Below are 71,137 nucleotides of genomic sequence, written 5' to 3'. Positions count from 1 at the left end.
AGAGTTCCAAGTTTGATAGAAGTATGTATCTTCCTTCTTCAAAGTCAATCTGTCCATTTCTGCGCAGTCCAAAATCTTTTAAGATCAACTCTTCAGTAGGTGACTCTTCATTCCTCCAGTGCTGGGCAAATGCAAACCAACGAAGGTTAAAATTCCCCACCATTGCTTGTCATATTATACAAAGCCACCTCCCTAATGATTTATAAGAACCTGGAACACAGAAAGCACACAGGGTTCCTTGTTGGGCCATGTGAACCCACACTTTGTTTTGATGTTAAGAGGGAGTCTCTGCCTGTTGTAAATCAACATTAAAGCAGACAGATAGGTCTTCATTAATTGATGTAGAGCTGATGGTTGTAATTTACATGCATCATAAATCATTAGGTTTCTGTTTCTTCTGTGTAACCAAGAATGCTATCCAGGCAGTCCCTGGGTTACAAATGAGTTCCATTCCTGAGAAAATAGAAATTCGTCTTTAAGTCAAATTTGTATGTAGGTAGGATCACATATAGTCATCCCTCAATAATCATGGGGGTTAGGGGCACAGGACCCTTGTGAAAGTGGAAAAACTGAGAATAGGTCTAGCTCCCCCCTCATGCACCCAAATTTACCAATGCCTCCTCTTTGCAGCAAGAAAATTTCCCTCTCTGGATGGGAGGAGCAGGAAGACCTGCTTTGGAGGCCTCCCTCTCTCCCCTTTCACTTCCACTCTTTCTATGATGATGACAATTTTCCACAATATTTTTTTATAAACTGGCTTTACAGTGGTTTGTTCATAAGTCCAGGCTGTTCGTAACTCAGACATTCATAACTTGGGAACTGCCTGTACAAGCAAGAGTCTCTCTGGTTGCTTTCAGGAGGTGCTCTGAAGGCTTCACTTTGCGCTCCTGCAACTGCTGCTATGCTTTCCTTACTAAACCTATTTGCTTTGATGAAGCTAAATGCTGAGTGAAATGCTTTTTCTAAAGCAGAGGAGAATTTGGAGTACTCAGGAGAAAAGAAGGTAACTGGAGCTCATAAATAACACAGAAGCTCTGACTCGAATCCGTTTCAAAATATTTTAGCTATTTTGTTAGGAAAGAGCCTTCTTGAAGCAGAAGACAAAAGGTGGAGGGGTATTTTTAACATGTATTTACTTCCTTTGCTTTAGGAGACCAGAATTATGCATTAATTAATTGGGAAATCTGTGAACTGCTAAAGAGATAACGTGGTTTCCCCCCAACCCTCCTCAGGAGGCAGAATTTGTATGCAGAAGATGCTGGGTTCTGCCAAGACTTTGCATCCAGCTTCTGTACAAATTGCAAAACCAATCGCATTCACAAGGAAGAATGAAAAGCCAGCGTGATGTAGTGGTTAAGTGTAGGGGACTGGGACTCGGGCGATCTGGGTTCTAGTCCCCGCTCGGCCATGGAGCCAACTGGGCGACTCTGGGCTAGTCACAGATTCTCAGGCCAGCCCACCTCACAGGGTTGTTCTTGTGAGGATAAGATTGAAAGCAGCAGGAGGGGAATGCTATAAGCCACTTTGAGTTCTTTAAAAAAAGAAGAAAAGCAAGATATAAATCTAATAAAATAATTAATTAAAATCAGAAAACAATATGGGAGACACCACAATATGCTTTGAATTTGTTCGAAAATCTTTTCCCCCTCCTTGAATTGACTGCAGCTTTACATGGAGTGGCCGCCAAGGAGATATGGTGAGCCACTGTGCACATATTCAGAATTAGGGGGAGAGGGTGACCAGCCATGCAATCCAGTACTTGTGTACACAGATCAGAAGGACTTGCTCCCAGGCAAAGGTGTTTAGGGAGTTAAGACCCCTTTGCCCCACTCCCATTGTCATACCCCTACGGAGGGTAACTCACTCGGTCTCAGCCCTTGAACCACGAGAACCGTGTGGGGTGGTGCCTCTTCGCTGGTCCGGGGGCTCCCACAAATGCCCAACCTCACCACCCTTGGGAGCTAGCAATTTGCTGCAGGCAAAAGCCAAGCTTGTAAATCTAGTTACGAATGCAATCCTTTCCTTCCAGTTTTTATTCCTGACATGAAAAGTAGGATGACTTGTACCAGCCTGACTGAACTAGCTGTGTTCACATCCAGCTTGCACGCTGGTACGTGGTCCTCTAAGCTCCATCTGGACTGATCTGCATGCAAAGTTGACAAAGAGCCTACGAAATGGCTACTCTCAAGGACTCTATGTGTGGTTGTGTGTACCCTGGAAATGCCATGGCCAACCAAAAGCATAAAAGCTTGGCGTGAGGGACGCCCTGGTCTTCTGTAATGAGGACACTCTCCTCATGGTTCCACACGGACCCAGGGCCTGACTGAAGCCCAGCAGGAGAAGAAACAGCAGTGTGGTCTCCACTCCATTTCCACAGAAAATGTTTGCAGGGCCACCTGAAGCCAAATTTGTTCTAGGAAGCCATTTTTGCTGACCCCAACACCAACCACAGTCCTTGTGCTATCTTTTAATGTTTTTAACATATTGCTTTTCTTCTATTACTTGTTTTAACTCTGCACTGTTCACCTCTCTGGAATCTGCCAAGATATGGACATTTGCCTCAATATACTGCCTAGTTATACTGTAAATAACAACAAAAGAGGATGTCTGCCTACCTCAGCCTGCCCATCTACCACAACCATAGTACCAGGACCGTGAACCCTTGACACCCAAAACTTGAGATGCTTACTAATGGGACCGAGGGGGGAGTGCACCTCAGTATTATTTGGTTTAAAATGTAATGAATGCACATTAATTAACATGTATCCATATCACTGAAGTGGTTACACCTTCAGTGACATCTCCAGCCATTTCCCCTCCAAGGGAAGTGGAGTGGGAAGACCTCTCCCTGTGCGGGCTATGGGGGAATGCCAGGGAACGGCAGCAGGAACCGTGTGTCCAAGTCCAACTGCATTTCCTGTATCAATGTGCAGGCTATTCCCACCCGCACAGTGGTCCTACGATGCCAGGTGCCTCCCCATTCTAAGACCAAATAATACATGAACAAATAAAGCGGCCCCCATCTCGCCAATAATAATGCCATAGCCCAATTCGTGAGCTTGCTCACCCAGAGGATTTGGATTCCCTAGAGGAGCTGAATGGAAATAGAGCAGGCCAGAGGGCATCTGCACCTTTGCAAAGCAGTGACTGTCCTGCTCGTAAAGCGGCATCTTGTTAGGCTCTGGGCTTTAAACTTGGCCCTCCTTTTGGAGAATTAAAGCCTACGTTTTGTGGCTTCGGCCATGCCTTGGTGCAAACGTGCTGGGTTTCTGCACTTTGCTGTCCCTTTCTGCGCTGCCCGCACCTGACTTGCGGAAGTTTCTTGCACACTGAGGCTCAGCAGGGGCAGCGAGCGCACAAGTCAGGGACCTGCACGGGATGAGGCCAGAGCTGCACTGCCACAAGACCACATGCTCCTCATCCTATGCACAGTATGGCTTTGGTGGAAGACCCCAGAATGGGCCCCGTGTTGTGCCGTGCACAAGAACAAGCCATCTGCTGCGGTGCCGTTTGCTGTACAAGGGCTCCAGGTGGAGAGGCAATGATGTCAGGGAGGAACAGGGAACCCCCAGCCAGAGCTTGCTCCTCAAAGGTTCTCCTGGAGGTGGGGAGCACACAGGACCATCATGCGCTCCCACGCCGTGCCTTCCCCACCCGGTCTCCAGACCTGGTGCAGTGTTATACATGAATTTGAATTTAATGTATAGGGGTTTTTTCACTATTCACTTAACACTGGGTTCCACCAAGGTTTGCTGTGCTTAAGAGGAAGGGTATAGAAGATCCCTCCACCCAGTGTGGGGACTTCTGCTTCCGCACCGCTCGCTCAATTCAGCAGGGCCAGTGACTCTCTGGATAGCATTTTCAGGGGGTGGAGGGGCTGCTGTGGGAAGCAGGGAGTGAGGAGTGAGATTGCCAGTGTGGCTGATCTGCCTGAAATCTGGATCCGACTCAGTATGTCTTGCTGGTTCTCACTCCCAGTTAACTCTGGTAGCTGATGATGGTTCTTCAGTAATTCAAAAAGGCGCTCTGTGTATTCCCAAAGACATTAAAAAGGTTGTGAGCTTTTCCATAGGAGGCATTTATTGTACTCATCATTCCCCATTCATGGCTATTGAGGGCTTCTTTAAAGGAGAACATGGTGACCCTCCAGCTTTGCTTGTGTGTCTAAAGACAGGTTTTTAGAGCAGGGGATATGTAATATTAATCATGAAAGCAAAATAAATCACTTTTTTCATTTATGGAATTGCATTCACGTAGGCTGTGTGATCTGAGCCCCAAAGTCACAATCAAAAGCACACAAACATGGGATGATTGCAGATTTATTAAGAAGAAATAGAAGTACAAAGAAACAAGCGTACAGGCTGTCTGCCTACAAACAGTTGGAAATATTTCTTATTTATTCCCTTATCAGGGCACAAACCTCCACAATAAGAAAGCTGCCTTGCTTTTGACAAATGAATCTGCAATGTTGATTATGGAGAGACAGTGTGGAATTTCATTTTTGTTCCTATAGTTATAGCCATCATTTCATAACACTCTCGTAAAATTAATTTGCTGTCTTTCTAAAGGTTAGGCAGGGCCACCATCTGGAGATGTAGATGCATAATCTGTTGGCTTGGTTTAATGAGGAACATAAAACAATCCTGCAGTTTTTGTTTCAAAATTGTAACTTAACAGTTTTTGTTTTTAAATGAATTCTGATTCTCGCCTCTCAGTGTTTCATTTTTTTCGTTTCATTTCGCCACAGAAAACTGCTTACATTGTAAAGTGTTTTCAAAATTGTCCTAACAGCCAATATACATATTTGATTTGTTTTCTGTATTCTTTCAAAGCAAACCTGCCAGGGAAAACAAAGCAGATTGAAACAAACCAAGGCTGTCTATGAACATTTGCTATTTTTGCCCAACCCCCAGCCAGAAAATGATCCATCAGAAAAGAATAAGCAAGTCTAAATAGATGCATTTTCCAGTATTATTTGAGTGTTGCCTTAAAACTGAGCACAACTCAACCAAAGTTAAGCACTCTTAGGAATGATCCTAGGGCCCCTAGACAGCATCTGGGAGGCCATAGGATAGCTTGGATTGCCTGCTCTGATCCCCTACCCTCACCCCCCCCACCACCACTGGCACAGAAGAAGCCCACCAGCTGGCCTTTGAGGTCAGAAAGCTGACCTTACAGAGCAGGAAAACAAGGGGGAGTACTGGAGAGGCCAGGATATGAAGGGTCTCTCTGGAGGGCTTTTGCAAGACAGGATCAAAAGACTAGTGAAATGGGCCAGGTAGGAGGACAGGGGGGTGACGGTTCCCTCTGCTGGTCCTTCCCACTCTACCTTGGGTGACTAGAAACCTCCAAGTTCAGGGGCTTATGGGCATCCTTAAGGGCAAAACAAGGCATGAGGTGAGAAATCAGTTGAAAACCTTTCAGAATTAAACACTTTACGGAGATGAATTAATGACTTTGCAGTACACAGGGAGGGTTTTTTTTAACCCTTCCCCCTGCACTATTTTCTGAGCATTAACCCACCTGTTGAAATCAGTGGGATGTAAATGTGCTTAAATTTGGCTGATGGCATCTGTTATTTGCACCAAGCAATAACCCACCAATGCAATCCATGCATTTGAACTGTATTAATTATTTTATGCTTAGGCGTGACAGGCAGAAATTAACAATGTCCTTTAAAGTATATGGTTAGCAGAGGGCAAAAGAAAAAAAAAAGTACAGCAGAGTAAACAACAGTGGAGTCGCATGATGTACAGCACAGACAGCATTGCTTGATGTGTGCTCTTATCTATGGAAGAAATTGAAACCATAACTCGGCATAGTCAAAGTGAGGCAGAGGACAGCAATCTGTGTTAGGATTTCACTGGAGATCAAGAGATATCCTAAAATATTAAGAAAAACCCTTAATCCTCCTTGAAGAAGTCACACACAGAAAAGACTTCTTGGGAAGTTGTAAAACACACCCTTCCATTCACCTAAAACTTTTCGAATAGATCTGAATTGCAGTTTCATGGGTATTTAGGTCTGATCCGGCAGTGCCTGCAGACAGGATGGGAGCGATGGTGCCCAAGCGGAGCTTCTGTGTGACCATTTACCAAGAATTTACCAAAAAAGCCACCCAGCCTCAGTCAGGGCAATTAACCTCCTGGCATGTTTTCTTTCAAGGTTTGTCTTTGTTTTCTTCTTTGCCCAGTGGAAACCTGATTAGACAAGCCCTTCCTATGGGGGCGGGGGGGGGGGCTGTCATGGTGCTTTCTGCCTTCCCAGGAGCCAGTGTGGGCAGGCCGGCCATTGGGAGGTGGCATGTTCCTTCTGCTTCACTGGAACTGAAAGCCTGCTTGTTTTTGTAGATGGGAGGGCCCCGGGGTGCCTGCCATCCCACATTCCCAAGCATTGTCTGCGGGAGTATGTACACCTTGACCTCTGCCTTAGCTGGGAACCAGGACAGCCTGCAAATACAGGCTGTAATTCAGAAGACAATTTGGGAGGCAGCTGTGAGATACGTCCCCTGAGCTACAGCTGCCCAGACTTGTAAGGAGAAAGGATTTTATGACTATTACACAGAGTGGGCTTCTTGACAGGGCTGTGAATGGAAAGAGGCAGAATACTGCTAGGATACATGGCAGAGAGCTGTTGTAGAGCCATTGCTATGTCACCATTTTGACTCTTCAGATGATTTTGGTGACAAACATGCATGCATACACACAAAGGTTGGAAAATTAAAAGTGTTTGACTTTGGGATAGAACTAATGCACCCACACTTCTCCCAGACTCATTCATCAAATTAAGTAGGCACTACTTCACAAAACCTTATGCTGATCCATTTGTGTGCGTTTCATTGAGCCTGAAGGTTGGTCGAAACTGTGTCCATTATACAGATGGGAAGCAGGGCCATGGTTGCCCAGTGACTTCACTGGAACTTGGGTCTGAGCCTGATTTGCATCTGCTGGACCACTTTGGTTGGTCATGGAGGATTCATTCACTCCAAAAGGTTTCAAGCAAATACAGGGGTGGGAGGTGGGGGAATCACTCGCAGAGATGCCTACGGTGCTGGCAGCAAGGTGAGAACAAGGAGAATGCTCGATTTTTTATAGCAACACAGCAAGTCATGCCACATGCCTACGAAGCAAGGGGAGGAATTAAAAGCATCCGGCAGGCCCAGACAGAAGGGGAGCATGTGCTAAATCCTCCCCTTGGTGGATCTCTCTTCCTGCAGCTGTTTTTCTCTTGGTGGGAGCAACTCGGAGTTTGACCAGGAGAAGAACAGGTGGGGAAAAGCTGTTTCAGGGAGAAGTGCCTGCCTGGAGGAGGTCCAGCCTGCGCTTGCTCTGCTTTGAATTGCGCCCCTCCCTCCTGAGCTTGATAGAATTTGGTGCCGATCCAATGGTTACATAAAGGCCCATCACCACCCTCTCTCGCTTGCCCCAGGCTCCGACATCGCTCTCGCCTTTAGCTCTTGTAGCTCTTCCTGGTCGTGGAGGTTTTCGAGACGATCTTCATGCTGGAGCTGCTCCCCACGGAGGGAGCCAGGCTCCCCATGAGTCCCCTCCCGCCGGCGGTGCTCAGGCTGCTTCCTCCCATGCTGAGGCCTCCACCATAGCCCAGGCCAGCCCCGCCTGCGAGGACCATGCCACTTCCACCGCCATAGCTCATGCCTCCGGCAGAGTGGACCACAGCTGGAAAGAAAGCGGAGAAGTGATGGCAGAGAAAGAGGTTTGCACAATGTGAGTGTGTTGTGCAGGAGTGTCTTCGGGTGGAGGCTAACGTCCTTCCCACACCCAGCTCTCTGGGCAGCCCCCGATGGCAACACACTCAGCCTCAGGCTTGGATATACTTACTCTGGGCTTCTGCTAAATTCAGCTTAGTCCACCTGGAGAAAATGTGCATGGGATGCTAGGCCCAGGTTCTCACCTGTGGCTGTCACGGCACATGCTTGGGCTCCACCCATAAAATGCAAGCGACCGTCTGTGCGCATCAGCACCCCGCGAGCGAGCGGGGTGCGCCAACTACCACACGCAGGATTTGAGCCTCCGCATGTTACGGCATGGGGCCGTTGCACCGGTGCACGTGAGCACAGGGCATCCTGTACACAGTGGGAGGCACACCTGGCCAGCTCACCGTGACTGAGAAGTATTCTGGAAGCTCACAGGCAAGGCCAGCATCCTTGGCACACCTCAGACCAAAGTTACACCACAAGGAAGCCGCCAAGGGCTTTCCTGCGACGCTTTCTGCCTGCCCACTCTCCTTTTCCTTTGGTGATGCTGCAGCTTCTGTGAGCTGAAATTCCGTGCTGCTAAATGCCCTTCTGGTGGCATTTGCGGCAAGCCCAGGCCTAGCGAACACCATTGCTGCAGACTTGGCTTGCCAACGCCCCATTCTCTTCCACGCCCCATCTGGTATGGAGCCACTGCATGAAGGTGCTGGCAGGGAGAGTGCAGGGCAGGGACTGATAGACTTCCTTGCTTTCTCCCAGGAGTGGTCCCACACGCCCTCTCAGTTCCACTGAAGGGAATTTTACACACCCCTTTGTATCTTTACTTGAACAATATTTTGTGTGGCCAGTTCTCGGGTACAGATAGCTTTGTACTCCTTGCCAGGCCCAGGAAAGCACGGACTCAGAAAATAGGTTCTCTGTTTATTTTAGGAACTGGACAAGCTTGCAGAGGAAAGTCTGTTGTCTGTGGCTTTTAGCCAGGACAGCTACAAATGAAACCTCCCTGCTTTGAACCAGAATAAACCTGAGATTGTGCAGGAACAACACACATCCTGTTTGTGGGCTTTCCAGAGGCCCTGTTGGGCCCCTGCAGGAGACTAGGAGGACTTTGTTCTGACCCAGCAAGGCAATTTCTATCTTCTTCCATGCTTATGGAATCTATGGAGGGCATGGAACCTGGAGCTCACCACATCTTGGACTACAGCTCCCATCGTTCCTTGGCATGGGCCCTGCTGGCTGTGACTGATGAGGGTTGGCATTTAGCAACATCAGGAGCCCACCCCTGAAATTCTGAACTGAATCTGCGGATCCATCCTCCGGAAAGAAAGCAACTGAGGAAGTTTGAGGAAAGCCAAAGGGTTCTAGATGTTACCTAAAGCAGATTCTGAAGCAAACATGAGGTTCTTTTCAGCTGAAATATCTCCTGAGTGGCAAGGAAAACTAAAGGAATTTTAGAAAAATTGGGGTGGGGGAATCAGCTCTCTGATTCCCGGTTGCAACTATTTTGCCTTGAAGCACATGCCACTCTTTGGGCAACTTTGCCGCTACCAAAAGGTGCAACATCCCTTATCTTGCATGTTGAAGGGAGGACGGAAGGAAAATGGATCCGCTCTCCAGTAGGAGTGCAGAACCTCCAGCCAGGGGCCAAATCTGGCCCATGTGGTATCCCAATCCAGCCCTCTGAGTTTCCACATTTCCTTTCCCAAGTCCCATCTGCTTCCTTCAACCAGCAGCTATTTTGTGGTTTCCTGGCTTGCGTGCTATTTCCCCTCCATTCTCAAAGACATGCCTCTGCTAAGTCTCAGCTACTAGTAATAATACATTTAAGCCAAAATAGTCCATAGACTTTTTTTAAAAAATGCCCTGCCTCTTTTGCTTTTAAGCCCAGCAGAATGCAGCATTCTGAAATGGAACGTGGCCCTTGGATCACAGCTTTATCTTGCTTTATTTTTCCAATTCACTTTTTTCTTACTTACACATATTGACTGCGCCAACACCCTCTCCAGCAAGCCTGTCAAAGGAAGGGACAGAGAAAGTTACTGCTATAGTTGGGCTCAGCCTCTAGAAGCACAATAGCAGTTATCCAGGCCTCATTTGCCAAGAACTTCAGAGGTCACCACTGTATGTACTTCATGAAAAATCAGTTCTACCCAAGACCATTAAGCTGTGCACCAGGATCTTGCACTCTGTGCACAGTGAGATCTGGTCAGAGGCGGCAAGTGAACAGCCTTTCTGAATATCCAGCTTCCCCTCCGTGTCTGGAAGGGAGTCCCTGGAGAAGCGTGGATGGGTGTGTTTTGCCAACATCACCCCTGCATCAGAAGGATCATGTCAGCTGGCCTTTGGAATTATGGTATCCACAGGTCTGGCTCCAGGCTAAGAGGGCCTTCAGTGGGGCCAGCACTTTGGCTTGCCATAAGCCAAGGGCTAAGACAGTCTGCCTTTCCGAGGCATCATGGGCTTAAAAATATCTCCCCACCGCTGCCTTTCACAGGACAGCTGTGCATGTCACACTCCAACAGAGCCCACATTAAGATACTTTCCGAACAGAGAACAACTTTCCTTATTCAGGACCTTTGGGTTCAGGATCAACTCACCGGCTCTCCTCCCCTTCCAGCAGCTTCGTGTAGGTGACGATCTCAATGTCCAGGGCCAGCTTGACGTTCAAGAGCTCCTGGTACTCCCGCAGCTGCCGGGCCATGTCCGCTTTGGCCTTTGTGCGCGCCTCCTCCAGTTCGGCTAACTTTGTCCTTGCATCTTTAAGAGCAAGTTCTCCACGCTGCTCAGCATCAGCAATGGCTGCCTCCAGGTTGCCAATCTACAAAGAAGAGCAGTGGGAGCCTTCCTTTGGAGCAATGTCATGCCAATCCAACCCCCCACTCCCACTCTTCCAAGTCAAAATATCAGAATCCAGTATGTCACCAGCAGAAAACAGGACTGGTGCCCCTTCCCTGCAAAAAAGGTCTCTTGTCTGCTGACAAGCACTGCTGAAGCACTCAGGGGCCACAGTCGAACAGGCCTTGCTTGCAGCATCCACACATCTTTCCTTCCCAGTTAGCATCCCACCAACCTGACAACATTTGGAGGTTTGGAGTGATTTTCAAGGAAATCTTCCCCAACTAGCCCACCCTGCCCACCTCTGTACAAATATAAGGAAACAGCCCACTCAGGGTCCATCTAGTCCAGCATCCTGTTTCCAGTGATAGTCAGCCAGAGCCTATGGACAGCACACAAGCAGTGCATCGAACAGAAACATAGAAACAGAGCGAGTCAGAAGGGGCCTCCCAGGCCATCTAGTCTGACCCCCGGCTCCAGCTGGCTCCACTAATGGCATGCCTACCTTCAAGTAGCTTTATCTGGTTGTTTCCCCACATGCAACTGATATTCAGAGGTAGATTGCTTCTGAGCATGGAGCTTCCTCATAGCAATCCTGGCTAATATGTACAGTATAGATCTGTCTTCTAAGGAATTATCCAGTTCTGTTCCTAAAAAACTGCCCATAGGTGCAATCTTGTACATGTTTAGACAAAAATGGTCCTACTATTAGAATTCTGCTAGGAATCGAAGGAATATATATATGGGGGGTGGGTCTAAACATGCCTAGGATTCCTTCCCAATCCAGTGAACATTACTGCATCATGGTGGCAATGAATTTCATTGTTCCAAATCAGCTTCTACATCCAGAAGCATCCAATAGTTAGTGAGCTTTTCTACAGGCTGTTTTCACCTAATTGTCCCAGCATCTAACCTCTGATGTACACATGCGTGTAATCACTCTTGGGTATTGCTGCTGTACTGGGGGCGTGCATGTGCAGGGTCCTCCTTTTCTTTGCCTGGGGAAGTGCGCCCTTGCTGATTCCTCAGTGCCCCTCCCCTCCAATTCCCTTCCACAAACATCAGCCACTGCTTGCCCACTGGAGCTTTAGCACTTCTAGGAGCAACCAGAAGTGAGTGGAGACACGTGCTCTTGGTCAGCAGAGCTCACAAAGCGGGGGGGGGGGGGCTCTTCCAACCTTTCCACTTGTTTCAGGGTGTCATCTAAGCAGCATGAAATCTTCACTGCACAAACTTTGAGTTATACTTGCATGGTGGAATCAGCAAAAGAGGCCATTTGCACACTAATCCCACTGGGTACTGCCTGTGTTTTTAATTTAAACTGCATGTTGCATAAAGAAGAACCGTCTTTTCTCTGTCCAGTATCATCAGTTTCCCCTTCAACAGCACTCCTGACAGCCACAAACCTCACCCCGCTTCAACCACATATAAACATATTGAACTACATTTTTTCCAACCCTTGGAAGAGTTTAGATTTGGGCAGGGCAGGGCAGGGCCTGAGAGGGAACAAATATCACTGGAGCACAGTAAGACCCCTTCAGGGGATTCTGCCAGCGGGCATCAAACCTTCTGGCAAAATAACTGCAGGGAAAAATGTCCGCCTCAATTTCTGAAGCAAAAATGAAGCATTTACACACATGGAAGTTAATTTAAGGCATTTCTGTTTCTGAAGTTACAACCCTGCTCTGGTATCATGTATGCCCTGTTTTTATTCTTCTGATGCCTCCCACTGCCCTGCGACATGCTCTAGAACCCCGTGTGTCTTCCAGTGCCAGCATGAGTTGCTTGCAGGTGAGACTTTCATCATGCATCCATCCACCCGGACTCCTCTGCAGAATTCAGGATATCTCCTTCTCCTACTGCCAACCCTTCCCGTTTTCCCTCCTCACTTTTATTTTCTATACATATAGGCTGAGGAAACCATGGAACGGTTGTACAAAAGGGAGCGCCTGTTGGGGAGCTACACCAACCCACTGGTGTAGAACGTGCTTCTGCCCATTTTGGAATTTATCCCTTGAAGTGCTAAATCCCTACTGTGCAGGTAGATGATGCTTGCACACTGGAATCATGGGAGTGGCTGCCTGCAGGCCAGGCTTGGGCAGCCTGGGCTAGCGCCCATCTGACTGGCAGAGCTTTTGCTGGATAGCATCTCCATATTCCTTTTAAATGTGGTGGAAGCATTGAGCACGCACCCCTTCCTGTGCCCTCTTTCTAGGTGAGTGGGCCAATCCTGCAGGCAGAAGAATGCCAAGCTGGACTTCTTGTATCTGCAAGGAAGTGGTGCACTGGCAAGTGGAAATCTTATAGCCGGCAAAGCTTATCATGGAATTTTCCACAAAGCATGTCAAACCGTTTTCTGTTTTTGTATTCGATGAGTTTTGCTTTTACTCGTTTCATGAAGGCTTTTGCTTGTTTGGTTCCTTCCAAATTCCTTAGATGATTCACCTGAAGAGAAGCCTCCATGCATTTTTTATTTAGGTAATGATTTGGCTCAAGTAAATGGAAGAGGAAACCTATAGACCCAGGCAACACCCTCACCGCAAAAATGATGTTAGTCTAACTGACTATTACCCCTTCTCTCCCCAAGCAGGAGCCCTAAAAATATGGCATGCAACAATGTCATCACCTGTCTTTTAACTGCATCAATTTCTGTGGTGAGTCTTTGGACAATGCGGTTCATCTCTGAGATCTCAGTCCTTATATTCTGCAGGTCATTTCCATGCCTTCCAGCTGAAAGCTGCAGCTCTTCATACTGTGGAGTGGTAGGTGGGGGAAGAAACCCAACAAAGCAAGGTCAATTTATCTGAACAACATCATATCAGTTTTGATCTTTGGTGAAGAACTGTGGAGGGGAATGTGTGTGGATGCACCCATTTTGATTGACTTTCCAAGACTGGCTACTTCAAATTCAGAGAATTCTTATTTCCAATTTTTGGGCTGGAACGTTTTTAATGTCTAGCATGCAAATATTAAATGACAATAGTTGTAGTGAGTGGGCCAAGCACTCTTGGCTGTGTTTTTGGATTCTGAAGGAGGATCAAAGTGGGGCAGGAGTCTTGCAAGTCCCATCAAGAGCACAGCCTGAAGTTTCCCAGGGTGACTCGAAGAGCAAGCATGTTTTGGAAAGGACAGAAGGGGACCCGGGACAGGAGGGAAGGCAGTTGCCTTGCCCAGTCCTTGACCCCATGATGAGGCACTGGAAGAGATTAACTTCCCAGGTGGAGCCCACCCTGTTACTGAAAGGAAAGGATTGGGGAGAAGTGTCCAGTTCAAACTCAACTCTATATGAGCAGAGGCTTCGGTTCAGCTTGCTAGAGGGCTCTTAGAATGGAATTGCATTGTCTTGTTAGCTATGAAGTGCCAGTAAAGATCTGCATTGTGAAGGACCCTTCAGTGTTTTGAGTCTAAGGGCAAGAAGGGCAGGATCTGGCTCTCAACAATGGTGCATTCATGCAGGTGGGGGGTGGGGGGGGCAGGAATTCAAGCTTCCCCTTTGCCTCACCAGCTAGCAAAATGAGCAGGAGCACCCAGATACAGGGCAGTAAACGAAGCAATGCACATTGTTGTTTAATAGCTCGATGGAGCCTCTGGGAACAGCCATCAGCAGATTCGGGGCAAGGTATTACCAAATGTGGATGCAGCTTAGCTCTGCTTGTCTGGGACACCTGAATCAGGAGAGGCCATGCAGGTTCTGAACCAGTGCATGGATACAGGTAGGGGTTCAATGAGGGCTAATAAACCAAAGGTGAATCTTGTTGAGACAAAGTGTGAGCAGCTCCCAGGTCAGGGAACGGGGCAGGTTGCCTGTTGTGGATGAGGTTGCACTGCCTTTGAAGGAGCAGGTACGTCGTTTGGGGGTCCTCCTGGATGCACCTTCATCACTGGAAACCCAAGTAACCTCAGTGGCCTGGTGCTCCCGATAGCAACTTTCCTGGGTACACCAACTGTGTTGGTTCTAGGACAGCCTAATCCTGGTGTCCCATGCACTGGCCTCATGATCGGACTGGTGTGATGCACTCTGCTGGGTTGTCCTTGGGCCTGCTAGTGAGCAACATAGCAGCACACGTGCTCAATGGGACACCTGGCTATGTTCACCCTACACCTGTATCAAGAGTGGCACCAGCTGCCTGTCAACTCTCTTCTGATGTTGACATGCAAAGCCCAAATGTACTTGGAACCAGGACACGCACAGATGACCTTTCCCTCTATATACCCAGCCAGTCTTTATGATTCTCAGGGGAGGCCTTGCCAATTGTTCCACAGGTCAAGCAATGTTGCCATATAGGTTTGCAAAGGAGAACTCTTGCCCAGAATAGCACATTGAAACCTGATTTTTAATATTTATAGGCAAACCACTTAGAGATTATCCACTTAGATAGATAAGCATCTAAAGAGTCACTAACATAAATCCACCGCGTAAATTTACCCAAGTGCACCATGCTTCATAAGTTAGTGTGGGATATTGGTGCTGTCCAAAAGGGAAGCCCAGCCATCGCTCCAAAGCCCTGAAGTGCAGAATCCTCCCCGGGTCCATTTCTCCAGTGTTTCACAGGCATGGCCCTTCTCACCTTGCTCTGATACCAAGATTCGGCCTCGGCTCTGCTTCTGTTGGCAATGTCCTCATACTGGGCCTTGACCTCAGCAATGATGCTATCTAGGTCCAGGTTTCGGTTGTTGTCCATTTGAAGGACGACGGATGTGTCTGAAATCTGGCTCTGCAAGGCAGTCAACTCCTAAAGGGGTGGGAAAAGACACAGTGAGCCCATGATCGAGTTCAGGGGCTTGAACAGGGAAGCCTTGCATGTTTTGTGAGCAAAAATGACACTCCCATCCCGGTCTACTCATGCAGGCTCCAGGTTATTCTCTAGAACACTGAAGGTGTTGATAAAAGCTTTATAATTGTAAATAAAGAGGAATTGCAGATTTGGCATCATTTGTGGAGTGCGGATTAACCAAAGAATCTATTTTACTTGAGGTGATTTGGATGAGAAATTAATCAACTAGCTTTTGCCTTCAGTAAAATTTAAATAAATCCCAGAAATTATTTTTAGAAGTTGAAAATTTAAACATAAATTCTAGGAGATACACACGTGTGTGCATGCAAATTTGTATCCTTTGGGCCTAGGCTCTAAATCTTTTATGTGCATAACAGCACTCCAAGCTGCAACCCCTCTTGTTTTGGACTTCAAGGAAAATACCCAGTAATGGCCAGTACTGAGAATGTAGCCCCTGCAGTGGTCCTTGCTGGTGTTTGATGTTTTTAGAATGAAGGCTTGCTTTCATTTCTTTTTATATTTTATACTTGCTTAATCCAGATTCCTTTCGATCCCACCTACATGTACTTTGCCCATTGAACCAGCATATCACATAAAACCTCTGTTTGTATTAAGTTGGAATCTTTGCCAACAGTTGCCAAGCAGATAACCCTACAAACTGCTTTACAAGATAAATTAAAACACATCTGTATATAAAAATGTTTTCTATACAAATTAGAAACAAACACAATTACAGAGCAGCAAGATAATAATCAGTGCACAGCACAACCAACCAGACACAGATTGGAACGAACTCTTCAGAGCTCTCATGAAACCAAGAGGGGACCGAATATATTTCCCTGGGAATGACTTTCACTTCCTGTGTATAATTCAGTTTCCCCAACCTGTTGCCCTCCAGACATGTTGGACTACCACTCTTTTCATCACTACCCAGCAAATCTACTGAGCCGGGGAAGATGGGAATTTTATTCCACCTCTTGTACGGGTGGGAGCTGCCTGGTTGGAGAAGATCCTCCAAAGCATTCATCTGTAAATCAGCAATTGCCCTCTAGAGAGTAGAATGGATCCTTACTTCATTGTAGAACACTTTCAGGAAGCTGACTTCGTCTTGCAGGGCATCCGCCCTTGTCTCCAATTCAATCTTGTTCATGAAGGAAGCATCCACATCCTACAAAAAGCATTTGGGATCAGTGCATGTTGCAACTGCTACCGATTCCCCCAGAAAGCCACGCCTTCCCTTTCCTTCAGAGCACAGGGGTTCAGGCCTGCCTGTTTCTAGGCCTGTGCTTTCCTGCCTCCACACTGAAGGCACTGAAGTCGCTCACCTTCTTGAGTACCACAAATTCATTCTCCGCAGCGGTGCGCTTGTTGATTTCATCTTCATACCTGTCGGGAAGAAAGCAGAACCATACAACTCATCACTGCTCAAAAAGAGGAAGGCAAGCAAGGATGAGCAAAAGAGAATCATCTGACTGCGGTGGCCCAGCTGTTTCATTGAACTTTTCTTTAAAAGTCTCCATTCATAAGTCACCTGCAATATCAATCTGTGGGTTGGATCCAGCTTCTTCTCCATCAGAGGGAACGTTCTCTGAGAGTACAAAGTAGATTTGCCCTCTTGGAAGAAAAGGAGGGGAGATGATCATTGCCAAAGTCTTGCTCCATCTGCAGCCCCGACACAAACTCCCTCCCTGTTCCACAGCAGATTTGAGCATCCTGGAACTGATCTGAAGGAGGCAGAGACTGCAGAGGGATGGGGCCCCTTATGAAGACTTTTTCACTTGCGGGAGTGGTCTCCAGGGCTGGCAGCTTTCCAGAGACTGAAGGAGCACTTCCACTGGCAGAAAGAAGACCCTGGATGCAGGCATCAGTGTCTTTCACGAGGAGCAAAGTGGAGGGATGAAACTCACATACACAAAACAGGAGGATTCCTATTTAAAGGTATTAGATTTTCTGAAGCCAAGATGGAAATAAGCACACATTCAAAATGCAGCATGAGAATGTATGGTGACGGTACTAAATCAGCCCAAGAGTCCATCTAGTAAAGCATTAGTAGTAGCTAGTCAGATGACCAGGAATCCCAGAATGACAAGAACCCTGCTGTGTTGTTTGTCCATAACATTTCCAAAGGTTCCACTGACCTATCATGGATAATAAGAACTCACAGACCCGTCTCTTTTGAATTTGTTTGTTCCAAATGTTGCAAAAGCATCTAAGCTAACAGGTAGCATCACAAGCAAACTTTTAAAATTCAAATTTGAATACATGGCAAGTTTACAATGCCACCTTGCATATCTGAACTGGAGGCATTTTTTTTTAAAGTAGCCTTTGTGATAAATTTTAAAGCAACAGTGATTGGATAAAAGAATACTGTGTATTTGCTGGGACATTTTGGAAGAGTTTTAGAGACACATCAGAATACAGTTTTAAAATAAAAATAAAATAAAATAAAAATTCAGGTACAAAGAAAGGTAGGCAGAAAATCAAAACAGAATGGGATACAGTAGGATAACGGGATACTCATTCTGCAATAAAAGCTTTGGCATACTCTGAACAGGAAACATTTGAGTGCAGAAATATATTAGGCAAGCTCATTAAAAGATAATGGGAAAATAAATACAATAATAAGAATTAAATGGTGTAACATTATATTTATTTATTTAGAATATTTTATATCACTCCTCAACCAAATGGCTCTCTGAAACAATTTACAATACGTTATATGTCAAGGGGGCATTTCTAAGTATTTTTGTCAGATGTATACCTCAAAGAAACCCTAAGAGGTAGTTATACCAAATGATACTACAGATGTTGATATTCCCAGAAGTACTGGGAAGCCCATAAAGATAGGTTAGAGATGACTCAACCATACATTGAAGGTTGAAAAGACTATAAAATAGATTAAAAAGGAAAAAGCAGAATCCAGAAGAGATAATAGGAAAAAGTTATCAAATGATTAGAGATGTAAATATACCTGGGTTTTTAAGGTATTCAAGAAGTGAGATGAGAGTAGCAAATGGGCTACCTCATTTGTGGAAAGAAAACTATACAATCATGTTTCCTAAAGAAGGGAGAAATTCAGAAAAGGACCAAACTTACAGACTCTTGTTTGAGTGTTTCTGATTATAAGGGCCTGGTGGGTAATATTAGTAGACAAAGCAAATGTTCTTTTTTGAGAGGATATCGGGACAGTTCAAATAGGATTCATCCCAGGAAGACACCTATCCTGGAATATTATAAAAATAGTAAATATGCTTAATTTTGCTAAACACACAAACCTAAAAGACCCTTGCATCTTTTATTTTGTAGATGCAGAGAAAGCATCTGTTTCAGTTTATGTATTTATTAGATTTATATCCCCCTTTTCTTACAATGAACTCAAAGTGGCTCCCATAATTCTCTTCAGAAAGCAGTTCAGAAAGCAAAAAAGACTTTGACCTGAAATATGTAACATCTTGCTAAAAATCAGCAATGCACACGTAGATGCTACTCTGGAGCAGCACTGGGAAAGGGAATCTAGCGTTAGAGTTTCTGATGAACACTGGGGATGTGCTTGTGAGCAAATGGGAAAAAATGGGATGCAGTCTCCAGGAGAAAATTCTCCCACTGGGTCATGGGGAGGAGCTCTCCATTAGTAATGTCAGTGCTGCTGGCAATACTGGTTTCCTTTTTCCCTCAAGGGATTCAGGACACCTCTTTTTTCTAAGATTTGGGGTGGCGGGACGTCTGCTACTATGGCAAGTGGCAGCTACATCAACTGTGTTGGAGCTTGGCCCTGCCAGTTTGCGACCTTTCCCGTGCCCCAGATCACCTCTTTCCACGGTATGGTGTGAGCGTGTGCGGAGGGTGGAGGAGCTAGAATGGCAGCCTGAACACATGATGAAGAATATTTGGAGAAAATTCTGCAAAGTGGTGCTCTTTTGGGAGGGCGGGGAAGGGGTGGAGAAAAAGAAAATATCAGAAATGTTTGTGGGGGAAAGTTCAACTAAGAAATGTCTGCCCAGATCTCGTAGCAGCTCTATGATGCCTCCTATAGTTTATTTTTTAAAGCTGGACTTGCCCTCATTTCTTTCCATATTAATGCATTCTTATGTGCTGCCAGGTAGTCTCTGACACAGGGCTACCCCATGAAAGAAGGGCCTCCAGAATCTCCTGTCCCTGGCAGACCTGCTCAGCTTCTGTAAACTCAAGGATGTGGCTCCCTTTCAGAAGCTGATCCATCTCATGGTTCACCTTCCTCGTCTTCTTCTGCTTCCAACCATTCCTAGCTTTGTTGCCTTCGCCAGGGAGTCTGGCCTTCTCACGATGTGCCCAAAGTAGGACAGCCTCAGTTTGGGCACTTTGGCTTCCAGGGAAGGCTCTGCTTGATCTGATCTAAAACGCTAGGCTCCACATAAGACACACTGATGTTTGATTCTTACAATTATGTCACATAAATCTGGCCATATAAGGACTATTCATGTTATTTATTGATTTTATATAATGCTTATAGGTTCTCTTTAGTTGATACTTCCAGGCTGCCCTGAGTTCTATTTTAAGCTGAAACAAGGAACACTATTTAAGTAATTCTAACAACTGATTCCAACATGAATTCCAGTAGCAGGAGGTAAGGCTACTAGCCACACTTCTGAGCTGCACATCCTGTTCCAAAATGCTTCTGGAATTTACAAGGGGTAGGCCATCTGGAATGGGATTTGGTATGTGAGTCCAACCCCGGATCAAGAAGCTATTCAACACAGGAATTAAAATATAGGTCAGGTCGCAAGAGCCAGGCTGTTCAGTCAGACATCAACTCTGCCCAAGAGTTTTTCTGTAAGCAAGTCTTGTATGGAAGATAAAATTTGTAATTGTCTGCTATGAGCAACGTGACTTCTGATTCTGACCATGACCATAAAGCCACATATGCACCACCTCAACACTGAACCAGAAAGTGTCTTGAAGTTTTCAATTTGGGCACCCATTTATGTTAAATGTTTCTGAAGGAAGACAAAGAGTAACATGACTAGCTGTCTTTAATGACTTTACTTTGAGGGGAAGACAAGCCCGATCTTCCCCTTGCCGTGCCTGATCTTGCCTACTCCTGGAGGCTAAGCAGGATTGGGCCAGGTTGAAATCTGAATGGGAGACTTGAGGCCTGCAGTGAGCAGGCAGTTGACCTGAAGGCCTGCTCATCCCCCTCCAACTGTATGGTTCTATGATCCCTCCTCTGGCTTTTCAAATTGTTGACAAGATACAAAGATGTTCCTGAAATTGCTCTTTTATGGAGCAGCATTTGTATGAACAGCTCTTTGTGGAGATAGAAATATAGAAACAGAGTGAGTCAGAGGAGGCTTCCCGGCCATCTAGACTGATCCCGGCTCCAGCCGGCTCCGCTAATGACATGCCTACCATGTGCATGTCCAAACTTCTTGAGATGCAACTTCTTGGAGCCAAGCGATGGAAAAAAGCCAATCAACAACCTGTAAAACCTCATGAAGGTGGCCATTTTTGTAATCCTCTCATCATATCTTTGGAATTGGCTCACCAGAGAAGTTAGCTTGGTGCCATCACTACAATCATTTTACCACCAGGCAAAACTGTCCCCCACTCCGCTCCACCCCAGTCATTTTAATTAATCAATTGAATTGTCAGCTTGGAATTTTCCACTAGATGGGATTCTGATATGCTGCTGGAAGATCTCACTTCCTATTGAGTAGGTTGCTGGTACCCATCAATGGCCACCATTTTGGGGTGATGGAAGATGAGAGAAACATCTATCCTTGCCAGAAGCCCTCAGAAACTTGGGTAACACTGGTGGGCAGACAAGCACCCCAAATGTTTGACTGGGGACTGGCCAGCCACGTCTGTGAAAGGCACGGTGCCCCAGTGGAGTGAGGGTGACTAGTAGGGATGAGTGAGGAATCTGTTTTGGGTCCGGGCGTCTGTCCGATTCCCTGGGCTACGCTCCCTGGACTCCAGTCTGCTTTGTTGCACCCCTGAATCCAAGTTCCTGGTGAGCGACCAGCTTTAGCAGGCTGCTTACCAGGAACCGAGTCCCACAGACTGCGCCTGCAGCATCCCTCTTCCGCACCATGCGCAGTGGCTTTTGGCAGTGCTGCTGCTGCTGCTGCACCTGATGCAGAAGAAGGTTGCTGGCTGTGCGACCTTCTGCATGTGCAGAGCTCCTCTCAGCTTGGCTGGCTTTCCAAGACTGGGCTGAGCACAAGAGAAAGTTCACAGATGCTAAAGAGGGCTGGATCCTGCTGCTTTGCATCTCCGCCCTAGTGACTATCTTTCGACATGCATTTGCACAGTGCAACCATGGTGACTTGGTTCTGCCTCCACAGCTGTATCCTAACAGTTTGAGATTGAGATTTGGGACTTCTCCCCTTCCTCAGCTGGCTTTCAGCGATGTCCACCCATTCCTTCTAGGCAATCACTTCACTTGCTGAAATGCATTTATCTTCTCTTGACCAGTTAATTTATTTTGCTTTCCCTGTGCTCTCTCCATGAAATTTGCCTCAAGATTTTGTTTTAGTCAACTTGATGTGATGGTAATTTGGAGATGTACAAGATGTAGGAGATATTTCTCCTGCTGAGAAATATCAACAATTTAAATGGTGATAAACTTTTAACTTCTTTTGAAATTCCCCTGTTGAGTAGGACCCACCTAGTTTTTGTTTTTAATGAATGCCATTCTGCAAAATAATCAGCGATGGTTACTTGGAAATTCTTTTTCACACAGTGCATACTTACGTTCCATTGCCACAAAATGCAGTGACGGCCTCCAACTTAGATGGCTTTAAAGGGGGCCAAATTAATGGAGGGTAAGATTGCAGATGGCTATTAGTCATGATGGCTGTCTGTACCTTCCAGGATGAGAAGCAGAGGGGTGCTGACCTATCCCAGAATCAAAGGCAGCCCAGGTAGGAGACAACAGCAGGGGAGGCCTATTGCCCTCCTGTTCACCTTCTGGGCTTTTCTTTTCTTTTATAACTTTTCTAACTTCTTTTATATCATTTATATTTTTATTTATTTTATATTATTAATTTTAATTTTATATTGTTATTTTTGTATTGTATTGTATTGTATTGTATTGTATTGTGTTGTAAGCCACCCCGAGGCTTCGGCAAGGGGCGGCATAGAAATGTTCTAATAAAAATAATAATAGCCACAACGGTCTGGGGATGCTGAGCCAGAAAACCAGAAAAGCTCATTTTATGTCCCTGTGGCTTCTCCTTGCAATCTGTGCCTCACACCAGTATTTCCCAAGTGGGTTTGCTACTCAGTTTTGCTTCAAGGAAAAGCCGCATCGACTCTGAAAGCTCCTGCTGAGGCAACACATCTGAGCAATGCTGAGGAGAGGCAAGAGGGCTGCAATCAGATAAAAGCTCCCATCTCCCCGTCCACAGCATGCTGTGTGTGGTGAGTGAACTGACTGCTACTTTCTCAGTGGGCTTCCTAGGGCCATCAATATTGGGATTCAGAAGAAGAGGAAGGGACCTTGGAGCGGATGGAGATGGGAGTTCTGGGAACCCAAGGAGAGGCACAGGCTTTTGAAGAGCTCTCAGGGTAGCCGCCCAAAGGTTCCCAGGCTGACCTGGAGAGTGGGAATGCTTTGGAAAATGCAGGGGAGCAAAGGGAGGAGAGGAGGGTGAGCCATTATCTTGCCTGGTCCCTGACCACATGACAGGGCAGTGGAAGAGAGAAACGTCCCAGTTAGAGGGTTTGTCTTATTGGCTGGCCCTTCAGCCCTAGGAGCCATTCCGATGATGGAGCCTGCAGAGTTACTGGAAGGAAGGGTTTGGGGGAGAAGACCCTACTGTGCAGAGGGTTATCTTCCAGCTTACTAGAGGGCTTTTAGAGTTACTTTGTCTTGCTGCTGCAAAGTGGCAATAAAGATCTGCCACTTTGCATTGCAAAGAGACCGTTTGGTGTTTTAGAGCCTGAGGGCAAGAAGGGCAGAGCTGGGCTCACAACATTAATCTGCTGGGGGAAGTAATCTGGAAGCTTGGGCAAAGGCACCCTCAGTACAGAGATGAGGCTCAGTCCTAGTGCTTATTTCGACCCCTAGTCCCAAGGAGCTGTGAAATCTTGGAACCAGAGTTCGGAGGCAGTTTGGGTGGATGAGGGTGAAGAAACAGACCTTCTGCATGCCGGAGAAACAGTGGGTAGAGAAATGGACTACTCTAGAAGGAGGTTTAAGCCTGGTCTTAGCTGGGGTTCTGCTCCCCTGAAAGACCCATTGTCCTCAGAGCATGTGAGAAGTGAGGACAGAGCCAGGCAGGGTGGAACTTTCCCTCTAATCACATGTTGACTCTGATCTGCAAGAACCCCCTCAAGGGCTTCTGGGCTCAGTGCCAACTGGGGAAGCTCAGGTGGACCAGGATAGCTTTTTTAAAGCCTGGCGCCACAGCTGGGTTACCAGCCTAACAAGGAAGGAGGCTCAGTTTCACCAGTGATTTAAGGCTGGGATTCTGGAATGCATCCTAAGTGAGGCTGGCTTTAAAGATGGTTCAGAAAGTTCAGCTGATGCAGAACGTGATTTTGGGATTCCTGGTGGGGACAGTGCATGAGGTGTTGGCTTGGATGCCTCATATTACTGGTTTTTCGGCGCCAGGTAAAGACCTTTTTATTTAAACATCATTTCAATTGTTAAAACATATGATCTGGCCAGGGCAACTTCTTCTTCCTTCTCTTTCTCCCCCTATATTTTTATTTTATACTGATAATTTTAATTTTATATTTGTAAATCAATGTATTTTTTGTATTTTTATATTTAATGGTAATTTATTATGTACTATTGTATTTCAATGTATTTTATCATGTTGTAAGCCGCCCCGAGGTTTCGGCAAGGGGCGGCATAGAAATGTTATAATAATAATAATAATAATAATATTATTGCTGGTATTTATTATTGTGGCTTATTACTGTAGAAGTTTTATTCTGCAGGCTGCATAGGGAGGGCTTTTGACTTTAAAGGTGGCCTAAAGTTGGGGAAGGTGGTAGAAAGAAGACAACCATGAAGACTGGGGGTTTGGGGCTTGCATTCTACATAGCCATCCCTACAAAAAAATGCATATGAGGCCAAGAGGAAAATCTGCTGTGCCAGTTGAGTAATAACACGGAGAACAGGTAAGAATGAGTCAAGACAAGGATACCTTTGAGAAAGTATCTTCCTCATTTTTTCCTTTAAATTGCCCACCTGATCCTGAAGTCTTCCACTGTATCATTCATGTTTTTCATTTCTGTCTCTAGCCGTGGTTTTTCCAGTAGAATCCCATCCAGCTTTTTCCTTAGACTATTGATGTATGATTCAAACAATGGCTCCAAGCTATGACTGGCGATCTTCTGCTGCTGCAGCAGGCTCCATTTGGTCTCTAGCACTTTATTCTGTTGCTCCAGGAAACGGACCTAAATGAATCCCACCAGCAGAAAAAAAGAAGTGGCACACTACCTCACTGACTGTTAAAATCAACATGTTGTTGCTAAGTTTCCCCACCACCACTAAAACTAATAGCTCAACACCCTTCTCCCCTCCTTTAAATAAATTGCAAGGACTTATGAGCCAGGACTTCACACAGAAAAAACCTCAGTTTGGATCTGATCTTCACACAAAGATTAGAATCAGATCATCCAGAAAGCAGACAACTCCTGCAGCTGGTGGCCAAATGGGGAGACCCAGCAGTGAAATCAGGGAGTGTTATCTTTAGGCACGTCTATCTAATGCTGCTTATTTCTTAGGATGGAGCTTCCATACATCCTGAAGTGCCTGACCCTGCCTAATCTTGGAAGCTAAACAGGGTTGGGCCTAATTGAAATCTAGATGCCTTAATGTTGTGACCCTCCCAGAGAGCTTCAGGCAACATAGAAATGTAATGTAATAATAATAATATTTGTCTTTATGGGGAATTTTGCATGGATGTTGACATACATTTTAAAAACCAATGTCTAGCTCTGTTGGAAATAAAGAGACTTCATGCATGCAGATAACTGTGCTCCCAAGTAGTGAAGTTTACCACAAGGCTACCTGGCTCTGTGCTAGAGCCTCCCCTTTCATGTTATGCTCATGCTTCTTCTTTTATTAAAACTTTCCAGCCATCACACACACACTACCCCATCCTAGATGAGATGGCCAAGACTGTGTAACTCTGATCTGGAAGCAAAGGAATGCAAGATGGCAGGGCTTTCCACGAGCGCTCTTGAATCGGCAGCTCCTCCTCCCTCTGCTGCTCCATGACAAATATCTCTTGAAGCTGCTGGATTTCAAAAGGGGATGCAACAAGAAGGATGCGGCACCTGTCGCAAACCCTTGCGTGCGTGTCAAGTGGTGCTAGAGGCAGCACTTGCTCACCCTTTCTTAGCCTCCCTGCAAAAGAGACCTTCGCTTTCTTGCCCCTTTCACAATGTTGAGAATATCGGAGGCTTTTTTTGACTTAGCCTGGCTTTGCCCCTGTTTAACTACAACTCTTCAGCTTTCAGGCAGGAAGACTGGAAGAAGCACTGATTACTTCTTAAAGGCTTTTCGGAAAGATCCAGCAGGAGCCAGATTGGGGTGAAATTGGTAAAAGGAAGAGTGCCTGCTCTCAGTCACCTCTTTACAGAACAGTAAGAGCTGGGCCCCTGCGCATGGAGAAGCTTCCTGAAATGTTCAGGTGCAATTTCTTGTTGCTTCCCTCTATTCCATGAATGGCAGAAAATAAATAGATTGGAAAATCTGCAACAGCATGAATCTAAAGCAGCTCTTGCAGCACTGTACTCGCCATGACACCATCCAAGCGTCTATTCCAAAGTCAGCAAGTTCAGTGGGGCTTTCCGCTGGCAGGTAATGCTCTGATTCAGATTTCATCCTTAATTGCTAACCAGGATTACAGAACCATGGCATTAGAAGGGCTCTTACGAGCACAAAAATCCCCTGCTCAGGGCAGGATCCAGCCAGCCACAGCCACCTTGAGAGATGCCTGTTAAGCCTTTGCTTAACTTGCAAAGGAGAACCCACATACACACTACCCACAGAAAACTGCTCCTTGGTCAAGCAGCTCTCGCATTTCAGATGTTTCGCCAAAATGTTCTTCTCTTCAGTTTCCAGCCATATGGATTAAATTGCCCAGCTATCCCTATTTACCAAGAACAATTTATATTCCGTTTTTTTCTTTTGTACCTGTGCCTATTTTGCCTGCTGATCCCACTTAAAAATGTTGCTGGTGCACACAAACATGCAATAGTTATTTTTCAGGTTTCGGCAATCTCCCCAGCTCTCTAAGAGTTAAACCTCTCACTAGTGGGAAGAGATGCTTCTTGTCTCCGATGCATGGACAGGCAAATGCGTGGGCACAAAATTCCTGGGAATGGCTCCTCCTCCTGCCCTGTGCCCATCTGTCCAGATAGGAAATGTTGCTTGTGCTGATCTCAAATTCTAGTCTCCGAGCAGTGCTTAAACTACAGCTTCCTGGTCCAGGCATCACAAGAAACCATGATGCAAACCAGCAGAATATCAACACCAAAGACAACTACTGAGGAAGCAGAAGGACCAGAAGCATGGAGGACAAAGCCTGCAAATGCGTATTACACCAGAGCTGAGTCTATGTTTGAGTTGTGAAGAATAGCAGACTTTTTCTTTAGCACTGTTTTTACAGCATGGAGGATGGACCCTCCTTGCTTGGCTGAAGGAATGAGGCAATAAGGATGCTCTATTTTTATGAGGTTAGCACAGGGAAATGAGAGAGTGAGGGTGCCAGTTAGAGGCTACCTCTTTCATTTCCTTTGATGCAGCTCCTGCTTTGCACGAGCAACTAAAACTCTTTCTGCAGTGGATTGCCTTCATAATTTAAATGCTTATTTGTATGAATTTTACGCTAATATGTATTTTTGTACACATTTTAACCATAATGCACACACATTTTTATACATTTTTGAGCCAAGGACTGTATCACAAAATTCATGCAAAATCCAGAGGAAGACTGCTCTTCCATCTGCATACTAGTCCAGAAAATGAGAATCGGTTCAGTCTGCTTAAAAGTGTAAACCATACAAACTCCTTGAGTATCCCTCAGCAAAATAAATTGCTCTGAACTGCCCAGAAAGCTTCAGCTATTAGGTGATACAGAAGTACAATAATGAAGTGGCGGGAAGATTTCAAGATGGCATCAGGAGTAAATCTTACCTTGTCAATGAAGGAAGCAAATCTGTTGTTGAGAGTCTTAATCTGCTCCTTCTCTTCCTTCTTCACTCTCTGGATGGTTGGGTCAATCTCCAGGTTGAGAGGTGTCAGGAGGCTTGGATTGACTGTAACCTCATGGATGCCACCAGCTCCAACTCCATAGCCACCACCACCACCAATGACCCTATACCCAACTCCACCATGACCTAACCCATAACCATATCCAGATCTGACTGTACGGTAGCCACCCATGGAAATTCTTTTACTTGCTCCGAAACCATGGAGGCTTCTGCTGCCAAAGCCACCACTGACATGTCCAAAGCCTGGACCACCTCCTCGGGAGAATGAAACAGTGCTAAAGCTAGTTCGGTTACCTGGGATAACAGCTGAAGATGCACTAAAATTCTTACTAACTCTGACTGTTTTTTGAGCCATTGCTCCTGAGCACAAGGCAAAAATGAAGAGAGAGAAAGAGAGAGGGGAGAGAAGAATCTCAGTCTACAAAGGTGAGAGGATTCTCCTGAAAGTGTGAGGGCTTTGCCTTTTATCTTCTTCAAGATCTGGGCTTGGCTGCTGGAAAGCATAGGTCATTGGACTGAATTAATCACATTGGCATGCTTTGGCATAAAGCCTTTCTCATACCTCCTAAATGTACTTAAGGTAATGGTCTGGCAGACTTGCAAAAGTGTAGCATTTTCTAACTCCATTTTATAGTTCCATAGTTTCCCTAAGGCATCACTTTTAACTTCATATAAAACAATCAGAAGCTTTTTTCTGTTCCGACCCCTGATGGGAATGAAGCTGTCACATGAAGTGAGAGTTGCTGAGGCAGCTCCTTCAACCCTGATTCTCAACAACACATACTTTCACCATTCTGTGGGTGTTCTTTCCTGGAGCATGCCGGAACCCTCCATGAAGTCAAGGGAGGCAGAAGTGAGCACAAGTGTACTCATGCTTGTCTTCAGGAGGAGCAGGAGGGACTCGTATTGCAGGCTCGGCTGGGAAGGGTCCATGGAAATTTCACTAGGGACCCTCAGGACTGTTCTTCCAAAGAGCTTCATCAAGGTTTCGGAGCTCCTGGAAGAACTTCACCTCTCCTTTGTAAGGAGCTGGGAAGGAAACTCCCATCCCACACTGCTTTGCACCTACTTCAAGCAGGCCCCTTGCACCCAGGCCCAGCAAAAGATCACTCAGCACCTGAAGTGGCACCACATCACATCCTCTACCTCTTTATCCTAGTCTCTGTCGTTATCACAACAATGGCTCTGTAGGGACTCACCTGTTGGGAAGGAGGAGCTGCAGCTCTTGCCAAAGACTCGCAGAGCTTTGGGGGTGCAACAAGGCAACTATTTGGGAGCACATGCTTGCCACTTCCTGGCTGCAGAGATGCCACTGTAAGAGAGGGGCTGGCAGGTGCCCCAGAACTCTCGTTGGAGGTGGCAACAGGGCCAGGCATAACTGACTGCCTTTTTCCTGTGTTAAACTGATGCAGGATTGCACCTTAAAACTGGGGAAAATACTGTTTATCGGGGGTAAAATTTTAATGTACGTGCTTGCTAATGTTTTTGTTCAGAAGTTAGACCAAATAAACATATCCAAAATCTGACGAATCAGAGCATTGGAACACCCTTAAATGGCACTCATGTACTAATTTGTAGGGATGAATGAGCATTGTTTTTCTTCACACAAAACATCAAACTTGCCCGATTCAAAACTGCAAACCTGAGTGTGGGCAAGAGAAAACATTCTCTAAAAATGTTTGCAAATCTTCAAATATGTGCTTGAATTAAGAAAAAGACACAAATTTTGCAAGGGAAAAATGCTTTGAAATGCCACATTTTTAAAAGGGTGCCATTTAACACTCTGCAGATTGATCCAATAGTCCCTACTCAGCACCCAGAAGGGCCATGGGATGCTCTGGATTCCCGAAGCTCAGACTGGAAAAGAGCTCTCACCTTGGATGGGGGTCAGTTTGGATTACTCTCCCTGCCCACCAAGCAGCTGGTACATGTGGCTCCCTCTCTGAATAGGTAAAGCCAAGCTCAGAAAAGGAGTAAAGGGGCATTCTGGGGAGTAGGAAGAGGAGGAGAGTTGGCCTGTCAGGTTTTAATGTTTCCTTCCAGCTTCCTTCCTTCTCACCTGAAATGCTATCGCTAGAGAAGCAGAATCGACCACCTAATCGATTTGCAGGGTGGGAGAAACAGGAAGCTGAAGATCAACGCCTCATTCCTTCCACCCTGCAAAGATGCCAGCCACCCTCCCAAGTTATGAAGCTTGCAGGAAGAGATGCGTGCGGAATGCATTTTGCAGGTGGGAATCCTCAGATTTCCAGGCAACTTTCTCACTGCCGTAAGTCCACCTCATGCCGAGCTTTCATGGGGGTGTCTGACAGGAAGCAGCTGCAAGGGAGTCTGTGAAACTGGCCTGCACACATTGCACAAAGAAGGTTTCATTCACTTGACTGTGGCTCGGCTCACTTCCTGGCCAGAGCCGAGTATGGACAGGAGTCTGGCCAGTGCAAGAGAGCAGGTTTCTGGCTGGATCTCCACACCCCTCATGTCAGGCCTGCCCGTTGGATTGTATCCTGAGTCTATACAGATAAATGTACAGAATCTGGGACAGTTATTGCACAGTTCTCACATTCAGTTACATTTGTTGAAGCAGTTGAACAGCAATTACAAATATAAGCAAAAATCAAAGAACGGAGCATTGAACTGTTTGTAAGATTTTGCTGAGCTTTTTTACCTATCCCTGCTAATCTACAGGCTAGCTTTCCATTTTAAAAAATGTCATGTCTCAGAGACTAGTAATTAATTCTAATAGTCTAGAGCTAACCAGGCCCAGAAACTTGGTATTGTGTTTATTATAATAACCCATAAGAGCAGACACATGTCGCTGTCGGTGCCAGAGTGCCTAGACTCTGAAAGCTAGATACTTGAAATGTGGCAGCAGTACTATGTTTAGTGGCTAAGTCATGTCTGATCCATCGCGACCCCATGGACAACATTCCTCCAGGCTCTCCTGTCCTCTACCATCCCCCAGAGTCCACCCAAGCCCACTCCCACTGCCCCTGTGACCCCATCTAGCCACCTCAGCCTCTGCAGTCCCCTTCTCCTTTTGCCTTCAATATTCCCAGAAGCAAGGGGATCCTAAATATGTGCACCACAGTATTGTTTGGTTTTGAAATGAGAATTTCAACATTAATTTGTGATCATGGCCAAAGATTGGCTTTGTTTCTTGGTTGCATGTGATCCCTTTAAAACCAGCCCACCTGCCCACCAACCAACCTCCTATTCAACATGACCTCATCAGCTTTATGCCCGTTTATGACATTGTGCAACAATCGGATGAAGGCTCCATGCACCTGTGAGGAAGCACCATCAGGAAAGCAAAAACAGATGCATCCTGCCCAAGTTCATCGAGGATGCACTTCTGTGGAGCCTTTGAACTGGTTCTTCAGTGAGTGGAACCAAGGGTTGACTTGGCCATGGAGCACCACTTCCAAGAGTGCCAGATGTTCAGAGGTCTCTTTAAGAGCATCCAGAACTGACTGCTGGACTGCATATTGTTGGTAGTGAAACATTCCCTCAAGCAGAGGTTGAAGAGCAATCCTTTCACAGCCACTGAAAAAAGCAGCACCACAGACTTCCGCATAAACAGCCAAAACTCTAATGATTCTTCTGCCACCTTTGCTTTAGTCATATTCCCTGCTCTTTCACAACTTCTACCTCCTCTAACCACCAGTGTTTATATCCAATGGACTGTATCCATAAGTCTCATTCATTTTGGGTGGGCCTAATCTCAGTAGGACCAATGTTGGATACTACTCCAAGGAACCAACTTCTTTGATTCAGCCATGAGCAGACATTGTTCTCTGCAGTTTAGTGTTGCTCATAGGCAAGTGAGGGGACAACCTGGAAAAGGAAGAGGAAAGGAAGACCAAGGAGGGCTGGACAGCAGTAGGAGGGAACAAGAGGGGGTGTCTCTGTCCCATGGTGAGCCTACAAGGGAGTCTGTACCTCGTTGGTGTGTGAGAAGACATTGCATGGATTAGGGGGCAACAGTATGGATCGATTGCCTTTTCTGTGATGTTTCATCGATGCACCAAAAGGCTCTGGTGCAAGAGGAAAAGTTCATGAAGAACTCCAAATTCTGGGGAATTTTGGGAGTTTGGAAGAATTGGAGGATTTTGGAAACATCACTACTCACTAGTTCCATGGTTCAAAACCTGATCCTAAAATACATCATCTCTGTCTCCTAGTTCACACAATCACCGTTAGGGGGCTCTGTTTACCCTTCCATAGGATGAATTCATACTTGAATTGGCCCTTTCTGCTGGTATTTATGTTGCTTTGATAGATTTTACAAGGCCCTGGAGCATCTGTCTGCACAGTACAAGGTGAACCAGAGCCATTTTTATGAGGAACCGCCCCTTTATTTCTCAGCATATAAAATAACATCCTACATCGTCCTACCTAAAGGAAAATCAAGAGGATGGGTGGATTGCACAAGGCCCAACTTTGCCATAATAACTCTGTACTTTTATTGCACTTTCTATGTAAGTCTCTTGATATTGCTTGATCTAGCTAGCCAAGAACGTTCTGCTCCTACAGGATTTATAAAGTTTGTAGTCTTTCTGCAAGGGAAGTTTGTAGTTTCTGCAAGAGAAGAAAATGTTGTCAGCTTGATTGGAACTGGGGAGCATTGAGAAAAGGTCGTGGGAAACAAAAGGACATGGAGCTTGGAAGCAAGTGAGTTCTTGAAAAAGAAGGACTCGGAGGTAGAGAATGAATAAAGATTGGGGGGAAATGACAGAGAACCCTTCCTCTTAGTTTCATCTCATTTCTTGCACGTGGTCAAGCCAAATGCTCTATCATAATAAAGATATTTTATGCAGTTGTTTGATACGTAATTATATAAGTAACAAATAGGTAACTGCCAGAAAATATTAGTGATATACTAAAAATGTCATGGTTAATCCAATAGCATCTTTTTTTGGCCAGCTAGCAGATGAACTGTCACACTGGGGGAGCCTGAAGAAGCAAGAATTCATTCAGGAACTCTTCAGTATTTTAATATTTTCAGCACTGGTGTGAAGATCCTCCCAGAAAACCTTTGAGCAAAAGCATTCAAATTTCTTTGTCCAGTTCAAGGTGTTACACACATGATTTCAGCCATGTTTTCACATCGACAGAATTTTCCTCCAGGTTAACTTAGCTGCCTACAGAGCAATCTATAAAATTTAACTGCATCCTTCTATGTTAAAGAGTTATAAAAACATTTTAAAAATCTTGCAGTGTACCAGTTTTACAGATGCTAGTAAAGGGAATCCTAGGAGGCAATTCATAAGCCCAGGTAAAAATGCCTACTGAGTTAAGCCTTCGGACATGATCTCAATCAGCATTGGTCAACTCTTACCCTGCTCAGAAACCAAGCAGTTCCTTTGCGGCTGGGAAGCAGGGAGTGGGCAGGGCAGAATCCTGGGTCTTTAATAGTTGCAAAGTTTGAAAAATGCAGTTATACAGTCAACAACATCCAGTGGCAAAAGTTTTCCTGGAGTCCTGGGCTATACCATTTCAAATGCAGGACTCTACTACTTCAGGCTCAGAAGAGGAGGAAGAAATACCTGTGGTTATCAACAGGAAAAACTGATGGCAGCAGAGATCCGTTTAAAAGCTGGTATCCATATTCAACATGAATAACAGCTTTCACACCAAAAATGGGCAGAGTAATTCAAAGTGGGATTGAGTGGTAGAAGGAGGACTGGAACCAGGAATTGTCCACAAGCTACAGGGACTTGCTGTTTGCACTGGCCAAGGCCAGCAGGAAGTCTTGCCAAGCATTCTTTCCCTGGTGCATCTTTGCTGTCTTTAAATCTTCCCTTCTGTTGGGTTCAAGCTTCAGGCTGGCATTGCCGAAAGGCCCAACCCTCAAATGCAGCAGATCTCCACCCACCTCTGACTGAACCCTATAATGTGCTAGTAGCAAGGGTGCACTGGTGGCAGATCAACTCCTGTGGGGCTTTCTTTAGCCATGCCAGGAGAGGGGCTCATACACCCTCTTCTAACGCTCACAGAGCATCAGGTGAGGAGTCAAAGCTGTACTTGGAACACAGCAGGAAGGAGGCTAGGCGGCGCCTTTACCTCAAACGACTCCCAAGCATACAAAAGAGGATGCCAGCTTCTCGAACCTAAGCATGTGCCAGTGCAGAAGTACAGAGGCGAATTTAAAAATCATGGCTGCAATTTAAATAGAAGTAGCTCAGAAGACTGTGACCAGATGACCTGTGTGCCTGCTAAGCCTGCTGCCCGGGCAAGAACTGCATCTGGGAAACGGTTCTTGTGGTTCTTTATCTTCCCAGTGGATTTGGGCAGGTTGGCCCCTCAGCAAGAACGACAATGGGCATCGAAAGCTTCCTATGAGCAATTTAATTAATTGTTCAAGAACATAGATTCTTTATGAATGTCAGTGATTCTTGTTCTAATATTCTAAACATATTCTAAAATTCTAAGCAATGTTGTAATTCACAACTAGTTTTATAAACTGGATTAATCTCTGATTAAGAATTCAGTGATTTAAATCAGACTATAGCAGACAGAAATTCTTGCCTTTTTAGGAACATGTTCAAATACTGAAATTGAATGCCATATTTATGGATTACCCCTTGGCAATTTTTCTCCCATATATTCCTTTTCTAATGTACTTTGTGAAAATAAATAAATGAAATTGATGTTTTAAAAAAAGAGAGCAGCCCTTTCAATAGACATAAGTCTATTCAAAAGTTTGAGTGGTTCAGTCTGAGCCATTGAACTTGTCGGTTGGAAAGCTGGCAGTTCAAATCTGCATGGAGGGGTGAGGTCCGGCTGCCTTGTCCCAGCTTCTGCCCACCTAGTAGTTTGAAAGTATGTAAAAGTGTGAGTAGATAAATAGGTACCCACTTTGGTGGGGAGCTAGTGTCCTGTGCGATGGACCTGCAGCAGCAGCAGTGGCAGAGAAAGACCCTGGAAGAAGCCAACACTCCTGCAGATTAACGCTAGCTGCTTTGTGTCAGAGCTAGTTCACCCCCATGGTGCACCGTGGATAGCATGTAAGCAAGAACTGAACAGCTAGCAGTCTTAGGCAGCCGAACTACTCTGTACTAGCAGTGTAGACCTCCTGGCTAAATTGCACCAATAGTAAATAAAATCCAAGCATCATTTGAGGCTGTTGATCAAAATGCCCATGCCAATGGAATATGGCAAATAGATCCTGAGGCAGGGCTACTTTTGTAGGGGCACAAACCCATCCATGTGTCTGGTGAAAACAAGACTTCTTTAAAAAAGTGGGGGTGAGCTGATCTTTTGGGGGGGTTGTTTGTTTCCTTTTCCCCTTTTTACTCCAAAATGTTGCTGAATATTAGTCTATTATAGTAATTTTAAAATATTTTATTGTACAAAATGGAGACTTAAATATCATGTGGTCATGTTTTCATTATCTGCCTTGAGTTCCATTTTTCAAAGAAATGAGGCAGGGGATGAGTTTTAACAAGTATTCAGTAAATAATGTTGCAGCCAGCAGGGCAGATGCCTTGTTTAACTCAGGTTGCCTCTGCATATGCAATTTCAGAATAGCAAGAATCTCTACTCCAGATGCAAGCTGCACTTGTGTGTAAGGGTGCTCATGACTCACTCTTCCATTACAAATTGGTTGGACTTCTATGCCAATACAGTTAATGACAATGTTCGAGACAAAATACTAAATTATAATTAAAATGCAAGCAAATCAAATAGAAAACACAAGTAGTAGGAGTAGTAGTAGAAGAAATAATTATAATAATGATGATGAGGATGCTGCTGCTGCAAATAATAATAATAATACCTAATGATTAAAACCTATTTCAGGAAACAAGTAAGGAACTAATTTAGCTTACTGGACATGCTCTCCAGCAATTATCCACTTACTTACTAAGCAATGCCTGCAAAAGGCCATCATTTTCTTAAAATAAATTGTGTAACAGTCAATTGTTAATAATTGTTCTCATATTAATTCCTAAAATTAACAATGGATTGTTAATTGTCTCTACAGTATTTCATGAAACAAGGTAGTAATCATCTAAGATTCATTTTAGACAGTGACATAAAATAATGGAACTTTAGTCTCTTCCAATTTTAAATGAAATTCTGATACTAAATGGTTCCCAATAAAGTCACTTAGGTAACAATGAAATAATGTAGGAGCTAATACAGAATCCTTCTAAGTATTTTAATATTAAAATACTTCTATGTATTAAAATATTTTAATAACTTTTAATATCTATAGGTTTTAATTGTGCAGCCAGGGTGTTTCTGGATTTTAATTGCATTTTGTACTGTTTATTTATGTGAGCTGTCCCGAGGCTATAAGCGATGGGACGGCATACAAAATCTCTAAATAAATAAATAAATAAGTAAGTAGGAAGACATAACATTCCATAGTTTGTTCTTGGAAATGAACTGAAGGCTGAATTCAGGTCAATAAAAGTTACATATAAACAATTTATAAAGAAGCTCATTTATTTTTCTGTCAAAGGGCTTAAAACTGGTTAATGATCAATTCAGGTTCCAGAAACCTACCTGTCCCCAAGTATTTTCATCCTCTACCCAATTGGTGAACCTCAGATTTAGAGAGATAGCATACAGTTTGCTGGATCCTCTGCCATATTTCTGAAAGTTGGAATTACAATAGCCTGCAGTTATGCAAGGGGAGGTTGGCCACTATTATCAATATGCATGAAAAGCTGTGCTAAACATGGAGACCACCAGTCTATACAGGACATCAGGATTTCAAAAGTTATCTGTCCCTGGGACCTTAGCCTGGGTTATCAAATCTCATTCTGGCAAATAAATCCATGGAAGATAGATTTCTCAGGTGGTTAATCCCTAGTTGGTTGATCCCTAGTAGTGAACAGTTTGGAGAAGTGAGAATCATAGATGTCAAGGGACATTACAACTGACTGATCCTGAAAAATCATCCAGAGGACTGGCGAGGAATGTCCGAAATAAGTTAGAATTGTTTTTTTTACGAAGAATCTACTGCTGCTTTCCACCTTTTCGTATAGCTCGTTTCATCTTTTGACCAAGCAATATTGGACTGAAGGCCAGAAGATGATTATGGTCATGAGAAGATGACAATATTTGACTTTGTGCCTTCTCCATTAGGCCATCGTTATTCATCATTTCCCTCCACTGAAACCCGAGTTTGCGGTCTCCTGCTGTTTCTCACTGTCTGCTGTCCAGTACATATGATATTGAGAGTTCCCCATGAGAAGCTTGCTGATTAATGTTGCTTTTGGGTGTAATCTAAGTGTCAGCTGAGGCCTGGGAATGTTGCACAATATTCTGTTGGACATACCTCAGTTGTTTCTATAGTTATTACCATTTTGGAGGTGAGTTTGAACGAGATTAGGCCTGGAAATCAGGTGGCTCTGAGCTACAGCTCAGTCAACTAAAAATGCTATTTACCACCAGACTGGCCTGGCCAAGGCCAATAGCCTGCTATGGAAATGTCCAAGATGCATATAGTTTAAGTTTCTTTCCTAGTTAGTTAAGTTCAAATGTATTAATTAAGCTGCAGAAGGTGTTGTATGCCAACCAGGAGTCTGTATGTTGTTTGGAGGGTTTTTCGACAGTAGAAGGAACTTAAGTTTGCACTCTGTTCCTAGCTTGCCTGTCTCATCTCTTTTCTATATTCTGCTAATAAAACTCTGTAATTTTTCCCCAAAGGTGTGCTTACTCTCCCTAGATCAAAAGAAATAACTACTGCCACAATATTTTATCTTTCTTTTGTAATTAAAAAAAATAATTTCTTGGGGTAAAGCATCGCAACTAATCTTCTAGATATTAATTATATACAGCTTTCCACCATCTTCTTGCTGCATAATATTCCTGACCAAACCACATGGGAGCACTCTTTTGCCAATAAAGCTATTCTATAGTTAAGGCAGATTTTAAAGCAGAGATCAGCTTAGAATTGAGTTTTTCGATTCTTCACACACAGGGAAATTTAACGGACCAGCATTTATTTCCTCTAACCAGTTTCGTCTCTTCTGTCTGTGCTTTAAAACTTAGCCATTCCGAACTTTTCTCTCAAGGCTTGGTGCCAGCTGAGAAGGATGACTTCATGAGGATGATTTTAAAAAGCTGGGAACTTAGTAAAGATTGTCATTTGGTGGTGCATGAGGAGAGAGAAAAGGAAACCACCTACCAAGTAGTTAACTCTCTTCCACCCACTAAACACAGAAACTACTGCTTCCTCTTGATCTGCAAAAAGCAGCCAACTCCACAGGGTCAAGGGTGTAGTGGAAAGGGTTCTTGGGGGACTGGAGCACCCCCACTGATTTTGGAGAAAGCCCTCACTGGGGTTCACTGTCCCTCTCCCATTGCCTCTCAAGCGACTTAATTTTGCTTGTCCATGGCTGGCAGCTGCCACTGTGTCAGAGCCCTGAATTCAACAGTTATAGAACAAGGATGGGTTTTTCCCCCACAGTTCCTAACAGTCTCTGGGAACTACCTATGTGGAGAGGCCTGCCAGGCATGGCCGCTTTTTTCTGTGACATTTTCCCTCATGAGCAGCCTCTGCTCCTCAGCAACATGAGGTCAGCTTGCCTTTGCTTCTCCAAAATTTACCTCCCATCCCCCTTGACCTCCCCCATCCCAGTTATTTATGCCTGCACTTCAGCTGTGAAGGACGGAATAGTCAGAAAGCAGCTTCAAGGTCACAGAAAGTTCAATGTTATTTTTTTGCAAGGGAGTAGTTGAGTTTCAATTGTAGCAACTAAGTTTGATTTCTCCTTTTGACATAGCCGGACTGGGAGCGGCTCTTTGGGAGAATGGCTTTGAGGTGTGTTTCTGGCTATCATAAAGGGACCCCCACCCCCAGCACACTGTCTAAATTTGCGACTGCACCACTGCTGAGGGGTAGCTAAACCCACTCCTTGTCACCTGGCTGTTTTCTCTGTCCCACATCTCTAGAAAAAAGTCCAGAATGGCACGCTGAATGTTAAACGTTTGATCAGTGGGGAAAGCTTGCTGCTTCGTTGGAAGCAGGCCCGTTAAGGAGAATTCACACAGGTAAGCAGTTTTGAGTTGGAGGCAGCTTCATCAGCCAGCCTCTTATGCACAATTAGCTTGCAGTGAGCCCAAGGAATACAATGCTGGCTTCAAAATAAACATTTTCATGATCAGCCTGCACTCCGATGCCACTCTGGACATACTTAACACAGCAATCTTGTATAAGTCTACTGACGAGTAAGCTGTGGCTAGTTGGGCGATTTCGAGAGTTGACGTCCAACACGAGATTGGAGGCAGTTTGGGAGAAGGCCAATGGCTAGCTGGGGATGCTGGGAATTGTCCAAAACATCTGAAAGGTACCAGCTTGGGGAAAGGTTTGTTTTAAACGTCACGGTTGCTGATTAACGCATCCTGCGTTAATTTATCTAACGACCTACTGAGCCGCCTACCTACCCACGCAGCGCTCGCTTCGGCCTCACTAGCGCACTGCCGACTTGCAGGATAACCCACACCGCGCATCCACTGCCCGCGCGTCCACAGTCACACAAATCCCTGGCCCCGCCTCTTCGAAAGTGAGCGCGGCCAATCACCGTTTCCGCAGAGCCGGCTTCGGCCAATCAGAGGCTGCCTCCCCAGCACTCGGCAAGATGGCGTCGGCGTGAGCGGGGCCGCAGGTTCCTTCATGGCGACTACGCGGCGGCAGGCGGCGGCAACGGGAGTGGACGCGCTTTTCCTCCAGAGCCCGGCGAGGAAGAGCAAAGGCAGGCGAAAAGCTGCTGTGGAGAACTCCCAGGATGGAGCGAGCCCCTGTGGCAAAGCGGAGGGTGAGGCGCCCAGAGAGCTTTCGCGTCCCCCTCAGCGTTTGCCTCTTCCCAAGTGGAAATGCCGCTTGCCGGCACGGCCTCTCTCGTAACCAGCCTCGCCTGGTGCAAATGCCGCCCTGCGTTTAATGGAGCTTACTCCCAAGTCAGCATGCGTCCTCAGGACTACGCATCAGCCCCGGCCGGCGTTAGTCAGTAATGAGGATGAAGCGGGTGGTAGGCCAAAACACATAAAGTGTTGCAGGTTTCCATAAAGCAGACGAGAAAGGCTCTCCTCAGTGGCTCCGTGGAATTCGCTGCCCTCTCTTTGCCCCTAACCGCGTCTGTATTTCTCATTGACTGGGAGAAGATAATTTTGTAAAATTTTGTCTGTCGTTTGGCATCTTTTTTCTGCCCTGCAGAAGTGATTTCATTTCATAATGGGATTGCCCTTGTCCAGTGGCTGCTGATATAATTTAAGAATTTACCAGATCTGATTCTTGTGTTAAGATTAGACAACCTGGTGTCCTCCAGCTGTTTTGGAGTACAAGTCCCAGAAGCCCTAGCCTTCATGGTGAATGCTCAGGAATTATGACAGTTGTGCTTGAAAACAATGGGGGACACCAGGCTTCCTATCACACTTTATTTAAAATTCACAGTGCCTATACAGAGAAATTGTATTGAAGAATGTACTTTTCGTAAAGGAAAGAAATTTCTACTGTATATAAACACTTTATAACACAAGCACATCAATATAGAAAATGGTTTTGTGTTGGCATTTCCCACCCAAACTCATTTAATTGCATATGTGTTTCACCTGGGGGAGTGGCAGACTCCAGAAATGATGCCTGCAATAGGTTTGTAGCCTGGGTGTTCTCCTTGAGCCATCTTTGTCACTTGAGACCCAGATGACTTTAGTGGCTCAGAGTGCCTTTCACCAGCTTTGGCTGGTGGCTCAGCTGTGCCATCTATTTGAACAGAGATAGCTTGTTACCAGTGATCTATGCTCTAGTAATCTCTAGATTGCTACAATGCACTGTGTGCAGGGCTGCCCTTGAAGACTGCAACTTGTGCAAAATGCAGCAGCCAGATTAATAACAGGGATCAGATAATCTGATTATATAATGTCAATTCTGGCCTGCTTGCATTGACTCCCTATATCCTTCTAAACCCAATTCAAAGTGCTGGTTTTAATCTATAAACCCCTACACAGCTTGAGACCATGATACTTGACGGAACAGTTCTGTCTTCGGCCCAGACAGTATGATCAAGTTCTGCAGCCTATCTCTGACTTCCATTTCTGAGGGAGGCTTAGTTGGTGGCAACAAGGAGAAAGGACCTTTTCAGTAGTGGCCCCCCAGATGGAATGAGCTCCACACTGAGGTCTGCCTGGCACCAACTTTACTGTCTTTGCAGCATCAGGTAGACTTTTCTCTACTGCAAGGCATTCAGGTAGCTTCTAGGGCCTTCTAGCTGCTAACTAGGAGTCAACTTCTCAGCAGAGATGATGGTGGACCTACTTCTTTTCCTTTGATGAGTCTGACCATAGAGATCATGCTCTACTTGCAAAGGGTTCCAGTTACAATCACTGGCATTTCTAGGTGGCGGTGGGAGGGACCTCTTTTTGAAAACCTGGGAAGCTGTTGTTAGTGCAGGCCAGCCTTCTCCAACTTGTCTCCTTCCGGCTGTGTTGGGTCTGAACTCCTGTCTTTTCCAGTCACGGAGTGCTGGGCTTTGCCCTCTAACATACTTGGGGTGCATCCCATTGGGAAAGGTTGGTGTAAATAGAACTGATCTAGATGGAACCATGATAGGAATCGGTATAAGGCAGTGCCCTTTGCTGATCAGGATCGTTGGTGGTAGTGTATCAGTTCCCTGGTTTCACATTTTAGAACTGATTAAGAGGATTCAGCTATCTCTGTGGGTTTTGTTCATTTTTAAAGTTTCACTATTTATAGAGGCATTTCTGTGCATGTTTTCTTGCAGAAACAAGTTCATATAAGACACCAAAGAGAAGACTGGCTCGGAGATCACGCTTGCCTACATTCAGTTCTCCAGTGAATGAAACTGAAATGCAGCAAGAGATTTTCTGGGATCCCCAATCACCAATTGCACATCAACTGGGTAATTGCTTACAGTAATGCATACTCAAACCTGTCCATTTAAGCATTAATTTCTCGCTTGGAATGTATGTATGGCCAACACCAGGTTACCTCCTGCCACATGCACCTGCCCAGTCATTCATAACTCTAGTAAAAACCCTGCTCTCAGTGCCCCCCAGTGAGGAAGATGGCTATTGGTGGTTTGGTTACCTTTGCAATGTAGTCCTGGTTGTAGAACTCCCCCCATACATTGTTCTGATGGAAGCCTGCAGTGTTGGGATGTAGGTGCTAAGGAAAAAGTGTTCTCTCTTCTCCCGTCATTTGGGAGTAACTAATTACTGCTGTATTTGTTCTGACTTTGGGCCAGTGTGCTTTTAATCCAAGATTGCATTGATATTTTGTATAGGGTTTGACTGCAGGTGGCGCAGTGGTTTAAACCGCTGTGCTGCTGGGCTGGTTGATTGAAAGGTCGCCGGTTTGAATCTGTACAACGGGGTGAGTTCCCGTTGTTCTGTCCCAGCTCCTGCCAACCTTGCAGTTCAAAAGCATGCAAATGCAAGTAGATAAAAAGGTGCCACTTCGGTGGGAAGGTAACAGCGTTCCGTGCACCTCGGTGTTTGGTCATGCCAGCCACATGACCACAGAGACTGTCTGTGGACAAACGCTGGCTCCCTCGGCTAGGAAACGGAGATGAGCACCGCCCCCTAGAGTCAGGCATGACTGCACTTAATGTCAAGGGGAAACCTTTACCTTTACCTTTTTTAAATTACTGCTATATTTGTTCTGACTTTGGGCCATTGCGCTTTTAATCCAAGATTGCATTGATATTTTGTATAGGGTTTCATTTATAATCTGTTAAGAGGTTGTATGGCTAAAATACATCACAAGCTAAATATGAGCCAACAATGTTATGCAGCTGCAAAAAAGGCAAATGCTACATTAGGCTGCATTAATAGAAGTAGCACTTCCAAATCAAGTGAAGTACTAATTCCCTCATATTCTGCAGTAGTCAGACCTCATCTGGAGTGCTGTGTTCAGTTCTTGGCACCACTATTTTAAAAAGATGCAGAAAAGCTGGAAAGGGTTCAGAGGAGAGAAACAAGGATGATCCAGGGACTGGAAACAAAGCCCTATGAAGAGAAATTGGGAGAACCAGGCATGTTCAGCCTTGAGAAGACTGAGGGCAGATATGATAGCACTCTACAAGTACTTGAGCAGCTGTCACAAAGAGGAAGGATGAAGGACAACATCTCAGTCATCCCAGAGTGCAAGACTTAGAATAATGGACCTAAGATACAGGAAATCCAAGTCTGACTAAATACCAGGAAAAATTACCTGACTGTTAGAGCAATATGACAATGGAACTAATTGCCCAGGGGGATTGTGGCCTCCCCCATAGTAGAGGCATTCAAGATGCAACTGGACAGCAGGTTGAATGGGATCATTTACTTTGGTGTCCTGCAGTAGCAGTGGATTGGACCCACTGGCATTTTAGGTCCCTTCCAACTCTTACTATTCTGTGCTTCTGTGAAGGCAGAGAAAGTAGAACTAAATGAGCCTTCAAAGTTTCAATGATAGTTGATAGTTTCAAAATAAGTCTTTACATTTTCACTATGATAAAAGTGGGGAATTCTGTAACATAGTAAATGAAATGTTTATGTTTTATATCATAAATGCAATGTTTACACACTTTCTGGCTGTGGTCTGCTTCTAAAGTTAGGAAATTTTTATTTTTCTGTAGAGTTTAGAAATTGCTAACTTATTTATATGTGTATACCTCAGGCAGTGAGCAGAGGAAGCAGGCAGTGAGTGGTTGTACTGTTGACATCTCAGAAATTGTTAATCGAATTGCTCCTCAGGTAATTAGTCCTAACATAGATAAAGCTGCATTGTCCCTGCATGTTTGCTTTCTTTGCACAAACTTCCACATTAAGAAAACAAATAGGAGAAGGCAGTTGCTTCTGCAACAATTCTCAAGGCTAACAAAATACATGCTCTAACTTGGTTTTTGATATATCTTAACATCTGCATATTGTGACAACTCTCATGAAGTTGAATCATATATATACAGGCAGTCTCTGAGTTATGAATATTTCAAGTTACAGAAACCCATACTGACGAACTGCCATATAGCCTATTAATTTTGAAAAATTAGTGCAGGAAATTGTCATCACCATAGAGAGAGGAAGCCAAAGGGGAGAAAAGAAGGGCCTCCAACACATGCCTTCCAGTCCCGCTCATCTGGAGAGGGAACTCTGTCTGGCATTTTCTTGCTGCAAAGAAGAGGTACTGGGTGAATTTGGATCAGGAAAGCTAGAGATATTTGTGGTTTTTCCACTTTCACAGGGGTTCTGCACCCCTAACCCTCGTGAATGTGGAGGGCCGACTATATATGATCCGACTTAACGTACAAATTCAACTTCAAGATGAATTTCTGTTTTCTCAGGAATGGAACTCATTCATAACCCAGGAACTGCTTGTATTTCTTGTTCAAATGAATATGTATATATTCAACTGATACTATTCCTATTAGTAATAGGTGCCTCTTAGTTTGAGGAAATGCAGTGTTTCAGTGGGTTATCTAGAGGCATTTCACTCCCTTCAGGGCCAAATCCGTCTATCTCATTCAGCCAGTGCATGTTCCAGATTTGTAGGGTGAGGGGTGCTTGTCCTCTGTGGGCTCCCCTTTCTGTGAATTCCTCTCCCAGCCGTGGCTGGAGCCTTGCTCACCCTGCTCTCCTAATTGTCACAACCCCTCCATGAGAGAACTCAAGGCGACTGGGAATTGCAGCTCCATCTGCTCAGTCTAAGGACAGCAAGTGGCCACAGCATGGAGGAGCTCAGCAGCAGGATCCTGAATGTGGCTGTGGGCCCTGCTAGATTCGCAAGAAGGCTGACCGTGAAGCCTTGGGTTTGAGGAGTGGAGATGTGGCTTTTGCCCCTCCTCCTGGAATTCAGCAGATAGCAATGCATGAGAAACCACAACTGACTGGCTTCCCATCTCTTGAAAGAGGGACCTCATGTCCCCTCTGTGCTTGCTTTCAGGTTAGCAGTAGAAAGGTAGCTTTTACTACCAGAACTTGACATGACATGGCTGATCCTCTGTTTGACTTATTGATTGATTTTTATATGTATTCTGTCCTTGAATGTTTGGGATCCTGGTGGAATACATGTTAGTCTGTTTTACTATGATACAGTATATCACAGAAGTGAGTACACCCCTCAGCATTTTGTAAATATTTTATTATATCTTTTCATGTGACAACCCTGAAGAAATGACACTTTGCTACAATGTAAAGTAGTGAGTATACAGCTGGTTTAACAGTGTAAATTTGCTGTTCCCTCAAAATAACTCAACACACAGACATTAATGTCTAAACCGCTGGCAACAAAAGTGAGTACACCCCTAAGTGAAACTGTCCAAATTGGGCCCAAAATGTCAATATTTTGTGTGGCCACCATTATTTTCCAGCACTACCTTAACCCTCTTGGGCATGGAGTTCACCAGAGCTTCACAGGTTGCCACTGGAGTCCTCTTCCACTCCTCCATGACGACATCACAGAGCTGGTGGATGTTGGAGACCTTGCGCTCCTCCACCTTTCGTTTCAGGATTCCCCACAGATGCTCGATAGGGTTTAGGTCTGGAGACATGCTTGGCCAGTCCATCACCTCTACCCTCAGCTTCTTTAGCAAGGCAGTGGTCGTCTTGGAGGTGTGTTTGGGGTTGTTATCATGTTGGAATACTGCCCTGTGGCCCAGTCGCCGAAGGGAGGGGATCATGCTCTGCTTCAGTATGTCACAGTACATGTTGGCATTCATGGTTCCCTCAATGAACTGTAGCTCCCCAGTGCCAGCAGCACTCATGCAGCCCCAGACCATGACACTCCCACCACCATGCTTGACTATAGACAAGACACACTTGTCTTTGTACTCCTCACCTGGTTGTTGCCGCACACGCTTGACACCATCTGAACCAAGTAAGTTTATCTTGGTCTCATCAGACCACAGGACATGGTTCCAGTAATCCATGACCTTAGTCTGCTTGTCTTCAGCAAACTGTTTGCGGGCTTTCTTGCGCATCATCTTTAGAAGAGGCTTGCTTCTGGGACAATAGTCCTGCATACCAATTTGATGCAGTGTGCAATGTATGGTCTGAGCACTGACAGGCTGACCCACCACCCCTTCAACCTCTGCAGCAATGCTGGCAGTACTCATACATCTATTTCCCAAAGCCAACCTCTGGATATGACGTGAGCATGTGCACTCAACTTCTTTGGTCAACCTTGGTGAGGCCTGTTCTGAGTAGAAACTGTCCTGTTAAACGGCTGTATGGTCTTGGCCACCGTGCTGCAGCTCAGTTTCAGGGTCTTGGCAATCTTATAGCCCAGGCCATCTTTATGTAGAGCAACAATTCTTTTTTTCAGCTCCTCAGAGAGTTCTTTGCCATGAGATGCCATGTTGAATTTCCAGTGACCAGTATGAGTGAGAGAGAGTGATAACACCAAATTTAACACACCTGCTCCCCATTCACACCTGAGACCTTGTAACACTAACAAGTCACATGACACCGGGGAGGGAAAATGGCTAATAATGCCCAATTTGGACAGTTTCACTTAGGGGTGTTCTCACTTTTGTTGCCAGCAGTTTAGACATTAATGGCTGTGTGTTGAGTTATTTTGAGGGGACAGCAAATTTACGCTGTTATACAAGCTGTATATTCGCTAGTTTACATTGTAGCAAAGTGTCATTTCTTCAGGGTTGTCACATGAAAAGATATAACAAAATATTTACAAAATGTTGAGAGGTGTACTCACTCCTGTGATATACTGTAGATGCCTTGGTGTTATTGGACACAAAAGCAGGTAGAAAAATACTTGAATGAATTAACTTTTAAAGAAAATCCCTTTGAAGATTGTTAAAATTTAGAGGTACGCATTTTTAAGCTCATCTGTGATGTTTGTATGTTTGCTTTTTATTGAGGATGAAAAACCTGAGTGTTGTGAAGGATCTCTTCTAGGGTTGTGGATTGGTGATAATGCAATTCCTTGTACTCCTGGAATAACGAAAGCACGCTCAAGAATAAAAGTGAATGGTGCAAGGTAAGTTGGGCCCTTTTTTGTTTTTTATTCTGAAAAGGATTCTTTGGCAATGGTCAGTTTGTTCTCCAGGCTTAGAAAGACTGCTTTCCCTGGGTGGGAGAGCGAACTTTTTCAACCCCAGGTGCAATACTAGGGATGTTTCCAGGGATGCAGGTCCATCTTGCTCCTTCTTCATTTGCTTCTGGAGGATTAGCAAAACTCTTTTAGTCTCCAGCAGCTTTTTAGAATATGAGAGGCCTTAAGCTAGTTTCTGTTCTATACTGTTGTCATTAGGTGGCTTTTTAGAAAGATTGTTCTGTTTGCTTGACTGGTTCAGTATTTCTGGATTGTTTAGTTGTGATGTTTTGGGCTGTTTGTTTTGTAATCCTGTCATTTCTAAGCTGCTTTGAAAGATGAGAAGCATAGTAAAAGTTATGGCTGTTTAAAGAGCTTAGCCAAAGAGTAAAAGTATGCCAACTTGAATAGGGCAGTGGAAATATTTTGTGTTCCTAATATTCATTTTTGCTTTAACTTGTTCATGTAGGGGGGTTCAGGTAAAGAATAGGGAAGAGGAGCTTATGAAGCTGGCAAAGGAGTTTGATAAAAACCTGACTGATGCAACACAGGATCAAGATGCTCTGTGCCACAACATTGCTTGCGTTACATCAACTGAAACTCAAGAGGAGGCTCGAGGAGAAAATCAGGAGCAGTTGCCTAGAGAACATCCCAGCGTGGGTGCTGCTGTGTGCTTGGATGTAGCTAAGAAGATGGGGTCAACTGAGCATTGTGAAAGCAGTAGCCAGAAATCCATAGAAACAGCTCTTAATGACCTTTTTGATGGCCCTACCCAGAAATGTAGTGGTGCTCTGAGCCAAGGCTCATTGAATTGTTCCTCAGATTCTAGTTTCCTTGAAAAGCAGAACACTTTGCTGAAGGAGAAGCACACATTGGATAATGCCAGAGCCGCAAGTGAATCCATGGCTGGAGATGTACCTCAGCAGCAAATCTCGGCCCCTGTTGGAAAATGCATGGGACTCTTTCCAGCTGGAGGAGCTGAAACAACTTCAGAAGAAGTGGTTCCAAGAGATGCCACTTCCCAGAAAGAGCCAGTTGACTCGACTGAGCTTGACCGAGTCACCTGTGATGACTTTGAGGACTGGGATGTAGATTTGTTGCCAGATGATTCATTTCTCCTGCAAATTACTCAGGACCCTGAGCAGAGCATTTTGGCACGTGCACTGCCTCGTTCTGCTAATGAAGGCAGCAAAATAACAAAAAGAATAGCAGACCCTGAGCGATTTTGCCTTGCCCAGTGTGCAACTTCGAATAATCATGATAAAGTTCCAGCATCATGTGCTTTATGGAAACAAAGCATGGAAATAGGAAAAAACAAGCCTGCTCTTCTGCATAAAGATTTCCCTTTAAAACCCAGTGCAATGGATTCTGTTTCGAAAAGCAGTCCAAACAGGGCTTCTGGCTGTCATTCTGTTTCAATGACTTTTGAAAATGGGTGTGTCCAGGGCAGCTTTACTCAACTTAAATGTGTGGCCAGCACTAACTCTCCTGGAAAAAGAGCTGCTTCTCCTTCAGTGGCCCGTCTCCCTAAACAACACTCTGGAAAATATCAGAGTAACATGCACAGGGCTAATCAACTGGCCACCATTTCTGCAACTGCAAAACCTCAAAGCTTAAAAAAAGCTGTTAGTCGAAACAGCACTGGCCCCCTGAAACAGACAGATGTGCCCCCCAAAAGTGTACTTTTGTTTGATGACTGGAACAAGTCTAGGTTCTCAGAGAAGGTTCCTGACCTGTTTTGTGAACCAACCAGTCCTTGGGGCCCTGACTATGATGATGATGACTTGCTTTATCAAGTCTGTGATGATATAGAAAAAAACACTCTGAGCCAGGATGTGAAAGAGAACGAAGAAGCTAAACTGGTGGTCAGAAAGACTAAGTCAGAGGTGGGAACATCAGTTCAAGGAGTTTCAAATTGCCTGCTTGCCCAAAGGAGCCATGTGGGCAGGAAAACCTTCTCATTGGATGCTACACTTAAAATTGCAACATTGGGAAAGCCTTGCAGTCCTGCAGACAATTCTGTACAGCACAGTGGTGCACTATTGAAACCTGAGAGTGTCAGCAGTATTCCCAGAAAATGGCACAGGTTTCATTCAGTGCCTGAAGGAGGCTTTGTTTCCAGTGGTAGCTCAGCTACTCTTTCAGATGTGTGTGCAAACAATAATACACTGCAGCCGGGTGGCCTGTATAACATGGGCAAAGTAGAGAATACTGGCGATACTAATCATGTTCCATCTGCAAAGACAAACTGTGTGTTCAGAAACACCAGTAACTCCCAAAACCTTGTTTTGGACTGTAAAAATGTGAAAACAGCAACCCTTTCTCGAACTAAGGTGGGGCTCTGTGAAAGCAGAAATGCACCAAACATTCCAGTTCAGTCCACACTACAAGTGAATTTGAAACCAACTTTAAAGAGGCACCTCTCTGATAGTTTTGCACAGTCTCAAACAGGTAGGTTAGCAGTCACAGGCAAATGCATGATGTTGTGGGGTTTCTCAATAATGCCAGAATGTCTCTCAGTGTTAGCTTGATTAAACATAAATGACTGGGAGAATGTATTTGTTGCTGTGTAGGGCTGTCCTGTAAAATAGCATCAAGTCCTTCCATCCTGCTCCCAGTGTCTTTGCTCATAGGTTGACCTGCAGGATGGGAATGGCGAACCTCAGGTCATGGGCCAAACATGGTTTGCCTGGGGTTCCAGTGTAGCACTTCAGGCTACTTCAGGTGGCAGCCATGCCTCCCTTCCAACCAGCAGTCATTTGGTGCCTTTCTGGCATTTGTTTAGTGCCCCCCACCTGCATTCGAAAAGGTAGAAATGCCTGTTGCAAGGCTAAGTAAGAGCTTTCAGGGAAAATCAGCTGGCCCTGTGTGTTGGGGGGATATTCCCCTGCTTTTGCTTCTCACCCCAGCTGCTATTCAAGTGCAGCCCGCTGCAACTTCTTTGAAATTGTATTGGCACTTGCATCTTTATCCTGCTGAATTCTTCCTTCCTTTGTATTTCAAAGTAGCTGTTAATGTTTCTAAAATTGAAATATGCCAAGAGAGCAGGGCTATGGGAGAATTCTGCTGGGTGGCGGGGATGGCGGGGCAGGGGGATAAAATCTTGATAGAAATTGGTTTGGTCTGGGCAGATTTCATTTCATTTCCTAATAGTAAAGGGCTCCTCTACCTCCCAGAGCTGGTTCTCAGGGACTGAGTGGGCTTTCATCCAAGCTTCTGAGTTCTCTTCTCTGCAACTCTGCATCCAGCACATTGTGCCCAATATTTGTGAATGCCTGGAAGTTCTCTCCATGGAAATATCCAACATATAGCTAGGTGAAATTAGGTTTGGTTGATCTGGTTGGTTGGTAGATTAAAGTCATTTATGTATCATTTTATTAGCATAAAGTTCTCAAAACTTTATTGTATAAAGTTTATACAATATAATTAAAATATATAAAATCCCACCATTAGAACAATTTAAAACAGATTTGGCTACAGTTAAAAAGATCTCTATGTAATAAATTTTTTTTTTTTTGAAGGGCCATGCAATAACAATGACACAGTACAGTAAATAATAACCATTATTCCACATGTACCTGACAGTTTAAAGGCCAGTGTAAAACTAGAAAGTCAGCAATTAAAATGGGGGGAAAATAAAGTTTTAACCTGGCACTGGAATGTATATAACATTGGTGTCAGCCATATTTCCCTGGGAAGCTGATTCCACAAGCAGAACACCACAGCTGAGAATGCCCTTCCCCTTTTAGTTGCCCTCTTCACTTCCTTTAGGGGTGGCTCATGGAGAAGGACCTCGGTAGATTATCTTTTCCCCTCGCTTTTTAATTTATAAAATATAACAAAACACACTGCATTTAAAATACAGACATAAACATTACCATGAATAATTATTACATTACTGTGCTCTGTACCACCAGGACCAAGGATACATGTCACAGATAAAACAAAAACTGCAGATACATTCTCCTCTTCCAAAACTGTAATGATTCTTTTGACAACTCAAATCCTTTCCCTTTCTTTAAAAGTTAGTCAATGAATATACCCTAAATCTCATTAAACTTATTTTTCTTTATGTGCCCTTTTTTCACTTTAATATCACATGTTAATTTATTAACCGTTGTATTCCAAACTTCTCCAATCAGACAATTGGCAATCATATTTTATTTTCCAATTGTTAGCTATAATTAGTCTTGCTGCAGTTATTAAATTTGTTATTTATTCTTTGTTATTCCAACTGCATTGTTTATACTCAGACATTGAAAGTAATGCAATCTCAGGGCATATGTGTATATTTAGACTTAATATTTTACAGTGCTCTTTAAAAATCTCTTCTCCAAAATTTATTTTATTTGCATTCCCACCACATATGAAAATATGTACCACATCTCCAACATAAATTGGACTATTCATTGTCTATGCAATTCATCTTCACTGGGGCTAGTGAATTTCTATACAATTTTGTAGAAATTTTCTTTATTCTTCCTGACATCTATTTTAATATCCTCTTTGAAAGGGACAAAGAGGATATTAAATATTTGGACATTCGCATATTCTCTTGTCTTTCCATTTCTGTAATCATACCTTCAAGTTTTGGATAATCCCTGCATTTACCTTTTTTCTTCTCTGTTCTATAGTCCAGCATGCCAATTGAATCACATTATACCAAGTTATATTCTCCTTTCCCAGTACTGCTTTTATCTCCCCATTATTATTCATTTTCTCTAACCAGTCTTTTAATCTAACCATTTTAATTCCTTAATATTTTCCCTAAATTCCACCTTAAGTTTAATAGAAACCCTTTTCATTCAGTAATTGGACATAATGGTGAGATAGATGGCATATATTTCCCCTTTTTGCTTATTCCAAATATGTAATGTATTCTTAAGGAAAGGATATTCTATATTTTATAATATTTTTATTTCCACAATTAAAAATAAAATCTATCAAGGAAGCTTCTAATTGAGAAGGTTCTAGTTTTTGCTGTATTAAGTTATCAGGTTATAATATAGTATCTGGTTGGTCAGCTGTACAATATAAATTATTTATTTATTTATTTAAAACATTTCTATGCTGCCCCATCGCAACAAAGCCTTGGGGCGGCTCACAACACATAAATAAATACAGAAGTAATAAAATAAATAAGTACTAAATTATACAATAAATAACACCCCCCAGTGCATTCTTGGCTAAAAAAAAAAAAAACCCTAGTTAATAAATAATTAACAGTTAAAATAAGTTTTAAATAAAAAGGTCTTAGCCTGGCACCGAAAAACAAATAACAACGGCGCCAGGTGGACCTCTCTGGGGAGCGCATTCCATAGATGGGGTTCCACCACAGAGAAAGCCCTCCTCTGGGTGCTCACCCTCCTAATCTCATAACAGAGGGTTCCCGGAATAGGGCATCTGCTGCTGACCTCAAGGGGTGGGAGGGCATATATGGGTGCAAGCGTTCCTTTAGATAACCAGGTCCCAAGCCGTTTAGGGCTTTATAGGTCATAACCAACACCTTGAATTGGGCCCGAACTTCAATCGGGAGCCAGTGGAGCTGACGGAGAACTGGGGTTATATGAGAACAACACCCAGTTCCCGTCAGCAACCTGGAAGCTCTGTTCTGCACCAATTGAAGTATCCGGACCGTCTTCAAGAGTAGCCCCACGTAGCGTACGTTACAGAAATCTAATCGGGAAGTTACCAGCACATGTGTCACTGTCGCCAGGCAGTCATGCTCTAGGAAGGGACGCAGCTGATGTATCAGCCGAAGCTGAAGGAAGGCGCTCCTCGCCACTGCCGTCACCTGAGCTTCCAAAGACAGCTCAGGGTCGAGGAGCACTCCCAAGCTGTGAACACTGTCCCTCAGAGGGAGTGCAACCCCATTTAGGACAAGGCCCAAGTCCCCCATCCCGAGGTCTGATCCGCCCACCAACAGGACCTCCGTCTTGTCTGGATTGAGCTTCAGTTTATTGGCCCTCATCCAGCCCATTACCTCGGCCAGGCACCGGTTCAGCACAGCCACTGCCTCACCTGGATTGGTGGAAAATGAGAGGTAGAGCTGGGTATCATCAGCGTACTGATGATTCTGCAGCCCACGCCTCCTGATGACCTCTTCCAGCGGTTTCATGTAGATGTTAAAAAGCAAAGGGGACAAAATGGACCCCTGCGGAACTCCATGGGATAACTGCCATGGCGCAGAGCCATAGTACCCCAGCACCACCTTCTGAAATCGGCCATTGAGATAGGAGCGGAACCACCGCCATGCAGTGCCTCCAACTCCCAATCCTGCAAGCCCATTCAGAAGGATACCATGGTCGATGGTATCGAAAGCCGCTGAGAGGTCCAGGAGAACTAACAGGGATGCACTCCCCCTGTCTCTCTCCCTGCACAGGTCATCATACAGGGCGACCAAGGCAGATTCAGTGCCATACCCGGGTCTGAAGCTGGACTGAAATGGGTCCAGATAATCAGTTTCATCCAAGAGTGCTTGGAGTTGTTCTGCCACCACCCGCTCTAGCACCTTGCCCAGGAACGGGAGGTTGGCCACCGGTCTATAATTGACGGCCACCTCTGGATCCAGGGCTGTCTTCTTTAGGACTGGCTGGACTACCGCCTCCTTTAAAGGGGCAGGTACCCGGCCGTCTCTTAAAGAGGCGTTGACCACCTCCAGGATCCAGGTCACAATCCCGTCCTTGGCTTTCTTAAGTAGCCAGGATGGGCATGGGTCTAGTAAGCAAGTGGTAGGATGTACTTGTCCAAGCACCTTGTCCACATCATCAGGCTGCAACAACTGAAATTCATCCATTAATTGTGGACTTAACGGCGTCGATGGCATCTCCCCAGTAGAATCTGATCCTATAGCAGAGTCAAGCTCATGGCGAATCTGAGTGATTTTCTCCCTGAAATGCTTGCCAAAGTCGTCACAGCAGGCCTTCGAGGGTGGCACAAGATGTATCTTCGGGCCTGGATGTATCAGCCCCTGCACCACCCGGAAGAGTTCCACCGGACGGCATTGTGAGGAGGCAATGGAAACGGAGAAGAATTTCTTCTTCGCCATCCTCACTGCCACAGCATAGGCCCGATAATGGGCTCTCAAGTGTGTTTGATCAGAATCACCCCGTGATCTCCTCCGCCTACGCTCTAGACATCTCCCAACGTGCTTCATCGCCCGTAATTCAGGCGTATACCACGGAGATGAACGGGCTCTGCCAGGCGGGAGAGGACGCTTGGGAGCGATCGTGTCAATAGTCCTGGTCATCTCCTCGTTCCACAGTTCAACCAGGGCATCGACAGGAGCACCAGCCTTGTCAACCAGAAAATCCCCCAGAGCTTCCAGGAATCCATCAGGATCCATCCGGTTCCGGGGGTGGACCAATACAATTGGGTCCGCACCCTTGCAGAGGGAAAGGCCGCTCTCGAGCTCAAACCTTATGAGGAAGTGATCTGACCATGACAAGGGCGTCAAACTTAAACTCCTCACCCTCAGGTCACCCTCTTCCTGCCCAGTCGAGAAAACCAGGTCCAGAGTGTGTCCATGTTCATGGGTTGGGCCTATGATGTGTTGAGACAGTCCCATGGCCACCATGGAGGCCATGAAGTCCTGAGCCACCCTGGTTAGAACCGTCTCGGCATGGAAATTGAAGTCCCCCAGGACCAACATCCTGGGAGTCTTCAGCACCAGGTCTGAAACTATCTCCATCAGCTCAGGGAGTCTGTTGGGCAGAAGGGTGCACGGTACACCAACAGAATCCCCAATCTGTCTCGGTCGCCCAACGCCAAGTGGAGGCACTCCAGCCCTGGTCTCGAGAGGACAGGAAGCCCCAGAAGGGAAATAGAAGCTCGATAAACCAGAGCAACCCCCCTCCCCTCCCCTCCAGGCGTGGTCGGTGCTGGACCAGGTACCCCGGCGGTACCTGGTCCATGTTAGGGATTCCCAATCCCTAACATGGGATTATGTTAGGGATTCCCAATCGCCCTATCTTTTGTGATTTATCCTCCGAAGGTAATATAAGGGTTCAGATAGGTGTTCATGGGAGAAGACCATTTAGGCCTTTATGCATTCGCGTAAGCACCTTAAAATGGGCCTGCACTTCAATTGGTAACCAGTGCAAGTGATATAGCACCGGGCTAAAGTTCATATCCACTTGTTCCCCTCAGTAGATGAGTTTCCCCTATTCTGTATCAGCTGAAGTTTTCAGCCTGTTTTCAAGGGCAGGCCCAAGTAGAGTGCATTGTGGTTTTTGTTTGATTGCTTTATTGGTGGTGGTGGTGGTTTTTGTTTTTTTTGTTAAGTCGCAAAGTTGTGCCCGACCCATCACAACCCCATGGACAGCATTCCTCCAGGCTCTCCTATCCTCCATCATCCCCCGGTGTCTGCCCAAGCCCATACCCACTGCTTCAGTGACTCCATCTAGTCACCTCATCTTCTGTTGTCCCCTTCTCCTTTTGCTGTCATTCGTTCCTGGCATCAGGATCTTCTCCATTGAGTTGTTCCTTCTCATTAGGTGGTCAAAATACTTGAGTTTCATCTTCAGTATCTGGCCTTCTTAAAGAGCTGTCAGGGTTGATTTCCTTTAAGATTGACTGGTTTGATCACCTTGCAGCCCAAGGGATTCTCAGGAGTCTTCTCCAGAACCACAGTTCAAAGGCCTCAATTCTTCGGCGCTCAGCCTTCCTTATGGTCCAAGTTTCACAGCCATACATTGCAACTGGGAAAACCATAGCCTTGACTATATGCACTTTTGTGGGCATGGTGATGTCTCTGCTTTTCAGTATGCTGTCCAGATTTGCCATAGCTTTCCTCCCAAGGAACAAGCATCTTTTAATTTCTTGGCTGCAGTCACTGTCTGTGGTGACCTTGGAGCCCAAGAAAATAGGCTAAATGTGAGGTTACCAGTATGTGGATTGGCATTGCTAGGTTCTGCCTGTCCAGATAGAGACATCGTTGGTAAATCAACCAAAGTTGATGGAAGGTGCTCCTGGCTACAAATGTCACCTGAGTCTCAGATGTCCAAGAGCACCCCCAGGCTCTGGACCTCATCCTTTGGGGAAGTGCCTCCCCATCCAGGACAGGGTGGATGGCATCCCCCTGAATCAGGGCTCCCCTTACTAATAGCACATCAGTATTAAGCTGGATTAAGCTTTCATTTATTCATCCCTATCCTGCCCATCATTCCAGACAGGCACCTGTTTAAGATCTTGACTGCCCCACTTGGGTCAGATGTAAATGAGAGGTAGAGTTAAATGTCATCAGTGTACTGATGACCCTTCAGCCCAAACCCCCAGATGGCATTTCACAGTGGTTTCATGCAGATGTTGAACAGCATGGGGTTAGATAGAGCCCTGCACTACTCAGTGGTATAAAAGCCATGGGACAGTGGTACTATATTCCCCAGTCACACCTTCTGGAATTGGCCAGTCAGATAGAAGTGGAACCACTACAAAGCATTGCCTCCAACTCCCATCCCAAGCAACCTCTTTAGAAGGGTACTGTAGTCAATGGTATTGAAAGCTGCTGAGAGGTACAGGAGAACCAACAGGGATGTACTCTCTCTGTCTTTCTCCCAGCAGAGGTCATCCCACAGGGTGAGCAAGGCAGCTTCAGTCCCAGAACCGGGTCTGAAACTGGCTGAAATGGAATCAGATGATCCATTTCCTCCAAGAGTGCATGGAACTCCCCAGGCACCACCTGTTCTATCCCCTTGCCCAGGAAGGGAATGTGGGCCACCTGCCAATAGTTGTTAATATCTTCTGGGTCCAGGTTTGCCGTCTTCCAGAAGGCCTGATCACTGCCTCTATTATTGGAGACAGGACCAGCATCTCCTTCAAAAAAGGCGTTTCCAACTGCCTGGACTTAGATGAGCAGCCATGAGGGGCAAGGATCAAGAGTATAGGTGGTAGCCAAACTTGTCCAAGCCACTTGTCCACCTCATGAGGCTTCAACAGTTGAAACTTACCCTATAAAATGGGCCCAGACAGTGCACTGGATGCCTCCACTGATAGGACTACATCAAATGTGGAGTCCAATTTGTGATGGATCTGAGTGACTTTATCCTCAAAGTGATGTGCAGATTTGTCACAGTGGGCTGCCAAGGCTTCTGTTGAATTTTCTTTAGGGCTGACATGTAAAAGGCCATGAACCACTCCAAACAGCTCCACTTGACGGCACTGAGAGGATGTAATGCTGGTAGAGAAGAAAGCATTCTTTGCTGCTTTCACCACCATGGAGCTGGCTTGATGATGAACTCTTACCCATGTTCAGTCAGATTCAGCCTGGGTTTTCCTCCTCTTGCACTCTAGCCATGTCCCAATTCCTTCATCGCCCACAGTTCTGCTGTAGAGCATGGAGCCATGTGGGCTCTGCAATTGGGAAGAGGGTGCTTGGGTGATTTCTGTATTTCACAGAGCACCCCGAGGTTCAACAGGAGCACCAACCATATCAGATGGATAAACTCCCAGGGCCTTCTGGAAACCAAGTGGATCCAGCAGACTCTCGGGGCAGAACATTTTAATAGGTTCACCACCCTTGCAGAAGGAGAGAGTAGTCAAAGTCTAAATCTCAAGTGGAAGTGATCTGACCATGACACAGGGCTAATATTAACCCGCACCCCACCCCCCACTTCCAGACCACTATCTTCCTGCCCAATTGAAAAAGCAGGTCAAGAGTGTGGCTTTTTTCATGTGTTGGGCTTCTAACATGCTGAGACAGCCCCATTGGTGACCATGAAGTCCTGAGCTGCTCTGGAGAGAGTAGCCTCAACATGAAGGTTGAGATCCCCTAGAACTACCATCCTGGGGGATCCTTAGCATCAAGTTGGAGATCATCTCTGTCAGCTCAGGTAGGGAGTCTATTGTGCAGCAAAGGAGATGGTACACAAGAAGCAAGTCTTCCTCAGTTGCCCAACACTTAAGTACAAACACTCAACACCTGTTTATATGGCTCTACTGGTCAGTGCTCTTTGAATGGAAATACTGGAAGTAATGCATCAATAGAAGAACCGTAACAAATTAAAATAAAAGCTATTGTGGGCATCCTTGGAACAAGTCTCATTTCCCCTCTGCTATGATAGACATTCAGACCACATGACAGGAATCATGGGACCATCTTCCTTATGGGATTCTAGTGGATCATGAATGAGCTTGCAGCATCTTACCATGGAAGTACCTTGGAGCTAGATAAACTGGACTCTTTCAGAAGGTGATAGTGAAAAGGTGGGATTCATAATGCATGTTTTATTTTACAGACCTGAAAAGTCGGTGTTCTCAAGAAGAAATTGCACGGAAAAAGAAAGAAGCTCTTGAGCGGAGGAAATGTAAAATGCAAGCATTGCTGAAAAATACAGCACCTACCTGAGAAGGTCAGCAGGTTGGATGTAGAGAAATTATTGACAACTGAGCAAACACACTTACAGCCCCCCCCCCCCCAATACTACTGATTCCTTAACCTTTTTCTCTTGGTTCTTCTGGGATAGGCCAGCATTGCCTTATAAAGAAAGAACTGCGTGGAGTTTTGTTTTTAGTTCTGTTTCTCTGAAACCGTGGCCTGGCTTGCATATCAGGACAGCCCATGGGTTGTTAAAAGCATGGGTTGCTGAGGGTGAGTGAGTGAGTGGGCACATTGCTTTTTATCCACATACCACTTCTGCCTTGATCTGTTTTTTCAAACCCATGATTTGTTCTTGGGTTCAGGTGTCTGCCTTTCATCAGGCCAGAATGCAGGGTTCAGACATCATGCCAGCCAACTCAGAAATTGATGTTCTGCAGTTGTGTGTAAAAGTGGGGGCAATGGGGAGGAGCAGGCAGAAGTCCAGCTTAGCCCCAGCAATGGATGCATTCAGGAAGCCATGATTTCTCAGTATGTGTGAACCAGGTCACTGTCATTGAGCTGTGAATAGTTTGCTTGGTCCAGGATTGCCATTCCATGACCTGGCTCAGTGTCCCAGTTATCAGCTCTTCTCAGCGAAGAGAGCAACGGGCATCAAGTATCCCATCTTCAATACTGTGCTGGTTTTAATTGACCATGTGTGAGGAGGCAGTTGCCTCCAGATGTTTTCATTTAATGGCATATTCATCATGTGGCTCCTTCCCATTTCAAAGAGGTTCTCAGAACTTGCTGCATGTATAACCATTAACTCCAGGAGTATCTATGATACTGTTCCAAGTCTAGCAGCTTGTGGGAATGTAGAAACAGAATGAATGCAAAACTGCCATATGAAGCTTAGATGCCACTTCACACGTTGGGAACATCTATACTTTTGTATTATTGCAGCAAGAAAGCGCACAAAGCTTTTCTGCAGTTTACATATGTATGTAAATTATGTACACTGTATAGATTGTGATTAAACTTACAGCTGCTTTTGTGACAACACTATTTTCTAATCTGCGGTTGTAAACCTGAGCTTTAATGGAAGCTTCCATTTCCATAAGGGAGCAGGTTTCCCAAGCTAATCAGGGTGAATCAGCTGGCCACTATTTCCACCACTACCAAGCCTCCTAGCCTAAAGAAAGCTGTTGGTCAGAACAGCAATGGCCCCCTGAAACAGGCAGAAGTGCCCCCCAAAAGCATGTTTCCTTTTGATCATTGGGATGAGCCTACAGCAGTTTGCCCCAAGAATCTGCCGCATTGCTTTCTGCCCAGCAGTCTCCAGGTAGCAGGCAGGATGGTTCTGCCAGTGGGGCCTCAACATTGCTGGCTGCGATGTGGGCTCACTCCCAAGGAAGAGTTGTCACCCCATGATGTCCACATGGCTGCGGTCCATTTTGGGGGGTTGAGAAGCTGAGCTGAACGCAGGTCTGGGGGACCTTGTGCATTCCTGCTGATTCAAGGGAAGCTGAGCAGTGCTTCCTTTCTCATCCTCCCTCCCTCCTGCGTGTGGTAGAAGAGAATGAGGGCTTGGCAGCTCAAGAAGATTCTGCTTGTAGCTTTTTGAGGAGGCTGTCTTGCCCAAAGAAACCGAGCATAGGTAGCCGGGAGGAAGCCTAGAGGGCCTCAGATTCTTGTGACAGGACTTTCCCTGTGGGCTTAAATTGGGAACAGAAAAACCCAAGTGCCAGTTGGGGAGGGCTGGTGGACTCAGCTTCCTCTTGGTGGTGCTAACGGAGGGTCACTGGCTACAACTCAACTTCGGGCATCACTTCTACCAGGGCCATATCTACTCTCCATGAGATGCCTTCATCCAGAATCTCAGCATTGCAGCCGCTCAGGATTCTTGTATCATAGCACAAATGTATGCAAGGTATGGGAGGCAAAATTAGGGAAGAGCAGGAGCAAGTCACACTGGGTACCAGGGGCTGAAATTGTAATTTGAGATTATTGAAGGAGCACATTTTTTTGGATCAAAGCACACCCCACAGGAGAGGGCATTTTGTGTGTCTGAAGAGTACACACCAATAATTGCTGGCCCAGCCAAGACATCTCTTGTTCACACAGACACTCCTCATCTTCAGGGCTGTGAGTGCTGCCTCATAACACCTGCTTCGGGAAGGAAAGAAAGCCCAGAAAGGCAGTGTTTACTCAGTCAGGCCTCCATCCATCTAGGTCAATGCTGTCTACTCTGCAGCAGCAGGGGCTTGCCAGATTTTCAGGATGAGTCCTTCCCAGCCCCTCCTGGAGATGCTGGGGCCTGAAGCCAGGTTCTTTAGGTCCCCAGTAGCTGAAGCCTCTGCTGGCAGCCATTATGGGCCCTAAATTGGGACCACATCTGGTTCAAATAATGTGAATTCAGTTATGATATAATCACCTTCAACTGCATTACAGAATCATAGAATAAAACGGTTTCATAAATTATTGAATCGAGTCTGGGTTCTTTTAACAAGGACTTGACCTGTTTGGCTTGCTTTATTGAGTGTGTGATGATAGAGGGAAAAAAACCCACTCTGATTCAGGACATGAAAGAAAACAGAAAGGCTATGCTCATGGTCACAAAAAGTTCAAAGTCAGTGGGAGCACTAGTTTGAGGATTGCCTGATGGCCCAAAGGAGCTACGTGGGCAGGAAAAAATTGTTGGATGCTGCACATACAATTGCGACATTGAGGAAGCTTGAGTTTGCACAAACAGGAAGCGTGCCAGAATGCTCCACCAGTGTGGCCCCAGCTCGACATGGCAAGCAGCTTGTGTGAGGGGCTTGCCCCAAGAATCAGCCCCCGCTGCCTTCTGCACAGCAAACACCTGTTGGCAGCAAGCGTGTTTCCTGGCAGTGGAGCCCTGACAGCAGGGGAGCCCAAGGAAGGGTGGTAGCCACAGGGTGTCCACATGGCTGCGGTCAGTTTGGGGGATCTGAGAAGCTGTGAGCCCTGCCCCTACCTGCTGATCGATCGCAGAGAACCTGAGCGGTGGCTTCTCTCGTTTTTTCTCTCTGAGTTGGCGCGTGCGTGTCTGGTAGAAGAAGAGGAGGACTGGAAAAGTCAAGATGCTTTGGCCCGTACCTGTTTGAGGAGGCTGTCTTGCCCTAAGAAAGTGAGCATAAATTCCTGAGAAGACCCAAGAGGCCCCTCACTTTTTTCAATAGGAGTTACAGCAAAGGCTCAGAAGTGGAATGGAAAGTCCCCAGCACCCTTTGGGAAGCCCTGGCAGTGTCGGCAGCATCTTGGCAGTGCGGGTGGATGTGCCCTTCCACTAGCTGGTTGTAACACAGCTCGGGGCATTGCTTGCATCAGGGCCGTGTCCACCCCCTGTGAGATGGAGAGCCCGTGCCTCCATTGCAGCCTTTCTGTTGTTTGCAAAATGCTATTTCTGTGTGGGGCAAAGAGAGTGGCTTCCCCTCTCTTGGAAGCTCGGTCTCGGGGAGAGTCTGGCAGGCCAATGATGCTACAGCTATATGAAATTCCCCCAGCTTTGGAAGTTTCCGTATTACCTGCCGAATGAAATCAAGATTTCCCAAATGTGTACGCCCATGAAACACATTTTTCATCACTACAGGGGACTCTGTATTTCCCGGCATCACGTGTGGCCCTCCCCTTCCCTTCAGTCACTGATCTTCTCTGGTCAATAATGTAAAGCTGGATCCTGGGAAGCGCATCCTTGCGTGAAAGGAGCCCAGTCTCCGGGGGCAGGCTAGTTGCCTATGGGGATGGGGTTGCAGTCCCTCCGAAGAGTCGGGTCACTGTCTGGGCTACCCCTTGGCCCATCATCCTGGAGACCCTGGTGGCAAAGGTGCTTGTTGCCAACCTTGACCCCGCACCTGCCGCAGGGCCACCCTGGGAGCTGCTCTGGAAGGTTCAGCACGGGGCTGCAGCCGGGCTGCGGCACAGGCTGTGCCTTTTCAGAAAGCGACTTTGTGGCAGAGGGAACTGAGCCTGCTCCTCGCACTCCTGGTTTGGGGCGCTAGTGTGCAGAGCCCTGAGTACAGATTGACCCCTCCCCTGGACTCTGGCCTGCTTTGCCATGGCCAGAAGTCCGACTTGGAGCCAGGTGTTTGAGTTTGCAGGAGCCAAGCCCACACAGAGGTCTGACAGAAGGAGAAGGGCCGGATTCGGAGAGCATAATCACAACCCAGGCCTGAGCAACTGGTAGCAGGATGCCTGAGCGAACCCCTTGCCCGTCGGGCCCTGGCTGGTTCTGTAGTTGCTGGCTGGCATGCTATGTGGGGCTGTGCATGCACCCGTGGCGTGCACCCCCAACGGCTGCAGCATGGTGCTGGTTTCCCCAGCATCCCCTGGCCCTGGGCAGAGCCATCCTCACTTGCTTCTGCTGCTGTGCTTCACCTTTCAGTCCCCCACTGCAGAGGAGGCCACACACATGTGTAGTGATGTACGTGTGGCTGCTGTATGGAAGGGCAATGGTGTGACAGATGCCACATTGGGTCTGGCACAAAGACCCGGGTGGACTCGGGGAAAAGCCACACGGAGACCAGGGCAAGGATTGCATTGGTTTATTTGGTGCTGGTGCCAGCTGGGAGGCGAACGGGATGCAAGCGGAGGCGGGAGGGTCGAGCAAGTCTTGCTGGGATTGTGGCAGGGAGGGTGGAATCCCTTCAAATTGGGCTTTGAGTTCAGCAACACTGTTGTCCTAGTCCAGGTGGTGGTGCTTCCCCATCAAAAAAGCCTCAAATGTGCCTCAGACCCGAACACCGAGCTGGAAAAGACCCAAGAATATACAGTCAGAAAATTTCATTACGCATTCAGCTCCATTCCCTCTGCCGATTCCCAACCCACATCATGAGGATGGCCAAACTCTGGCTCCTACCGAACTAAGACACACGCTCCCTTTGCCTCTGATTTTGCTCTTTTAGGAGTTTCTGCATGTACTTTTTTCTGAGCAGACACAGACTGATTTGCAGTCTGAATTTTCCTAATTGCAGCCCTTTCAAGGTGTGAAGACATTGCCCATTTCTTAGAGCAACTCATCTGGGGAATGCTTGGTGGGGAGGGGAGGGGAGGGGAGGGGAGGGGAGGGGAGGCTTCATCTGACATGCCCAGCTTTACACAGAATGGTTGGGACACACTACGGACGATGTGTAAGCAGCTGTTCAGTGGTGTTCCAATAAAATACCTGCAGTAAAGGAACCATCAAGGGTAAAGAAGAAGGAAATATTCCTCACCTCTGTATATGTTGTATATACACCTCTGTTCAATGTTGTGAACCACCCAGAGAGCTTTGGCTATGGGTGGTATAGAAATAATAATAATAATAATAATAGTAATAATAATATAATAATAATAATAATAATAATAATAATAATAATAATAATAATAATAATATATGCTTCTTAAGAAAGCGGTGTCTTCAGATAAGGTTTCTGTGATTGCCTCCAGCTCCCCGTTGTTCATTATGGAAGGAACCAGATCCTTTAAAAAGGCAAGATATTTTCAGCTGCAATGTGGTGGCACAGTTGTTGAGCTTCTAGGGCAACATGGCTGCCTACATGTGGATGATTGTGGAGTGAGCAACTCAGAGAGTGGCTGAGAATTCTGCCCTACATGGTTGTTTCTGTGTCAGAAGTTCCCATAGGCTAAGGCTACTGACTTCATTAACAATGAAGGATACCTCCATATGGTGAAAACCCTTAACATGTGTTTTTAAATGAAATACAAAATCACACAGATCTCTTTTAAAGAGACGGTTGACCATTCACAGCATTCCTGCTCTGCTCTCCTTTGGCAGCACAGCACTTCCCCTGGGACAATTTCCCCTGTGAAATCCACCCATTTACTCACCCTGAGCATTGCAGACCAATTCCCTGCCGCTGTGCACTGGTTGATCACACCTTCATACCTGGCGCTGAGGACAACAATATTTGCTTTAGGACATGGGCAGCAGATAGCCACCTACCTTAAAGCATGTCAGGCAATCCCTTCCTAAGCACCCATTAGCCAAGAATCAAAGAGGTTGCGGGAGAGAGAGAGGAGCCTGTACTTGTTCTGGGAGTCCTCGACAAGGTTTTGCATGTTGGTCCATTTTCCCCTGGGTATTCCAATGTCCGGTCACCACAGGTCACTGATGTAAGCTTCGAAAAATGCTTCCAGACTTTCTCCTGAGGGGATCTGCCCCTGTTGCTGAAGCTGCATCTGACTCGCTTCCAGGATTCCACGTTCTTGCAGAAGTGAATGCACCTGAAGCTGAGAGACCCAACACAACACATACAGCCTTCCTGTAGGGACAGGACCCGAAGGCGGTGCTCCTCGGCGAGTGGGTGCATGTCCACACGTGTCTGTGTTGCTCGTGCAGTGAGGGCTGGCAGCAAGGCATCAAGGTTGGGAAGCCCAAGCCTAAGCACTGAAGGGCGGCCCTGCAGCTTAGAGAGGCCTCCCAGGTCAAGTTCTGGCCTTGCTGGGTCTCACCTGGTGTGTAGAGGCTTGGGCCTCTCGTGCTCCCCCTTCCCAAGCCTGCAGCAGTGCCCTGTATCTGGAACATATTTTTTACAGAGTTGCACCCGGCGCTGAAATGAATCGCCCTTTATTCATTACAGTGCCAGGCCAAGCCCTTTCCATTTCCCCTATATTTTAAGGTTTAAGGTTGTTTTAATGATTGGTTTTATTGTATATTTATATTCTACGTGTTCTGCTTATTGTATCACCATCGTGCAACCTTCAGTATTGGATAAGATATAAATGTTTGAAATAAATAATGAGTAATACATAAATACCTGTTGATTTAAGGGAAGCTGATTTAAGGGAAGCTGCCTCGTCTGTCCCCCTCCTTTCTCTGTGTGTGGTAGAAGAGAACGAGGGCTTGGCAACTCAAGAGGATTCCTCCCACAGCTGTTCGGAGAGGCTGCCTTGCCGGAAGAAGCCAAACATTCATTGCTGTGAGGAAACCTAGAGAGCCTCAGGTTCTCGCAACAGGACTTTCCCCATGGGCTTAAAATGGGAACAGAAAGTCCCACGTGCCGCTTGGGGAGTCCTGGTGGAAGCAGCTTCCTCTTGGCTAATGGGAGCCATTGCACTAGCTGCCTATGACTCGACTTTGCGTGTCACTTCCATCCGGGCCGCATCTGCTCTCTGGGAGATGCAAAGCCTGTGTCTCCATGGTGCTTTTCCCACTGTGCACATGATGGGAAAGGCACATGATCCTGTGTGGAAAGAGAGAGAGGCAGGTGGCTGCACTTGTTCCTGAAGTCCTCAAGAAGGTGTTTGATGCTGCTCAACTCTGGCTTTGCAATACCCAGGACAGATGCCAGCAATTTTGGAATACGGGATTTTGCCTTTCACAGTTTATTTAGCTTTAGCAAAACAGGATTTACTACAATTGCACTGCTGAGAAATGGATAAATTCTCATGGAATCCAGGAAGAGGAGCACGGAAAGTAGACTTTAAGCAAGATTTTGAAGAGGTTGAACATGTCTCTGCCTTTGCATCTGCCAAGCCCCAACATCTCTGTGATCTGTCAATTTCACAGGAGCAATCTGTGTCTGAGAGCTCAGCATTCTTGAAAAGTATGTGCTCTGCAAGGGAGCCATAATTCGGAGAGGTCAGCTGCATGTCATGCCAGGTGCCTGGGGCTGAAGGTGTAAAATTAGAAAATTGACAGAGCACATTTTTTTTCTTGTATCAAAGCACACGCCACATGAGAGGGCATATTGTGTGCTTAAAGAGTACACAGCAATAATTGCTGGCACACCTGAGGCATCTCATGCTGAGGTAGATGTTCCACATCTTCAAGGCTGCAAGTGCTGCCTCTTAACACCAGTTTTTGGATGGAAAGGAAAGTCAGAAGGGTGCTGTTTACTGAGTCAGGCCTGCATCCATCCAGGTCACTGCCGCCTACTCTGACTGGCAGCAGTGGCCTGCCAGGGTTTCAACAGGAGTCTTTTCCAGCCCTTCATGAAGACACCAGGAACAAAACCCAGACCCTTTGGGTCTTTCTCAAACTGTGTTGCCCAGAACTGGACTCAGTATTCCAGATGGGGCCTAAATGGTGCTGAGTAGAGGGGAACTAGTACTTCATGTGATGCAGAGGTGAGCCTTCCAGTAACGCAGCCTAAAATAGCTTTTTGCAGCCACATCGTAGTGTTGACTCATCTTCACCTTGTGATCTATAACGATTCCAAGGTCCTTCTCTCTTGCAGTATTGTTGAGCCAAGTAGCCCCATCTTGCAAAGGTGCATGTGGTTTCTTTTTCTTAGGTGCAGAACTTGGGATTGGTCCCTGCTGGGTTTTGATTCCTGGGCTTCTTGCATTTTACATGGAACTCAAGACAGTTTCCAAAGATCTTTTGCGTTCCATTTTATCCTTGCAGCACCAACCTGTGTGTTAGAATAGGCTGATAGGCTACATGGCTGAGTTGGGCTAGGACTGGACCTCCAAAGCCGCCCCAGTCCTCCACTCACTCTATCACACTCGTCCTTGCATACAACCTGGTTTTGGTCTTCAGATTTGCCATAGAGGACTGAATGATTTTCTCCAAGAAGATTCTGGGAGCCAAAATGCATTCTGTCAAACTGTTTCTAGCAGCTTTGTCCTTTCTTTGCACCAGAGGAGGCGCATGACCCCCCACCCCACAGCTGGCTCTTGGAAGGTCCTCCCCCCACAACAAAGTCGGGTCCCATTCCAACCTAGGTCATGCCCAAGAAGTCCATGCACAGACTAGAAGGAACACCCCCAGCAGCATAGCTGCTAGAAATGGCCTTAAAACGACATCTCTTTTGTCTTGCAGTGTTTCTGGGAAGGGGATGAGGAGACTAAGGAATCCTGGGAAAGGGGTGGGCCCAGACCTGTGAGAGCTGCAGCACTTCATCAGTGCATGAATTCACACAAACAAGGCCTCCAGGTCCCGGCAGACCCAGCCAGCATGCCACCTCGAGGGATGCTGGAAGCTGGAGGCCCTGTCCTTGGCATGCCCAGACTCAGCCGCTGACATTGCTTGCTGTCGCACCCTGTCTGTAGCACCCTGTCCCTGCACGCCAATCCCACTTGGGCTGCCCTTCTCTGCTGATGCTGGGTCAGGGTGTCAAGAGCCAGGGCCGCCTGGTCTGTGGCTGAGACACTCTTCTGCTCCGAGTCTCCTCCTGCCAGCTGCACATCTCGGTGATTCCAGGGGACAGCCTGCCCACCTAGGGAGCCTGGCCTTGAGGGAAGCATCTCTGCCCCTCTCATCTCAGTGCCCCAGAGTGGCCCACATTCTCAGCCCCCCCACCCCCAGTTCAGCTTCACATTCTGTTTTCAATTCCTCTGAAGTCCAGCCAACAATCCTGGAGAATGAGCACCCAAACCAGCCATCTTTCTCATTTCCAGCTGATCCTAGATTCAGGCAGCACAACCAACCATGGTGGTACAGAGAAGCTATAGAACAAACCAATGTTTGTTATACCTTCTAAAGGCAAATTTGGTGAAATAGTGCCTGAGTTCAGACAACATGAGAGACCAATAATGGTAAAAACCCACCATGGCTTCTCATATTATTTGAACAACATTCAGTCAGTGTTTTGAATTGGCAATTTTACTGCTTTGCCCTCCCCACTACTTCTTCCATCCCTTTTAAAAACAGCAAGATTATCAACAACAATTGCAACAGCAAATGAGATAAGAGAGAACATTTGTGGAATACCTTTAGATTTCTAGGGCCCATAGTTTTTTGTCCAGAAGCACCTTCATGCTGCATGTGGAAATATATGTAGATGAAACAGCATCATTCCTATGCAAAAGATGCCAGTGGGCTTCCAGGGATCCCATAGTTTGCATACAGGGAGGGATGGGGGGCTCATCTTGGGAAGGGCGCTTTAAAATAGATGAGGGGAACTGAAACCTTCCTGTGAGCACTTAGTATGCTTGATGGGTACAGCATGCTGCTGGGTGACTGATGTGGGGGTGATGCAGGGTGAGAAAGCAGGATGGGATGGGATGGGATAGAGCATGAAGAGTTATGCTTTCTGTGTCTGTGGGGCTTCTCATTCTACAGCAGCTTTTCTTTTCAGCTTTGTAGGAGCTCCCCATGATGCTTCATGGTGGCGAACTTGTGTCCGTGATGGAGTTCAGCACCATGGACAGCAGCACAAAAACTGTTAAGAGATGCTGCACTGAATGAGGAACCTGATGGACACAGACATTGCCAGCTTCTCCAGGAATGGAGTATCAGTGAAAGATGCTGGCTGTCTGGAATTGTGAACACAAGCACTCCATAATATTGTTACTAGACCTATTGGTGAGGTTATCATTGCAAAGTCTCTTGGTTGCTCCAAAATGATCTGGGCTTGTTATTGGAAAATCACATAAGCCAACTATTACTTAAAGTTCTGGCAACTGCTGAAAGTGTTGACTGATTGATAGATAATAGACTGGTGAGTTTCTTGCAGGAAAATTTACTTCCTTTATGAATTTTTAAGTATAGGTATAAAAAATTGGATTGATGTTTTTGTAAGTTCTTGTGTTATCATGAGGGCAGGACGAGAAAAACAGGATGCTCAGCACAGAATGGAGGACAGGCATGGAGTGGTTCTTACTAATCAGAATGGAATTATAATGTGAAGTACATGGCAACACAGAGAACAATGTGCAAGGAGGTGTACATGCAGGTCTTGGAGTGACCGAAGAGGAAAGCAGCACCACACTCTTTAGAAACAGGTGGTTTCTCGACGGAGTCTGGCATGCACGCACCACGTATTTGAGTGCTTGAATGTTCAGATATCCCAGGCAGTGTCCAGTGTCTACCTGGGTCCTCCAAGCTCCTCAACAGTTTTACCTTGAATTGTGGAAAGGAAACACAATGTTTTTGTTCTGTTTTGCCATCCATTATGATATAAGTGTTATTAAAGGTAAAGGTTTCCCCTTGACATTAAGGGCAGTCATGCCTGACTCTAAGGGGCGGTGCTTATCTCTGTTTCCTAGCCGAGGGAGCCAGCATTTGTCCACAGACATTCTCCATGGTCATGTGGCCAGCATGACCAAACACCGAGGTGCACGGAACGCTGTTACCTTCCCACCGAAGTGGCACCTTTTTATCTACTTGCATTTGCATGCTTTCGAACTGCAAGGTTGGCAGGTGCTGGGACTGAGCAATGCGAACTCACCCCGTTGTGCGGATTTAAACCGGCGACCTTTTGATCAACCAGCCCAGCAGCACAGCAGTTTAAACCACTGCGCCACCTGCATCCCTTATAAGTGTTATAGGTTGGTTTGTATAGGTTACCATTAGGTTGGTTTGACAAAAGGAAGAGAAAGGGGAAATTCCCTCTTCCAGTAGCACAACTGCAAGCCCATGTGTTTTGTAAAGGTTGATCCCTTTGATTCTCCAGCACATAAGGTGATGTATGTGCTAGGACTTTTATTTTTTAGTTCACAGAAGGACACAAAGGATACCAACTGGATATCAACAACAGGGAACTATGGAATCAGACATGTCTGTATGTATTCTGGGGGTGGGTGGGTGAGGTTTCAATCTACAGATATTTCTTACCTGATTCACATTTCCATCTCAGCCCTCCCTCCCCGCCCCCCAACCGTAAGGAATTCAAGGTGGCATGCATGAACATTCTCCCCTCTTCCATTTTATCCTCCCAACAACCCTGTGAGGTAGAATAGTCAGTGACTGGCCCAAAATCACTCGGTGAGCTGCATGGCTGAGTGGGGACTAGAACTTGGATCCCCAAAGTCCCCATTCCACCTTCTAACCACTAACAGAGAAATACTGTAGGACACAATCAATAGGCTACCTTTTGTGGCCTGATACTTTTGGATTATTGTTCTGTTTTAATTTTCAAAACACAAGTGCATATACAGAATCTTAAAATAGTGAACAGTAAGACTAATATAGATGATTCATTTACTTTATTTGCCTAACGTTTATAAACCATGTTTCTGGATTAGTCCCAGGAATGTGTTCTTGCTAAAGAAACTAGCCTACAGCCTTCTGCTTGCCAGATCAGACCAATATTCACTCAGTTCAGTGTCCTTTATACCCCAGCATGTGCTTTCTGGGATGGAAAGTCAGGACTCCTCTCTGGAATCTTGGAGAACCACTGCCAGTCAGTGTAGACAGCAGAGGACCAGACCGCGCCATCATGATCTGGCTTGGTGTAAGGGCACAGTGCCGATTCACCTGCTCAAGATGCTGTGAAAGGACCCCCCACCCTGCAGGACCCACCTGCTCCTCCCCACTTACCCCCTCCCGCTTGAGCCAAGCAGCAAAACTGCCCTCTTCACTTGTATCATTAGCTGTGGGTTTGGGAAGAGCAGATGGACAGGCAAGAGCAGTGGGATGCCCAGAGGACGCATGGGGTGGCAGTGGGGCCCCGCCAGAGATGTGGGCTGCAGGAGCGGCCCAGCATGGCTGACTCCTTCCCCCACGCCAGCAGCTGTAGGACAGCTTCCCATGTGTTTAAATTTGACATGGTTCTAATCATGAAATGGCCTCCTCTCACATTTTTCTGCATGGCATTCACATGGCTTCACCAATTTGGAGGGCAGCATTTGTACTGAAGCTTTTGGCCCATGCTGAGTTCATTCATTTTATGTGATATAGAGAGGGTAGAGAAACAACCCAGTTCAACTCTGGAAGAGTTTTGAAGGACCCACATTTTTGACCCACATACTCAAAAATGACCTCTGGAATGTTCTCATGCCTGCTGAATCTTCTGAACAGCTTCTGCATAATTTAGCCTCACAAGAAGAATGTGGCAGATGCTAGTAAGCCCTTGGCCTGCTCCAGCATGGGAGAATTCAGTGGCATTTCTTATTTTGATTAGAAGATTGTCAAAAAGGATTATCCTCTTGCTTAATCAAAGCCATACTGCTAGGCTAGGCAACCTGTGAATCTCCAGATGTTTTATTCTACAGCTCCCATCAGCCTCAGCTAGTATAGCCAATTGTGAAGAATGATGGGTGTTGTAGGCCAAAACATCTGGAGGGCCTCAAGGTGCCCACCCCGGCCTCGCTCCCTTTGCAAACTGCTAATTGAGCAAGGTGAACTGCTGCTCCTGCTATGATAAGCCGGCTGCTCAAAGTAGACTTCTGTGGCTGGACTTGCTGCCATCGTTGCTTTGTCTAAAAAGCAGCCAGTCATTGATCACCCATGTCAGTGGGAGTTTGGCCCAAAGGTACCACAGCTTCTTCTGGGATCTTGTTGACTTAGTTTATTCTCCGTTGATCCTCTGTTCTTTCCACTACCAGGGGCACTGGCCAGCAGAGGGCGCTGCAGGCATGTAGCACCACTGGCCAGAGCCCCTCTGGAC

General features: G+C 45.8%; 2 protein-coding genes across 3 annotated transcripts; one reads left to right on the top strand and one right to left on the bottom strand.

Moving 5' to 3' along the window:
- Window positions 1–7,449: 7,449 nt before the first annotated feature.
- On the bottom strand, window positions 7,450–27,895 carry LOC123029837 (keratin, type II cytoskeletal 5-like). The gene is made up of 9 exons (XM_044443178.1): window positions 27,464–27,895; window positions 24,506–24,714; window positions 16,650–16,710; window positions 16,397–16,492; window positions 15,118–15,282; window positions 13,176–13,301; window positions 10,312–10,532; window positions 9,691–9,725; window positions 7,450–7,676 (listed from the first exon to the last, which is right to left on the bottom strand). Exons 1-9 carry the CDS (start codon window positions 27,893–27,895, stop codon window positions 7,450–7,452), a joined length of 1,572 nt encoding a protein of 523 aa, XP_044299113.1.
- An 11,265-nt stretch (window positions 27,896–39,160) lies between these two features.
- On the top strand, window positions 39,161–58,899 carry ETAA1 (ETAA1 activator of ATR kinase). 2 transcript variants are annotated; one of them, XM_044443292.1, is made up of 6 exons: window positions 39,161–39,311; window positions 41,274–41,411; window positions 43,172–43,248; window positions 46,371–46,489; window positions 47,013–48,994; window positions 57,778–58,899. In XM_044443292.1, exons 1-6 carry the CDS (start codon window positions 39,170–39,172, stop codon window positions 57,885–57,887), a joined length of 2,568 nt encoding a protein of 855 aa, XP_044299227.1. In that variant the 5' UTR covers window positions 39,161–39,169; the 3' UTR covers window positions 57,888–58,899. The 2 variants fall into 2 exon arrangements, with proteins under 2 accessions (XP_044299227.1, XP_044299228.1); XM_044443293.1 differs by lacking the exon at window positions 47,013–48,994.
- The last annotated feature ends 12,238 nt before the right edge of the window (window positions 58,900–71,137 follow it).

The sequence above is a fragment of the Varanus komodoensis genome, unplaced genomic scaffold, assembly GCF_004798865.1.
Source record: "Varanus komodoensis strain SLA01 unplaced genomic scaffold, ASM479886v1 scaffold41, whole genome shotgun sequence".
NCBI classification, from domain to species: Eukaryota; Metazoa; Chordata; class Lepidosauria; order Squamata; family Varanidae; genus Varanus; species Varanus komodoensis.
Note: the sequence above shows the minus strand (reverse complement) of the source record. Positions and strands in the feature narration are given on the sequence as shown.

Bases quoted from the DNA above. Each gene is read 5' to 3' on its own strand.
- LOC123029837 (XM_044443178.1), bottom strand. From the start codon at position 27,895: ATGGCTCAAAAAACAGTCAGAGTTAGTAAGAATTTTAGTGCATCTTCA. The intron at 15,283-16,396 runs GTAAGGATCCAT...CCACCCCTTTAG, and splicing joins TGAAAGTGTTCTACAATGAA to GAGTTGACTGCCTTGCAGAG. The intron at 13,302-15,117 runs GTGAGAAGGGCC...ACCACTCCACAG, and splicing joins AATCTTGGTATCAGAGCAAG to TATGAAGAGCTGCAGCTTTC.
- ETAA1 (XM_044443292.1), top strand. From the start codon at position 39,170: ATGGCGACTACGCGGCGGCAGGCGGCGGCAACGGGAGTGGACGCGCTT. The intron at 43,249-46,370 runs GTAATTAGTCCT...CTTTTTATTGAG, and splicing joins TTAATCGAATTGCTCCTCAG to GATGAAAAACCTGAGTGTTG. The intron at 48,995-57,777 runs GTAGGTTAGCAG...TTTATTTTACAG, and splicing joins TTTTGCACAGTCTCAAACAG to ACCTGAAAAGTCGGTGTTCT.